At 36.9% G+C, this 72089-nt stretch overlaps 1 protein-coding gene across 2 annotated transcripts; it reads left to right on the top strand.

Moving 5' to 3' along the window:
* The first annotated feature begins 20013 nt into the window (after positions 1–20013).
* Positions 20014–57770, top strand: LOC149786877 (uncharacterized). 2 transcript variants are annotated; one of them, XM_089977388.1, is made up of 9 exons: positions 20014–20739; positions 27179–28176; positions 28479–28542; positions 43585–43749; positions 45631–45806; positions 47004–47097; positions 48806–48907; positions 49504–49647; positions 50056–57770. In XM_089977388.1, the coding sequence occupies exons 2-9, from the start codon at positions 27391–27393 to the stop codon at positions 50250–50252; spliced, it is 1728 nt and encodes a 575-aa protein (XP_089833514.1). In that variant the 5' UTR covers positions 20014–20739; positions 27179–27390; the 3' UTR covers positions 50253–57770. The 2 variants fall into 2 exon arrangements, with proteins under 2 accessions (XP_089833514.1, XP_089833515.1); XM_089977389.1 differs by lacking the exon at positions 20014–20739 and having other exon boundaries at positions 27073–28176.
* Positions 57771–72089: the final 14319 nt, after the last annotated feature.

Here is a 72089-nt window from a genome sequence, read left to right as displayed (position 1 = left end):
CGACTTCCCAATCATTTCACCTTACCGTATGGACACGTCGGTATTGGTCTGTATATAAAAAGGAACCCTAGGCAAGATCGATAGTTCATTGTGACTACCAAGACCAAGCGAACAAGATGAATACTTTCAGAGAAACACAAAACAAGTTTAGAAAGGCACAATTCAAGTGTGGGGGCTTCTGAAGTGGAATGCGATTGTGAACCTTGCGATGGGTACGATGCTGTACGTTGTGACCTTAGCGATGCCGTAAAGCACCATGGGAACTTTGTTCTCACTACCCCTATCATGGAAAGTGATGCTGTGCGTGTCAAACCTGAGGGATGCGAAAGCGATGCCGCTCGTCCTCTTGGACATTTTACTGGGTTTCGTTTTAAAGGTGGATGTTCACCTTCACGTCTACCCCCCTACGGATGTCATCCAGCTCTGAGCAAACTCCTGTCCATGTCACCCAACCCTCATCGAAACGAACCTGTGAAAGACGAATATTCGTTTCCTGTGCGTTTGTCGGAATACTGCGACTTTGAAAATCGTCTTCAATCGTTCAAAGGAAAATAACCTAAGTATCTGGGAGGCCCGACCCCCGAATAATTAGCCAGAGCCGGATTTTTCTACTTGGGCGAAGGAGATAAAGTCACTTCACCAATGGGAACCGCAAGATTCGGCCTACGTAGAACACGCTCGATGGTCACCGAATTGTCATTACTTTCCCTCAGTGGGACCGAGACATTGAAGTAACTTACCATAATCTGTTTATGGATACTTTACAAGAGAACATTCGCACTTTGCCTGTGGAGTTGAGAGAAAGGATTTACCGAGAGCTGGTCAAAATACAAGTCAAACGTAAAGAACAATTGCATCCGTTACGTGACCGGTGTTTGAACCACTGGTACCTGAATGCTATACAAGGACTGATTCAGTTGAAAGTGTTCCATTGGACAGACATTGATCAACGATCCCCTAGTTTTAAAAAGGATTGGTTTGCTATTGATGATTCTATCTACTACATTGTAAACTTACTGCATCGAATTCCAGAGGAAGAGTTAACGAATTACCGACATCTTGTACACAATGTCAACTTAGTGAAAGAGGAAACTTCTGAACGAATTGTAATGTGTAAATTAGTGACTAAACGATTTAAATTCGACACTGAAGTAAAACCATGTCTGTGCAAACGGTACATTTTTTGTGTCAGAGAGAGGATTTAGTATGACCTATTCATGAATACTTTACAAGAGAACATTCGTGCTTTGCCTGTGGAGTTGAGAGAACGCATTTACCGAGAGCTGGTCAAAATACAAGTCAAACGTAAAGAACAGTTGCATCCGTTACGTCGCCAGATCTTTAACCACTGGTACCTGAATGGTATAAGAGAACTGATTCGTCAGAAATTGTTGATTATTTTGGTTACTTCGAGATTCACCTACAGCAATACATTGAGGAAGACAAGGTAAAGGATTACCGACATATTTTACGTGGAATCTACTTAGCGGAAGAGGAAACTTCTAAACGATCTCTGACGTTTCGGTTACAGTATGCAAATTTAAATTCCCCAGTGGAAAACGAAGATCTCTGGCTAGAAAGTACGTGTATTCTTTCCGAAACAAAGAGACTATAAAAACAGGCTGCTATGCTACGACTTTTATCACATTTGATCCAACAGATTCCGTGGAAGGAACTCAATGACCATATTCAAACCGTGGATCATTACCATCGATTATTACAAGAACTGTATCCATTCAATTTGGGTCGACAAGTGGTGTGTGTCTTAGTGACTTGTTTTCTGGGATTTCGTTTACCAGCCGATTCCTTGTGGACTCTTTACGAACAGCACTTACCACCTCAATGGCCTTAAATGGTCACGAGAGACTCCTTTTGCTCAAAGCCTTACGTTTTCATCTGGATACTTCTCGACCTCTACGGGAAAAAAAGATTCGTCAACCTTTAGCTACCCAAGACGTGTATGACGATGTGTGTGTAGCTTGTGACTTACACCCCCATTGGACAGATGTCCGTGCCTGGAAAGAATGGGATTTTGAGGCTTGGACCCAAGAAGTGCCCCAGTATGCATGAGAGTTGTTCAAGGAAAAAAGTTTATTTTCAACCTGTGTTAGTGACGGTGCCAGAAGAACCCGTCACCCAGGACAGGACTGTCGTGGACAGGCCTGAAAGACCCTTTCGGGAGGACACGTGTGACCTTAACCCCTATAGAACTGGTCAGAACTTTACCCAAAACATGTTGTACAGACACTTGTTTTTATTCCACGTTAATGGTTATCATGTGCCTTTTATCCTTGTACTTAAGCCTTTGGCTTTTATGTATTTTTGTCTTTCGTATTCATGTTTAAAACATTCAATAAACGTGTTCTGAAAAAAAGTATATAAACTCTTGTCTTGTTTGTTTTCGTGTCACAAGTGACATTCCTGACACTATGGCTACCTCTGCTGTCTCTGCTCCCTCATCCTCCACTGTCAAAGTCATCGATGAACACTTAGATCGTGCCAGTTGGGAGGCTTTGTATCTTCGCCATCCCTTTAACATGCTCATTGCTGGACCTAGCGGTTCAGGCAAAACCGAATTCGTCAAACGTTTGATCGAACATAAACATCATTTGATCGATCGAACCCCTCAGCGGATCGTGTGGTGTTACAAAGAGTGGCAATCGGCGTACAGCCTCTTGCGAGAAAGTCAAGGCGATTCCATCGTGTTTGTGGAAGGCATTCCTAAAGAAGACGACGGCATCGTCTCTGACTCCCGTCAAACCCATTTTGTCATTTTTGACGACATGTTAGGAGAAGACGAAGAAGAAATTAAACTGTGGTTCACGCGCAAAGGGCATCACCGTAATGCCAGTGTCATTTACATCACCCAAAATTTGTTTCAACAAAGTAAAGCCCATCGCACCATCAGTCTCAATGCGCATTACGTGGTCTTGTTTAAAAGCCCTCGAGATAAATCGCAAGTGCAAGTCTTAGCCAAACAGTTAGGAACGCCTTGACTGACTCTGGCCTACGACGATGCCATCAAACTCCACACGCCTATTTACTCGTCGATTTGAAACCTACGACCCCCGATGATTTGCAATTTCGTACCCACTTGTTTCACCACTGGTGCCAAGACGGAGGGCCTGTCCTGTACACGTCTCCGTCCTCGACTTAATTTCACTTCACAAAAAAAATCTATAAAAACCTCAGACCCTTTTCGTCTGTCTCACACACATTTTGAACATGACGTCCCTTCAGTCGCATCTTCCCGTCAAATTGATTCGTACCTTGTATGGCATCAGTCGAGAAAAAAATCCACAAATACGAGCTCGTGTCTTAGAAGCTAGTCTCAAAGAAGTCTAACGATGGTTCACGGTGACGGCACGTCAATTACTCCAAGGAATCATTCAGATTCCTCATCAAACCAAACGCGTTTTTGATCGAAACAAAGTCGCTTTGACCCAACTGGCCGATCCCCGCATTGACACTCAAACCAAAAAACAAATCATTTTGAAACCTGGAGGGAGCGGTCCTCTAGGAGGGGTCATCATTCGCTCTCTCTTAAGATGGGATCTTAATGCCCCCAAACTTCTCTCCAAGAAAAAAGTCCAACGAAGCCCCAAGAAGAAAAAGACCAGGTCCCCAAGGAGAACTTCTCCAGTGGCGGGACCCTCCTCTTACCAGACACCACCCCGGAAAAAGAAAAAAAGCCTCCAGAAAAAGAAACAGAGAAAAAGTCATCAGAAAAAGAAAAGTCCACAAAAGAAAACTAGTCGCAAGAGAGGCACTTCGGCCAGGACGCAACCTTACACTCGCAAACCACGACCTGCCACGGCGGTGACCGCGTCTCCGGCAGCCTCACGTTCATCCACTTCCCCGTTGATGACACCAAGAACTGAAGAGTACTTGGAGACGTTGATCACACCAAGAACTTCTCCGTTGATGACCCCAAGAACTTCCCCAATGGCAGGACCCTCCAATTTAGTGACAGTGGCTGCTGCTCACAAAGTACCTTCTCCCAAAATCAAAGTCCAAGAAAGATCGGGCATGTTACAAAGTTTACTGGATTTGTCCAAGCAAGAACTGGCTCGATTTAGTCCGTTGCGTACCCCTGCACGACGTGTCATGCCTGTCCTGAAGTTGATACGACGTAAAGACAATCAGTGGCGACGCGTTCCAGTATAAAAAAAGGTGTGTGACCAAGTAGGGTATCAGTGTTTTGGTGCTCCTGAAGATGTCACCCTCCAGAAAACATCCCTCTTCTAAACAACCCCAAGGAAAGAAAAGGAAAGGACTGCCTCCTCGTTTAGTCAAACATGGGGACATGTTATCTGTCCTGTCCAAAGCTTCTCCACCCCTACGAAAAAAGCTCATTCAATCAGCTTCCAAAGAGGTCATCGATACCGTGTGCGAATGCTGTTTGAACGTCTTGAAAGGCACGATCCCTTTGTCCAAACACCAGAAACAATGCTTAGGCAAACATCGTCACGTTCTTCGCCAAAAGGTTCAAAAGAAAATTCCCATTCGTCAAAAGAAAAGATGTTGGTCCAACGTGGAGGTATTTTACCCCTCTTGTTAGGCCCCTTACTGAAAGGAGTCTTGGGAACCATGTTGGGAGGACTGGTGGGAGCAAGATAAAAAGGCCCTCTGAAGTCCCAAGATCTCAGAATCGACCCCTGACAACCCCATAGAAGGACGAAAACTAGCTTTAGTGCCTTACAAACGATGGATGGAATACCATCATTCGCAAGAACAACGCACCCCGCATTTACCTCCCAATCCCAATTTGAGCAAGATGTCCCAGTTACAACACGAATTGCAGTCCTTGATGGATCGCCAAGATTTGTCCGAAACAGAAAAATCGCAAAAATACGGTCAACTCTTGCAACGACTGCAACTCTTTTACCAGAAAGCTTTAGACGAAACAGCTCTACCCACTCTGAAAGATTTTAAGACCTTGATGAAAAGTCCAGCACCATCACCAGTACCAGTACCACCACTACCAGTGACCAAGACAGAAAAGGAGAAGAAGAAGAAGGGTTTCAAACTCCACCAGAAAAAGTACGCAAGTTAACAACACCACCTACCTCCAGAATTGGATGGATTAAAAAGATGATGGCCACCCCTTCTTCATCACAAGAGAAAAAGAAAGTGAAGACAGAAGTGAAGACAGAAGTGAAACAAGACCCGATATCCCCTGTTCACACATCCTCCTCCTCGACACCTATTGCCGGTCGCACACGCAAAGCATTGCAATCCAAGAAAATACCCCAAGAGAAAAAGAGTAGCATCCTCCAAGAGTGGGTGTCTTATTAACACACAAACACAAAAAAAATGGAAAAAGTCTTAGCCAGCATTTACTACGATCCCTCCCATCCTGCAGGTTACGCAGGAGTTCAAAAATTGTATCGTGAAGCCAAAACGCGACTGAAAAGTCTCCGTTTACCTCAAGTGCAACGACGGTTACAAGAACAAGCTACCTACACTTTACACAAACCCATTCAACGCAAGTTTGTCAGAAGTCGCACCCGAGTGGAAGGCATCGATCATCAATGGCAAGCCGATTTAGCCGATGTCTCTCATTTGGCCAGCTACCATCGTGGCTACAAATATTTGTTTTGTGTCATCGACGTCTTTTCCAAATTTGCCTGGGTCGTGCCCTTGACTTCCAAATCGAGCAGCGAGTTAGTGCGAGCCCTGCAACGGGTGTTGAAACAAAGCGGTCGTCACCCTCTTCGATGGCAAACGGACAAAGGTACCGAATTTCTGAACCAAGCTTTCCAAAAAGAATTAAAGAAACGTGACAATCATTTTTTTACCACCGAGAATCCCGAAACCAAAGCCTGAATCGTGGAACGTTTTCAATGCACTTTGAAAGAACGCATGTGGAAATATTTTACGCATCACCACACTCTGAAGTACATCGACATCTTACCGCACCTGATGCAAGCGTACAACCAATCTTACCATCGAAGCATCGGACGTGCCCCGCAAGAAGTGACTCCCGACAACGAAGTGCTGGTGTTTGAGCACCTGTTTGGTACGTCCCCGACGAGTGCTGTCCCCAAGAAAAGTGGAGAGTTGACCGTAGGAGATTGGATGCGCACTGGCAAAACCAAACGCACTTTCGACAAAGGTTACTTATCTAACTGGACGACCGAATTGTTTCGTGTCACTGGACGAGTGCATGGCCGTCATCCTGCCGTCTATAAATTGGAAGACATGAACGGAGAAGTACTCAAAGGAACGTTTTATTTGCCCGAGTTACAACGTGTCACCAAAAAAGAATACGACGTGTACGACATCGAAAGCATTCTCGAACGCAGAACCCGTAAAGTTGGCAAACGACGTGTCAAAGAAGTCAAAGTACGTTGGAAAGGATATCCACCCAGTTTCGATTCTTGGATCGACGCTTCGCAAGTCATCGACTATAAAAAGAAGTGACCATCATGCCCTTTCACACAGACGCAGCTACGTCGACCACTCCTTCACCCAGTTCTTCTGTGCAAGATTTACAAAAACAACCCTTGTGGGTGTGGTGTGGAGAACGTGTGCCTAAAACGCAAATCGTCTTTTTCTGCCAAATCTTCGTGGTGTATTGTGTCATCGGGGCAGCCATCGCCAATTTGAGTTTGCAACAAGGAGACAAACAATTGTGGACCATTTTATTGAGCAGTTGCATCGGTTACCTGCTTCCTAATCCCTCCCTGAAATTCACCTCAAACGGGAACCACGGGAACCTTGTGTCCAGTGCCAGTGCCAGTCACCACTCCAACAACAACCACAACCAGAACCCCATTTTAGGCGAAGACACGCCTCTGACGTCCAGTAACCCCTCGGACAGCCACAGAACTCTGGAATTATGAGTCACCAAAACCAATTTTACTTAACCTTACCCAGTGACAGTTCCATGGAGGTGTTTCCCCACAACACGTTGTGCTGTTACACGGCCAAATTACCTCAGGCCATCCCATTAGATCACGAAGCCCATTGGGAAGTGGCTTTGGTAGAAATGATTCACCCAACACAAATCAAAAACATCACTGAAACTCAAAACACTTTTGACGTCGAAATTCTGGACACAACAGTGCAGCAAACCATGATGGCCACTTCTCAACATAAATCACTTGCGAAGACCCCAATACCCCGCAGCAGCAGTGACCCCTCTCTTCCTTTTTACGTTTATCACTTTAAAATTAACCCAGGCCATTATTTTAGTGGTCAACATCTGGTGGAGGCCATCGCTATCAAATTCTATGCAGCATTTGACAAAGTTCTGACCAAACTAAATAAACGTGTCACCATTGAGTACCATAAACAGTCTCACCGTCTACTCATCAGATTTGAAAGTGAGGAAAAAAGTATACGTATTAAATTTTGCCCTGAATTATCTGACATTTTGGGTGGAGACCTCAATTTGGCCACGAATAAAGAGACCAAAAAGATTGAGAAAGCAGAGATTGACAACAACGAGCATTTTGCGAGGTATTTTCGTTCCCGGTAGAACTGAACCAGGGACTGAATTTGATGTTCGTGTACTCCGATGTGGTGGAGTACAACGTGGTGGGACACACCTCCGTGCCGTTACTGCGTGTCATTCCTTTCAAAGTAAATTCTGCCACAGTCACTGACGAGGAAGGTGGAAACACTTACCACATTCACCGCGAATTTGTACATCCTCATTATTTGCCTGTCAGCAAGTCGTATTTGGACACGGTCAACATTGCTATAAAAGGAGATTTGGGACAAAATATTCCATTCACCAAAGGAAAAGTCACGGTGAAACTCCATTTTAGAAAACGGTTCTCTCACGATTCGTAAGTCATGTATCCAGTGTACCGAGGGGTTGCTCGACAGCGAGGACACGGTTTAGGAGACATGTTAAAATCGGCCTTTAGTTCGGTGGCCCCGGTATTGAAACCGATGGTGACACGCGGATTGCACGCCTTGAAAGATGCGGCACTGACACAAGGCAAAGAATTTCTCCACAATGTCATCATCGACAAACAAAACCCCAAAGAAGCCTTCATGAGGGCAGGCAAAAAGTCTTGCTACAAACGGGTAAAGACCTTTTGGGCCGACGAGACACACCTATAAATGCCCTGCACGCTACCGAGTCAGGCATTCAGCAAGGACAAGGCAGAAAGAGACGACGAAGAAAACACCCTTTCACCAGACTTCACACGCCTAAAGCTACAAAGGCAAAGAAAAGAAGAACCGTTCGAGACTTAGACGTTTTTGATTATTGAAAAACAGCAACAAAAAAAATGATGCACCGAGAGTCTTGCGCCTGTTCCAAGTCGGAACTGGATCTGTTTGCCATGCCCACCACGATGATGACGATGCAAGAATCCCAGTGGGTGGAATTTCATCCCGTCTCCTCATTGACAGATTCCGCTCCCATCGAGTTTGAAATCAAGGGACAGCCCGAAGATTACATCGATCTGAATAGCAGTTACTTGTACTTGAAAGTCAAAGTTCTAGATAAGGATAATGGTGGAATAGAAGACACTGAGAATATAGCTCCCGTCAACAATTTCATGCATTCCTTGTTCAGCTCAGTGGACTTGTACTTGAATAACAAACTGGTCAGCAGCATGGATACTTACCCTTACCGTGCCTACCTGGAAAATCTCTTGACGTACGGAATAGATGCCAAGAATACTCATCTCAATGCTTGTGTGCTATGGGAACCTGACGAAGCGGGCAAGTTCGACACATTAAATAAAGACAATGACGGCTTTGAGGAAAGACGAAACAAAATCTTAAATAAGAGGAGTTTAGAACTGATGGATCGTTTGCATTTGGACATGTGGTTGCAAGAGAAATATTTGCTGAATGGGGTAAATATCCGCTTGAGACTGAATCGCAGCAGTGCCGCTTTCCATTTGTTGGCTGATGATGATGCTACTAAGACTGGCAATCCTAAAAGCCAAATCGAGGAGGCCAAACTCTACGTACGACGCGTGGAAGTGTTACCTAAAGTGGGGAATGACATCAGTCAAACGTTGAGCAGAACGACTGCCAAGTATCCCATCCGACGCGTGGAAGTGAAAACGTTCACCATTCCCCGTAACGATCAATCCATAATCGAAGATCATCTGTTCCAAGGACAGTTACCCAAGCGTTTAATCCTTGGTATGGTCCTGAATTCAGCCTTCAACGGAGACTTCAATGAAAATCCTTTCAGGTTTCAACACTTCAACGTGAAGAAAATCGAAGTCAGTCGCGATGGCAAGACCTTGTGTACCCGGCCCTTTGAGCCTAAGTTTACCCAGAACAATTACTTGAGATCGTACTTGTCCCTGTACGAAGCCACCGGCCAGTTAGGGACCAACACCAGTCACGGCATTACGTACGAAGATTACGCAGGAGGCTATGCTTTGTGGGCTTTCGATTTCACTCCAGACCAAGGCAGTGACGAGGGACATTTCCACCCTATAAAATCCGGCCAGATTCGTGTGGAACTTCAGTTTGCAGACCCAGCCCCTGATGTAACGGTGGACGTCATCCTGTATGTAGAATTCGATAATACCATAGAAATCAACAGTTTGAGAGAAGTCATTCTAGATTATTAGAAGCCATGGAAGACTGTTATCCCTCTTTACCTAGTGGAGAAACTTTGGAGATGGAATGTGAGGAGACCGTGGAAGGAGAATCTCAAGACAAAGACGAAGAAGTTATCATGATGAAGTCGAGATGGCCAGAACAAGAAGCCCATTTAGTCTCCTGTTTTGCCAAACACTTGGTGGAAAAAATGACGGAATTGATCAAAAAAGATTGCTCTGGATGTCAAAACGATCATCCCAGTCAAATTCAGCACGATAAATGCCTGATGTTGAGTCAAGAAGAAAAATTGGACGAGTATCTGGACGAAGCTTGGAGTCTCATCTCGGACGAAGTCGTGTTGCATCAGTGGTATAAAGACTTGCGTGAACATTCTTGTCCACCATTAACCACTCAAGAGATCCATCGTATCGAAGCTCTCCTGAATCAAAGTGAGGAGACGAAACGAAGAAACGGTTATTTGTCAGACATTTTCAAGCAAAAAGTCAGGATCGAATTGATGACTTATTATTACCTGTGAAGAAAAAAAAACACACAAATGGATACCTGGGAACTTTATTACCTTTTGAACCACAGTTCGTACACGGCTTCTTGGAATCCTGTCGTGTGTACTAAAGATGAACTCCCTCATCGCAAACCTCAAGACCATCTAGCTTATGTGATCAACACGGACGACAGTCATCTCCCAGGAACCCACTGGGTAGCCGTTTACTTTCCTCAAGAAGGATGTGTGGAATGTTTCGATTCGTACGGATTGCCCCCTTTGGAAGACGATATCATCGACTTTATGAGAAGAAATGCTCAGACCACCCGATTCAATAATGTGAAATTACAAGGCACAGATTCCTTGGTGTGTGGACAATATTGCGTGTATTTTCTGCATCATCACAACCTGGGCTATTCCTTAGAACATTTAGTGACTCATTTTGATCCTCGTTCTTCTTCAAGAAACGATGTGAAATTAGATCGATGATTTTGTGACCATTATGCTTATATTTTGTCTCAAGCTAGGAAACGTAGTGTCCATCAATGGCCTAATGATTTCCAACAGTGGAAATCAGAATTTCATTCACAACGTTGTCAGCCCTGTTTAAAGTAGAGTGTTAATTTAAAAAAAAATGTTTGTGATTTGAAAAAAATGTTTGATGTTATATTGTTGGATCATTGTTAAAAATGTTATAGTTGTTTGTTAGTGTTAAGTGATTTTGAATAAAAAATGTTGTGTTTTAAAAAAATGCCTTTGTCTTTTTTTTGGCAATAAAAATGTTGATTCATGCTCTTTGACTTCTTACTATCCCTCTCATGACACTCATTGAACGTTGCGGCTCGAAAACCGTAGAGGGATGTTTTCCTTCACGTCCGCGCTTTGACTTTAAGAACCGGGGAAGTTTCCAGTCTAACCATCCATTGTCGACTCATCCTCCTACGAAGATGTGCTCCAAACTAGCTAAGCTAAACGAAGCCTACGTGAATTTGCATAGGGTCAGACACAGTCTGATACCGAAAGCTGAAGAGATAGAGAATGTGAGAATGTTAAAAGTCACTGAAGACCTGATAGAAGAGCTCTTCAGAGAAGAAGTGAACAGGGAGAAAGAAGAATGGACAGAGAAGTACAGACTTCAGAGACAGCAGCAGCAGCAACAACAACAGCAGCAGCAGCAGCAACCTGAACCTGACAGAGGCTTTGTCGATTGTCGTATCGACACCAAAGAGTTCTTCTTCTCTTTCCGAAGAAGCAGACCTATCGTCAGAAAGTCTATCCTCAGAGGACGTCGCATTCTTAGAAACTAAAAGATTGCCATAGCAAACAAAAAAACAGCCCTTTTCAGGGCTACCCAATACTCTAGAAAAGAAATAACAATCGATTTGCCAATGTGTGTAGGTAGAATAGTGTAATTATAAACACTGACTCTTTTTTTATAGTGTGAGTGTATGTGTTTGTGTATAGGATTGTGTGTTTGTAAGTGCTCACGTACGTTTGTGTGGATAGTATATTAAGATCATGTTTTTGGCTGTTTGAGGTGTGGGGAGAGTAGATTTAAGTGAGTGTTTCTTTTAGGTCCTCGCGTTGTTTGGTCATGATCTAGGTAAGATCAATTTTGTTTTAGGGGGATGTTTTCCTTCACGTCCGCACTCTTAGTATAAATTGAATTCGCTGGGCAGTCTAGCTACCCTGTTCATTCGTTGACAAGACAATGAATACCAGAATTGTGAAACTGCTAGAACTCCAGATGCACCTGGAATATGCCAGGCGCATACTAAATGAACTGGCCGCGGAGGCCATTGTCGAAGAGGCAAGGATGAAAGAGGAGGAGGAAAGAAGAAAAAAGGAAGAAGAGGAAAAGGAGAGAGGAAATTTCAGAATCCCAGAGACAGAAAATTGGGATTCTGAAGCCACTTATCCCGCCTCTGCACTCCCAAGAAGAAAGGTAAAAGGAGACTGGGGAAGAAGATGTGTGTGTGGTGCCAGGCCTGGAAGGTGCCATCATTAACAAGGTGTCACTGGAGTTCAAAAACAAACAGCCCTTTTCAGGGCTACCCAAACCTTTAGAAAAGAAATAGTAATCAATTTGCCAATGTGTGTATATGTAGAGTAGTGTGAATATAAACACTGACTCTTTTTTTATAGTGTTTGTGTTTGAGTTTGTAAGCGCTGATGTAGGTTGGTGTGGATAGTAAATTTGGGTTTCATTTTAATGCTTTGCGTGTGTAAATAGTAGATTAGGGGTTTGTTTATTGATGCTTCACGTATGTGGATAGTAGATCATATGAAATGAGAAAAGTAGGGGATGTTTTCCATCACGTCCGCGCGTTTTAAGTGATAATCTAGGTAATATCAATTTTGTTTTAGGGGGATGTTTTCCTTCACGTCCGCGCTTTTCGTATAAGAACCCACAGTATTCGTCGTTCAAACCATTCTACAGAGAAGATGGCTTCAAACCACCTCGATAAAATGCAAACATTGCAAGACGTCCTGGACAATTTGGGCATGATGGTACAAATGCTAGTGAGGCTAAACGAAGATCACTATTCTTATAGTCCCCATCGAGTGAAGATGGAGATTAACAATTTACGAAAAGTAAAGGACATGATAAGTGATGTGATGAAAGAAATAAAGGAGGAAAAGGAGGATGAAGAGGAAAGGATAAGGATAAGAGCATGGAATGAAAAAATTGAAAAAGAAGAAGAAAATGAGAAGAGGAAGAAAGAAGAGGATGAGAAGAAGAAGAAAGAAGAGAAAAAAAGGAAGAAAAGAAAGAAAAGAAGAGAAAGAGTGTAGGACAGAAAATAAGAAGTTGGTGGAGAAATAGAAGAAATTAGAAGAAGAAACCCAAAGGCCCTTTTCACGGCCACTCATAGGTCTCGAAAAGAGAATGACTTTCCATTGCCTGCCCCTTTTTTTTAAAAAAATTTTAAAAAAAACAAAAAAAAAAAAAATCCCATGTTAAATTCCCCTTGTCCCTATACAGGCCCACGATTTATTCCCATTGTCCCTATACAAGCCCCACAATTTATTCCCATGTTAATTCCCCCTTGTTGCTAGACAGGCCCAAAATATATTCCCCATGTTAATTCCCCTTGTCGCTAGACAGGCCCAGGGATTTTTGCCCATGTTAAATTTCCCTTGTCGCTAGACAGGCCCAGGGTGGTTAATGTTAAATTTCCCTTGTCGCTAGAGTTGCCCAGGGGTGTTTTTAATGCTAATTCCCATTGTCGCTAGCGTGCCCTACTTAACTACTACTGATTGAATGTATGCGTTGTACAGAAACTTGATAGAGTTTATGTGTTGTTCAGTAAGACTTACAGAATCTATGCTTTTTACAGTCGGATCTTTTTAATAAGTCTGATCTATGAGCTCCAAACATGTCTAGTCATGGATTTCATGCAGCCATGAGTGATTTCTATGTGAGGCTTACTGTCCGGTTCGCTGCTGCCAAAGCGATAGTAGGGCCGGATCAGGTCAAGTTTTGGGCGGTTTTCCAAACTTTCAAATGGGCAATAAAGCAAACGTCTATGTGTCTGTGTACTCAAGGTGTGCATAAAACCCAATAAACATGCGCAAGAATAAAACCATTTTCAAATTTCAAGTGACAAGTGACTGTACGTTTGTGTATGTGCGTGTAAATTTTCTTTGCCAGAACGCACCCCCCCCCCCCACTCCGTTCTTGCCCTGGGTAATGTGATGAACCGAGATAGTTAAACGTGTCCAGAATCTCAGCCTGTGGTGTTTCTGCTGATGCGATGACTTGTGGACTGGTCGTTTGGGTTTTGGTCTTATTCCAGATGATTTTGCTTCCTTTTGCATTATGTCCAGGCTGAGCAGTAAGATCTGTAGAAACTCGGTAGAGCAACGTCGTCGGCATAATCAATGTCGGTAAAATGCTTGGTCACCTATGACTATCCATCTGTCTCTTTCGTTCCGTTGGTTCCAGTGTCCAGTCCATTTGTGGCATCAAAACTTTGTACATCCTTGTCTTAACGCCGCTGTTGATATGAGACTATTGCGAACATGCACCTACGTCTCAAACGCAGCTTATAGTATTGTTATAAAGGTCTTTCATTGCAGTAAACGGTCTATCACTCGTTTTTCCTTGTCAAATGTGCCCTAGCTATATTTAATGACTTGCTTTTCTCCAGACACCAAACTGTGGTATGTATGTATGTATGTATGTATGTATGCATGTATTAGCGTTTGCACATTAGTACAATAATGTCTTTGTGGTGTCAATGGAAAATAAAGTTATATCAACCACATTTCCTAACAAATCTTACATTCTCTGCATGCGGTGATACATCATCATGAAGCTCCTTAATGGAGTTCATATAAAAAGTCTTATCTCTCACAGGATGGAAGTAGATACACTCGACAAGAATGTGTACTAATGCCAGTGGACACTAACAGGGTTTGTACCATGACTGTTAGAGATATGTTTCAATAATAATAGAGCCAATCCTAAATGAATGTTATTTCGGACCCATTTATTAGGGGGAAAATATGACTGAGCGAAAATGAGTGTTGAGAATCCTGAATGCAGAGAAGTACGCCGCCATAAGAAATTTTTTTAGTTTCTACACTGTGACAGGAACGCATCGCTCTTATTGCCAATGGAAATAATCACTAGAAGAAAACATATTAAAGTATATCTAACTTTAATGTGTACTGATTGACCACCCTTCCTTGTTTAAATATACAATGCAGTGAAATTATTTGCACTAGGGACTAAAGTAAACAGCGGATCGATTACTAGTCAGTTAAGTGCAAAACATCTGAAACAATAGGATATCGAACCAGTCTGGTTTTATTTTTTGCAAGCCTTTCTTTTTGCAGGTTTTCTACGCTAGACCTGCAGAGGCCTTGATATAACCGCATGTGAAACTAAAGAACCGTTTTTGTCTCTTTCAATATTTTCAAGATTCACGCAGTGCTTGGATGATATAGTTATATTCAAGTTAAGTACTGTACCGTTATCCTAAAGCTAGTACAGTAATTCCACCAAATATATTAGCTGCCATGTATAGTCTATCATATCATGAAAACGGCGTTAAACAATACAAAACCACAAAATGAATTTAAGAGCACTTAAAACACCTTGGCTATATTGCGTCATGTCAATGGGCGGTAAGTGCCTTCCTGAAGGGAAGATTTGATTAATCCGACCCGGGTATAGAATTCTTGATCCTTGGATTTCGAGTTGGATACTCTAGCAACTGAGTTCCCGCGGCCCATCTTCTATCTTTAAAGAATTATTACAGACTGATTATCAGTCTGTATCTTCTCTGTATTTTTCTCTTTTTTCTTTTGATAAATGAATAATATATGTTATATCCTATATTTAAGTTTTGTTTTATTTCACGAATGCATATATATATATATATATATATATATATATATATATATATATATATATATATATATATATATATATATATATATATATATGTAGGTCAGAAATATATGAGTCAGGAATATATGTATGTCCTCAATTTTCGTCCTCATATGATTTCATAACGAAAATATCTGAATATCATAAATCATAAATTTAAGTAACGCAAACATTTCTGCATGGAAATCTCTTTTCTCTTGCATGTGTATTGTTCAGCTAACCATTCCTTTAAATCAGAATATATTATTTTTGTTTTATTTCTTGTGTTTACTTCCAAATTTCATTTAATTTTGCATAAGCGAGTGGACTTTCAGGATCAAAATTTAAAACATCTTAATTAAATTAATTGCTTTGTATCATTTTAATTACTTCTGTGTTATTTGGTGCGCCATTTTGTAAATTTCATATTTTGATTTTGCCCCCGTTATGTATATCTATATTGTATCTTTGACTTTTGGCACATCTCATTAGATTGCATATGAGCTATAAATAGGTGTTTTGCAATCAATGTTAATAATAAACCCGTTGACAAGTTTGGGGTTATTTCCCTTTGGATGGCTAAGTCAGACGATTGAGTACTGCGATCTAAGTCACGTGGAGTAAGTCGAGACGTATGAGTGTATATAAGGTCGAAGGCTGATGAATTAATTCATTCTTATTTCCTATTTTCTTGTTTTAGTATCAGTCTGCTGATGTGTTTAGATATAATTTGAGCGGAAACCATTTATGTGGATTTTTCATTGCAATTACAAAGTGCTCATTGACTCTGGACTAAAATATTATTTTAGACATATTGGACAATGCCATTGTGATATATCAAAAACTCTTGGCTCATCAGCACATTTGAGGACCTGACCTTCATTCGGAACACTCGATTCTCTTGGATTTGTGTATAACTTGTTAGGATTATTTTCTATTTAATTCATCATACTGTATGTTCCTCATAGTTTCATTTTTTAACTAGAGAATTAAATTAGTTTTAAGTTTTACAAAACTTGTTTATTTTCTTCTTTCTGTTACTTAGCTTAAGACCATAGAGTCATAACAGCCCAGACCCACTCGCTGCTTTATAACACTGTAGTCATAGTTTTGACCTCTGGCATTTTAACTTTCATTTCTAAACTCAGTCAAGTGGCATTAAATAATATTGCATTACCCTGGATTACACTGACGTCATATTTTATACTTCCCCATTGACCTCTGCCATCTAACCTTCACAGTTTAGTCAATAAATATTTTTGCAAGCCTAAGTTGGGTCGCGAAAAACACTATGTAAATTTGTGCTCTTAATTCAACACATTATCTATTAGACAATAAATGCATGTTTTAACTCGACTTTTATTATTCACATTAATATAGGATTGTTGTTTGTAATTAATAATATGTAATAAAAACATAAATTTATATAATCTAATTAGTTCAGTTGCAAATCATAATAAAAATAAGTAAAGTACAAATATTACAGTACATAATTTTTGCTATTATTGTTAGTTGACGTCGTATATGGTCATATGAATGTGATGTTGTGGTAACGTCTGTGTTATATTCGTATCGTTGGTGTGTGATGTCACATATCTGTTAAAGCTATGCAGTCATACGATGCAATTATAAATTAATAAGATATAGTTACTTTACACTTAAAACAATGAAACATACACTGCCTTTAGTAAATACTTTTGGATAGGTATTTATGCTGCATTCATACATCCCACCTCGTAATTTTAAAAGAGAAGAATTTATTTCATATAAGTTATTATTTTTACGCCGTTTTTATACTCTAAACGGTATGATTTAGTTTGTCTTAGTTTAGCGTTTATCCGTCTATAAAGTTAAGAACGTCACCCAATGCTTTATTACCTATACATTGCTTTATAGGTTTGTTAGTTTAATGTTCGGATTTGAAAATACTGTTTATTAAGTGGATAGATAATACACACTGACTCTATAAGATAGTTAGAGCGTCCAAACAGAGACTTTGGCGTTTCTGTTTGGGTGTTGAGAACTGTGTTTTTTTGCTTAAATATCATTTGTTTAACTTGTTGGGGTGGGGTTGGTTGTTACGTTGTTGCATTCATTCTTGACTGAAAAGATAGCGCGTGGTTACAGAACATGTGTTTTCAATAAAATTTGCTTTTTATTTTAATCTTATAAGTTAAGGGTTACAAGTATAGTGTTTATTGTTGTCATTGTTGTTAAAAATATAAATTATTAAATAATACATAGCGGGATAAAGGGTGTGAAGGGTATAACTCTACTTTGGTTTTTAAATCGTTTACTGTTTTAGTGGTCCAGTAGTTAATTAAATTCATGTAAATGAAACGTGAAATATGGGTCACATTAAATAGCTCTTTGGTGACAGAATAGTACTCGTCCAAATGCTTCCCTTCACCAGGTTTAATTATTCCAGGTATAACATTATGAATACGAGATTAAAATAACACCTGTGATCATGAGCTCAATGCGAAAACTTAACTTTGCAAGTAAAGTGTGAAAAGCAGTGACAGTGACCTTCTTTAGTTCTAAGGGTGTTGTCCTAATAAAATGCTCATCTATTTGACTGCTATGAGGAATAGAACATGAGAATTAAACATAAGACACAAACTTGAACGACGTTTAGTTTTGCGTTAGATACGAGACACATTGATCTGCTTTTGTAATGAAATTGTCTTGCGTATCAAGATGCAACCCCTCACCAACTGTCTTGATTGTAGTTAAAAAGGTATGTATACAAGGTGAAAAATTGTATTTAGTCATCAGATAAATACAAAAGCTTTGCTTAAGGTAGTAAAGTCTTAACTGTAGATCGCTGTGATCTTCCTTGCTATAATAGTGTTTTACTAAAAAAAATGTATGTAATCATCTAATATGATGATTCTAGTTGGAATTGATCCTCTTAATTAAAAATAAAGATAAACATTAATCAAAGACTGGGAGGCGTGAATTATGGTAACAATTACTACATATTTTAATGAGGATATAATACCCGTCAAGATTCATCCACTGACCAAGTTTCATTGTTCCAAACATATAAACCTGCACTAAACGCAAAATGTTTATCGAGAATGTTCATATGTACATATATGTACAAAGTTAGCTGTCACTCCTTCCCCGCAAGGAAACTACTATGAAAACCACTTAAAACAGTTGTCTAGGACCATGGAAGAATGACTAGTTGAGGCGCAGTAAGGCTGTACCTGTGTATATGTTTTTGTATGTTCGAACGCCAAAGTCGGCGCCATGAGTAGCACAATATATCGCAGCTACTTTGTTGTTGTTGTTGTTCTGGGGTTTAACGCCATTTTCAGCACAAGATAGGCCATATATGGCGGCCAGTATAACTGGTGGAGGAAGAACCCTGGAAAACCCAGGAAAGAACCACCGACCCACGAGAAGCTACTGGCAGGCTCTCCCACGTACCCACGCTAGCCGAGCCTTGGACTCGAACATACGCAGACAGAGGTGAGATGGCAGTGATCCGGAACGGTGAGCGCTTTAGACCACTCGGCCACTCGGGGCCCCAGCTACTTTGTAGAGTAGATATAAATATATGGCTTTTCACAGGCTTCACCCCTTCTCTTAATGACACCGATCAGATCGATGTTTACCTTGAAGGAATAAAACCTAGTACAATATTCTTCTTCAATTCACAACATTGGAAATTCATGACATGACCTTGCTGTTACCTGTACATTGAATTAGCTATAAATCAGGGACTGACAGGTCTCGTTGCACAAAGCAATACTGAATAATACATGATCAGATTTCAGTCAGATCGCGCAAGACTGCTGAAATAAGCAGACGCCAGATATAACTTACTGAAAAATCTTGCAGGTCATTGCTGGCGTCCTTAATTATTGAACATATTATACAGCGTGAATATAGATCAATAGTTTAGTTCTCCTAAATACAAAATATAACCAAGCGCATATAGGATTATATGGATAGACAGTGTATTTTTAGATTTTATACTAATCGACCTATTTATAAAATATTGTATCTATGTAATATATATTGTTAGAAGATCTAGAATTAAGATGTGACGGTTCTGAAACTGTATAATAGTAGCCAATTTATTTTCTTTTTCTTTCGTAACTTAAGATCAGTTAATATATTATACTTGTAGGTTTCTCAAAAATATATTGGACACAGGTTTTGTAATTATGTGTCTTTCGTTTTTAAATTATGCTCAGTACAACAGCTGCTTCTTAAATAAAGCAATTGACATACAATTCCGTAATATGGAGAGAGCAAGACGAGAAATTTTGAGGCTTTATTTTAGATTTAAACTATGGACATGTGATCATCAATTGCTTTCATTCAATATCGGAACGTGTAATTAATTATAGTAGTCATCCAATCTTTTGACACAAATTTAGCAGATTTTGTTAATATTTGGCTATTATTAAATGCTTAGTGACTACAGTAGTGTTTTACACGTATACAGTGGGTAATTCTAATACTTCATTGCAAGCTAAAGATAATTGTATAGCGTGTAGCCAAAACTACAAATGATTTATATATCAGTTTTGGCAGAAAACTCAATTCTTATTAAGTCATGTGTTTCACACACTTAGCTTCGCAGTGCTCCAATTTGAGATCTAACTAGAGAAGGTTCCAAAAGTGCCGTGTATTAAGACACGTTTTAAAGACTGTGAAGACAGACTGAGCCTATCACAGAAAAGCAGTAATTCTACTGCTATGATGAACAATGATACTGAATATAGTTAAACGTTCAGTCGACACTAAATCACGTGTTTTTCTTATTAAGTCATGTGTTTCACACACTTAGCTTCGCAGTGCTCCAATCTGAGATCTAACTAGAGAATGTTCCAAAAGTGCCGTGTATTAAGACATGTTTTAAAGACTGTGAAGACAGACTGAGCCTATCACAGAAAAGCAGTAATTCTACTGCTATGATGAACAATGATACTGAATATAGTTAAATGTTCAGTCGACACTAAATCACGTGTTTTGTTGGAATTTATTTAATAGTTTCAGGTGGATATACTTACAACTCAAAATATATTATTTAAAAAATATACATAGACGAGGAGCCACCTAAATCTTGTCAGATTCAAAACAAGCATTATCTTTTCAACATTTGCGTGCTGATCTTTGGGACGCCTTCTATTATAGTCTATCCAATTCAAGACGAACTTAAGAGTAATATTTTTTTCTCGGTATTATAACGTAATTTCAGGCTAATCAAGGTGATTCTCTTTTGGTAAAGAGTCTCCAGGGAAATCTCTTCTTCGTGAAGATCAGACAGATATTTTGAAACGTTCGAGTGCTACCACCTCTTTTTGTAAGTAAAATTTTCTTATCTTAATTAAACTGTCTGCGTTAGACATATATCAGCGTCGTTTCTAATTTGTATATAATCAGTCGATATGGGCAGTAATTATTTCAGATGTGTGCTTTGAGAAGCTAAAAGGTAACACTGTATTATTTCCTATACGGTATTTAACTGAAAATATATACATATAACAAGATAATTCAAACACCATTCACCATACAAATTATGTTGCATAATTAAAGTGCATATAATCCTGTGCAGCTAAATGCACTTGGTGTAATACATACAGTGTGATCAGTGTACATGTTACTGCACTATCTGATAACCACTTTATAATACTTTTGTATTGCATATCTTGTGTTGCGGTAGGCTTGAACATATCTCCTCCGAACGTCTATATTTATACGCGTGCATATTTTTTAGTTTGTTTATGTTTTCAGTGTGATTTTGTTGTTGTTTCAACCTTGTTCCTATCTGGTGTATTAACATATGTGGGTCACATAGGATTATTTACCAGATGTTCACAAAATTTGGGACCCTGCATCTTTTGTTGCTGACGGATTTTCAACTGTGATGAAAGTTTATAGATTTACATAATAGTTATGCTTGACCCCAAGTGCAATCAACGTATGAAGTTCCTGTAATCTAGCAGGTATCAAATTAAAACACTGTGCAAATTAGTTGCAGGCCAGTAACGTCGTTACGACTTAAACTCTTCTCACTAGACATAAATTTAATTTAGTGAACGGTTTCCTTTTATATTTACATTGTACATATATTTTCTGCGTAAGAAGAACAGATGAATTAAGTGTCGAGTTTATGGTATTGCCATAACGAGTTACGCACAATGTGCGCGTCATTGTACATATACATTTATACCTAACTACGGCAAGTAGGCATGCTATAATTAGATCATAATTCATACGAGACACAATCATGAATCACTGCATTTGTTTGAGATCGCATAATTTCTATTTCAAAAAGCTTTAGAATTTGATAATATGTATATTTTATGGCTATACGCATATTTTAATTCAATCGTTGAATTTTCAGAATATATTTTTTTCCAGAAATCTAACAACTACTCAGTGGCGTCGCTAGAGGGGTGCGGGGGGGGGGGGGGGGGCGGTGCGGACCGCACCGGGTGACACCATCTCAGAGGGGTGACACCAAAACGAAAAACTGCAAATTTTACAGAGCACACACTGCTCGGTCTAGTCGGATTTCATAAGCGGATAACCGATCATAGTTAAATACATGACTAGCAGGCACAGCAGTGGCGTAGCTAGGGGTATGTGGGGGGTGCGGACTGCACCGGGTGACACCATCAGAGGGAATGACACCAAAATGATATTACTAAGGATTCTGTATGGTCTGTTACGGAAGGAGGACCATGGGGGTGACACCATGAGCTACCGCACTGGGTGACACCAACCCGAGTGACGCCACTGCAACTACTTTATATGCATTAAACTATAATAAATGATCGGTTATGTTTGCTGGTTCAACGTCTATCAACGTTTTTTCGTGTAAACGACTCGGGTCAGTTTACTGCTTATAAACGTTCACAAAATTGGAAACAGTGAAAAAGATCAAGCATATGGTACTTCTGGTTGCATAACAAATATACAAAAACTTTTCGTACACACTAAATCATGTCATACCATTTTAAAATAGATATATTTTTAATGCAATAATAATGTTACGGTCACACGAAGCATGTTAATAATGGAGCAAAGACCATGGAATTAAATAGTATCCAGGCAATAACCTGTATCATTTGTCAGTCAAGTATATAAAAAGGATTTCTGAGACACCTACGTTGAGTATATTTTATCAAATGCTGTAGACACGAGAATCTAAACTGATATTCTTTTTGTTCTCCTTCCTGTCAAATATCTCACATTTACACTTCAGTCCATAGTATATTATGTGTTAACATTATCGATATAATTTAATTGTTCCTTTGATAAAATAACTTCAACACGTAATTTATTGTTTTTGGAAGGAATATTTGTACGGATACGGTAATTTGTCCTCTTTGGTAAGTTTCTGCGTAAATTTAACTTATTTAAACATGCAAGACAAATACATTTCCGAATAAACCCCGGTCTACTCAGAGGTCGGTAGTAAAGATAAATTATTATCTGTGAAGGAAAATGTGCTCATTTAATGTGTATATTTTTGTAAATATTTGTAAGTGAAATACTACAAACTATGTCCTTGTCCTTTTTCACGCAAACTTCGAAATACGTCGAACCTTTGATGGCTGAAAAAGTTTTCTTAACTTGTTAGTCAACCGCGTCTGTTTTCTGTGTGAATTTGCATTGTGATTTAAGCAACACAAATGTCTTGTCAGTTTTAGTACAGTCGAAATGTTCGTTTTCTCTTTCACTTGCAACTAAATATGTATGCTGTGTTAATTGTGAAAATGGAAAACTGATAGATACATATTTTCAAAGTTGTATAAATCAGTGAATGGTTTCCAGCGGTTAGCCCGACCTGCATATCAAACGAACGGTTGAGTCTCGAATCGGTTTGATTAAACAACGTCGTCATTTTATTGTGTACATGTTAGTAATTGTTGTAAACATTGCAGCCTTATTACTTTCGATAATTGTTTAATTTTCTCTGAAATAGGAAAATGAAATCGCTTTTCTTACCTTATACTTTATATATCTGTGATTTCTTCCATACCTTGATCCTCGTTGAGAACAAATTAATTCATAATGTTTGTAATCTTCTCCCTGAACTTAGGATTATTAGGCAAACATATCAACCATAAATACTCAGTTTTTCAATGATTATTATGAGGACAACAATACCTTCGTTATTAGAAAGTCCCTTTCCTTCTCCGTTTTAGAATGCCTGAGAATTATTAACAAGCACAGACTTCTGTTGGCATTTGTGGAAGTATCTGGTTGCAATATTGATGGAAAAGGTATTTTGATTAGCCGAAGTGTGTAATCTTTTTGGCAAGATGATGATAACAGAACATGAAAACAGCGTGCTAATTTTTGTCATCTGAATTAACTTTGTCATAGCAAGGGTGTTCGAGAGGCTTAGCTAACTGCACAAGCTTAACGTTGACGCAAACAGTAACAACAACACCACCACTGGAAAAGTGATATGCCTCGCAGGTGAGGTAAAAAAAATGGTACTAAAATCATTTAATAAAGCAACTTACCATGCAAAACTCTATACTCATGTCATGATATATACTATATAATCAGACCTGTGATAATGATCAGATGATTTAAAGGACTATGTGTCTTGAAGGGCCAATCAATTGTAATGTATTATGGATACTTTTAATGCTTAAAAACATATATTAAAGGAACAATTATCGTCATACGCCACATTTGGGATTTATCATAGGAATCAGAAGAGGAGAGAGATAACGGGACAGAATAGAGAAAATTATGAGATATAGCCTATAGGTATAGACATAAATAATAATAATAATAATAATAATAAAGAATACTTTATAATAAAAGAAGATAGCACATTTGATCATAAACTGAACCATCTGTCATGTGATTCAAATATTTGCATGTTACATTGTTAAACAATCACTCAAACATACACAATTACGCACACATTATATATATATATATATATATATATATATATATATATATATATATATATATATATATATATATATATATCAAACAGCTAACACTGTACAAATTATCTACTGTGTCAATACGTATAGTAATACAAATGTTAGTAAGACTATAGGCGTTATTGTCAAGGCTTCAATAATTGAAATCTTGCGCCTTTTGATCTATAATGTCGTCTTAGCGACGTGAATTGTCTCATACATACGGCTTTATGTAACTCATATGAGTGGGTGTCTCTTGTTGAATCGTGATGTCGGTGTTAACGGGTTCGAAATTTTAAAAGTGTTTAGATAAGTTACTTTTTTAGAAAAGACCAAACTGACAATTCAACAAATCTATTGTACTTAGTTTCTATGGTGCTAGACGTATTCACGACAAAAAAAAAACATAGCTGATTGTTTATAGGCTTTTTAATCTATAAATTATCATTAATACTTCTCGTTTGAAAGAGAAAAGTGGTAAATTCGATGACACTCCGTACCTAAACACACATGTTGTAATTTCAATGATGTCTATCTAGCACCAGGCAGAATGTAATAATTACGATTTGTAGCATTTTATGATAAGGTTTCATTTTCCACTGGCATCATGCAACATTTGTTCAGCGATGTTAGTGATAACTTTTGAATACTTGCGGTATTTCGTGCCTGTACCAAAAAGCAAGACATTTATGTAATCTTAAAGATATGAGATGAGATGGTGCATTTTCATTTTCTGTTTGTATTGCCCTACACAATAAATAGCATATGCAATTACACCACATAGTCCCCAAGTATATATTTAATACTTCCTAATATTCTGTACGTGGCCTGATAAAATAAAAATCACGATTGCCTAACATTAACAATCGATTGAGCAGTCGAAGCCGTTAAGCAAAATTTAGGTATCTTTTAAAAGAATTTTTATTTCTTAAAGGCAAGATCGAGGTAATGGATAAAGGGTAGCGTGTCGTAACTTAGCTGTGTAATTTTTTTTGTTAATGACTGGAGATGAATTATGTACTTAACTGCTTTAATCACCAAGGCTGGTCCACTATCTGTACACATACAACCCAAAGTTTAGAAAATCCTGTCTTTAACATTGAGGTTCTCAGTGGTCACATTTTCGCTAGTCCCGTTCATAATCATGCAATGGAAATTAAGGGGTGAGAATGGCATTATATCGTTCTTTAAATACTCATGATGTTCTGCCGATGGTTATCGATCAATATGTAATCCGTGGCATACTTTTAAAAGAGAATATTCACTGTTCAAACAAAAATATTGATATTCTACATTTTAGCATAATTGCAATAGATAACACTATTTACAATAAAGGCAAAGACTGAAAGGTCAGTATTAGTCATGTATTCCCTACAATGGATAAACTGATAAGGGAGACCTGTTTTACAGTTTGTCCATTTGTCACTATTTTACTGTTAATGTATGTTGCACTAATAATTTCAAACATGCTCATACGGGTTACCGCCCTTTGGTGCCAATTATTTTTTTTAAAAACTGCTTTCTCCAAATATTGAAACAGTATGTATTCTACCCGCTTCCTAAAAGGTTCTCTTCAAGCATTGTTTCACCTTTCAAGATCAGCTTCCAGTATATATCCAAAACCTTTACATTCAAAATTTTGTTCACTTTAATCTACTGCACAAATCGTTCCACTGGTAACACCTTGCTGTTCAGGATGCAAGGGACAAATATGATGTCACATTAACCTGCCTAATATAAACCTTCATTATAACAATATACCACATTAGCTATGTCATAAAGGTCCATACTTTTGGATTGCTATATTAAATCGAAACTTTGCATTGGGGTTATCAAGTAGAACTTGGAAAGTAAGTTGGTATAATAAAATGTTTATCCTTCTCCCCCAAAATATGGCCTAAGGATGCCATCTCCATCACTATTTTGCACGACTGTACCAATGGAGCAATTTAGCATTCATAACCGTAGTCTTATTTATTTATTTTTCTGAAGTATATCTTCTCCCGTGGTGTTAAATTACTTTGATAAAGGTGTGATGAGATGGTATACATTGTTCATGTGTGATCGTACAAAGCCCTGCTATAAATAGTTATAACTTAGAGGTGCAGATGAAAGTGACAACCTCTTCTGCACCGAGTCTTCCATCCAGTACAGAGGAGTATATGGAAAACGTCAATGGAATACAGTATAACAAGGCCAGATGAGGTTTTCTACACTAATAGAATAATAGTAGTTTCCGTTAAACATTTTGCTTAAAATAATTTCTGTAAAATGTTGTGTATACGACACACATTTGGACATTATACAGTAAGGTGGTATAAAATAAAGTGTATTGTATGTAAAATCTTGATATTTTAAATTATGAATACCTACATTTGTTCAAAGATTCAAGGCTGTCTGCAACCTCAGATGCTTCCTGTATATTTTTACGATCAAAGTATCATGACCCAGATTACTGATATACGGCTGTTTAGAACCATGATAAACTTATACAAAATAAATCCACTGATTAATGGCCACTAAAATTTATCACGATTTCACTCACAGCTATTTTAAAAATTGTTAGAATTTTTAAAAATCGCAATTCAAACTCTCTACTTAACATTTTTTAAAACTAAGATGTAGCTGTACAAGTGAGTAACTGTTTTACGTTGTACTCAGACAAAACACAAATTCGTGGCTTGATCTGGCAACTTTTTCAGCTTATGTGTACGTTGAAAATTGGACGCAAAAATGAGAAAAAAGTACATTTGTTTCACCACGAATGATTGCGTTCGTGTCACGTGATAACTACCTGCTGTGTGATTAACAGAATCTCTGACTTAATAAATTATATCTTAGTCTTTCTAGATGTAATGCAAGAGAACGAAGTGTGATGCAAAATAAAGAATGTGCCGTAGATCAGCTTCACTATTCTGCAAGGGCGACATGTGTGCGTACAGGAACCAAAGGGCGTACTGACGATACATTTCCCACTCGATTATACGACTGTAGGATCCATCCGCTATATTTTACTCCAGTCAAAATAATTACATCCAGCAATTTCATGAAAAATGGAAGAACCAACGGAGTCCAATATTGTAACAATAAATCTTAAAAAGGCAAACAAAAATCATCGGATGGACATTTGTTGCAGAAATTTCGACCCTATTGAGAATGGTTTGATTATCGTTTCCAAATGTTTTGGAATCATCACATACGTTCTTTTTGCACATTCTGACCTAAGAGCCAAGGAACACTTAAAAAAAAACAATTACAGGAAATTTTCTTCAATGTCACATTGTTTATATTGTCTTGATCAGAAAAAACGAAACGTTATAATAGCCTGCGAAAAAACATTGTACCTGGCCGACACTGAAATCTCTTTGGTATCAGTTCTTCTTGATTTTCCAATTGTACATAGCACATTGTTCCAGTTGGAATTTGGTACAAGTAAAACTGGCATTGTGGAGAAAAAGAATTGCACATCAGACCTTAAAATCAGATCTAGTTTGGAACTAGATGAGAATATTCAGCAAGTAACAAATCATGTAAAGAGAAAGAAAAAGGTGAAGCTAAACAGAACCAACAGACTGTTAACGTTACAGCCTCGAGAACAGAAAGCTGCAAGCAAATATTTGGAGAGGATTATTCCTGTGTATCGTGTACAACATAAAAGTCCTTCTCTCATGCATGTTATTGACAGCATAAACCATTCATCACTGAACGGAGGGGAATTACTGTATGGAGAGGTTGTATCAGATTGCGCAGGATCAAGCTCTTTAACTGTATCTTCAACTATTCAACAACAGTCATCCCTTCAAACCGATGGAAGAGAAAATGCTGAGCATTATGATACGGTGAGTCACAACAACCAGAAACAAAGTGGATTATTAAATGAAGCAATCAGTTTTTTGAAGTATTTGTTTTATAAATGTAAGCTATAATCCACATTGTATGGTTTTGCCAGGTATTTTTTCTTAAAATAAATAAATGAGTTTGTATCTATGCAATATATTTTGCATGAATGTTATACATTTAGAGCAACAGTTCGTACGTTTCAAATATTTTTGTCAACTTCATTGCTTGTACTTTTATGGGATTTCTATTAGTTCATAAATTGAAATCTTTATAGTTTTTAAAATCTCATTCTTTCTTTCAGACGCGGGTAATATCCAGCGGAAGGATATCAACAGGTGACAATTTCTCAAACACAACCATCAATGGTATGTTGCATTTAGATGTGCAAAAAATCAAATTAAATGTTTCCTAAATACATCCTTTGTAAGCACAAAAAGAGTTTAATCTAAGAATCCTTGATGGCGTTTTATTAATCTTAATGTTGATGTTGTGACCGCTTGAATCAGTAGTAAATCTGTCGAGGAGGATTTTCGATTACCCATCTATCCTTCATTTATATATAGAACCTTTAACTCTTTACTTTTGAAGGTTTCAAATTTCTTGTTTTAGACAAAAATGCATATTTGTGGGTCCCTAGTTTTGCGTATCTAACATTAAGCAGAAGAAAATAAACAACGATGCATATGTCTCTATTGAAAATTATTCTTATATTCATTTAAACGTGTTTGCGAGCAAAGAGGCTACACCCGATCTGCATTAGTTAAGATTAGTTAAGTTATTCATTGCTAACATATGGCGTACATCTTAAAGAAGATGCACACTTTTATCCACACGTGTCTGTGCTAATGCATGCAATGTCACTATTCTAATCTTAAGTAATTAGGTTCAAAGGTCATCTTAAATGCCGCTATCAAAGCATAAAGTTCTATTAGAGATTAGGCGCATGAATAAAGTCAGTTACTCTATCATTTTTGTCGAAGCAATCTTCGACACAAATAAACAGTTCTGCCAAAGTGAATTTTAAACTGAAAGTTAAAACCAAATTGTCACTAAGAAAGTGGGTAAAGAGTGAAACACTTAAGTAAAGTCTTCTACTCGTGTTGGCCTTGTTAATCCAAAGTAGTGCTCTGATAGGAGAAAAGCTTTTTCTCTGCAAAACTCAAATGATGCTGTTTAAACTCCCCTGATATCCAAGACTTCCCATAAGCGTAACCGAGGCCAGTACATAACACAAGGAGGTAACGCTAGAGCTAAAATTGCAAGATACTCGATCGAAAATGGAATCTTCAAATCAGAAAGGATGTTCAGCGCCGAGCTAAGGAAGAAAGTCAGCAAAACAACAGTCCGCAGTATGCGGGATAAATATGTTAATGTCACGAAATATGACATGACAGGCCTGCATTTGTCGACTCGTTGGAAGCTTTTGTTACTGAGTGACCGTGACATGAAACTCACAGGAGCAACGAGGGTTTAATGATTCAGTTTGTTGGCCGAATTCTGATAACTTTGTGTGAACTATGAACGTGCCTTGCTTTCCAATACTTCATAAAATGGAAAGGCTGTTGCAATCGTTGATGTTTTCAAAGCACATTGAGGAGAAAATCCGATATCTCACCTAAAGGAAAACGGGATTATAGCAATGTTTATGACAGTCTCTTGTGCGGATAAAGTGCAACTAATGGACTTATTTGTTAACAATTTTGACAAATTAGATATAAAATCCCGATATCATGAGTGGCATTCAACGCAGGTGATTGATCAGTAAATAAATTGTAGTACGATCAAGACGTACTTTTAGATCAGGTTTGGGTGCACCTGAAAACATGTACCCTAAAGTTTACTCACGTAATATAGTGTATCTGCACACATGATTGACATGAGCTTTCAGAAAGCGGGATTAATCCGCTGAATGTCTACTTAGCAGGTATTTGATATATGTAAAAATGTATTTATACTTATTATATGCTCATTGTTTTCTCCGTTAACTTTACATTGTCAGAATCGTTCAGTATTTTACGATATTGCACACCTTCTTATTCCATTCACGTGTATAAAGGAACTACTTTCTATTGTAAACAAGCAATATACTCAGACGCCAGCACGTTTGAGTTGTAAACAAATCATGTACACTCGAGCAGCAGACGTTTAATGTTGTGGTTGTTTAAATTTGTTTCTGAATAAAGTAAAGCAATTGTTTCAGTTGCTTTGGCATATTCCGTTTGATACGATGTTTCGGTCTGAGGCTAGCTATACAATAGACGCAAGAAACGGTCCTCACAGATTACAAACAAGTGACAAGGCATAAACTGTCTTCTTTAGCTGGTTATAAGAATGGCAAAAGATATACTTACAGTTTTACATCCTGAATTTCCTCAAAATGTGCTTTCTTAGTTCTGAAAATCCGAATTACATTAGCGATGTCATAGATTCTCAGTCTTGATTACACATTTCGAAATTGTACTGTAATTTCAAATATAAGTGCAATTATATCCCCCTTACTGCACTCAAAACGAAATAAGCATTAAATTCCATAGCGTCTTTTTGATAATTGCAATTGAAAAACTTCATACTTTTCCCCACATTATGATTTCAAACATTCAATGACAGAAACATGAACACATTTGCAGATGTCAACACACTTCTCCCTCGCTTCTTCAATCCGATGTATTTCATGTGGAATTGTAATATAAATCCAGTCCATAATCTCGAAATTTCGTAGAACGAAAAAAATAATACCAAAATCTATTAATTCCAGATCAAATGGAAAAGTTGTTGCAATGCGCATTCATTCACAACATGACTCCAAATTTCAATTTTAACTAGACGCGCCATTTTCTTTCGAAAGTTATGTCGAGCGCGCGACTAAGTTCAGATTTATCTGGGTAGAGTTATGTGCGCATTAATAATGTTGTTGTTGTGTAATGATGAATCTGTGCTTGTGCATTTAATATGGAATACGGCATACATTCAGTTATTTTGTTTATTTGCTGTGTATTTTGTTAATATAATCAAGCATTAGGTAGAATTTTAAAAAGAAATAGTATATAATTAGCATATAATAAAAAGGTTACTGCATTTGTATGGGGAAAATATGAACTCGTTTTGTCGGATGAATACTGCACTCCCAAGGTCGTGCAGTATTTACATCCGAAAAAACTCGTTCATATTTTCCCGTACAAATGCAGTAACCTATAAATATCAATAATATATGCTTTGTTAAATAAAGATGGGGAGAGTGAATACATCTCCGTTTATTACTATACATCAGGTAGAATCATTTCAATCTTTCACGTGTTCATGATATTTTACATTCGAATTAAATTGCAATCAATCAGCTTTTCAGTGCTCCTCCGATGGGTTGAAACTATTGTGAAATGTTCTTGTAGGGTGATAAGGAAATTTGTTGGAAATAAAACGGTTTCCTGCAAACCTTTAACATATTTTGTTTCTGATATGGTTCTCGTAGTATAAAATGTTTCAATATAGCAACATTGTGAAAGGAGCTTACTGACTTGACATCTCCCACATAGAAATAATATTCTGCACTACCAGCCATGCCTAACACTATTCCAGCCTGCCAGATTTATCTGACAGGTTTATTAGTATGCCAGCAACCAAAGCAAACAGTATGCCAACCGCCAGACCTGTCCGCCGTTACCTCCTATGGTCTACACTATTGCAGCTTCCTGCACATCATTCCTTCATGCTTTTCCTAGCTCATGATGGATTCATTATTAAAAGTGGCCGATGACTGAGGAAACTGCTGCCCAAAATCATTTCTGTGCTTCTACTGTGCATTTCACCTGTAGAGACAACAAAATTAAAGTTCCGCCTTTACCATACTAGTCGTATGTGAAGAGCATACGAATCGAATTAAGGCTTCGTCGCCGTATCGTAGCGATAGTGTCTAGCACAATCTAGCGAATTTAGAAACGTGGGACAGCAAGCAGCTCATAAAGTCACTTCAGGCGAAAGCATATTTAAAGATTAAAGAGTAGCATAAAAAGAAGTATTATGGACATCGAGTCCAATTGACAGATGGATTTATAACGCACCATGTCACACAGCTCAAAAGCAAAAATGTTAGGCTGCCTATTACGCTTGCAATGGCTAAGCTTCCCATCGCTGATCATGAGAATTTGGGCTCGATCAGACAACTAGCGATGTGCCGGCCTTTGTAAAGCTCTAAGACCCACCAAGGCGAGACGACGTGATTGCAAAGGACTGCAAAATATACAGTAGTACAGCACAGAAGCAAACGCTTCAGTATTCCTTGATTGTATGGCACCTAGTGTGCAAGCTTTACTCGAAAAGGAACTGAGACCTATGGATAGCCTGAAGTTTTACATCATGTTTATGGAACAGCAAGATAAAGGGAACCAGCAGGCCTGCAAACATTTATAACGAAACAGCTTTGCAAAATACCATAAACGTGTTGCTATGTTTTCTAAACATAGCCGTTTTACGCATTGATGAGATCTAGCAGCTGGTTGCCTAAGCTAGTGGCTGGATATTTGACAGCTGTCATATGCTTTACCTCTTTGTTTCGAACTGTCACCCGTTTCGGGGAAGTACCTAAATTCCAAAACCACTGGGTAATTCGCCTAGAAAGCCGTTTTCAATTTTAAGCAAAACGTCGACCACTGTTTTCAGTAGGCTGTACTATATGTTTTGTACCTGGCTAATGATCATATTGATATGCCGCTCTTGTATCGCCTTGGTGAGCTAAACTTTTCTGCAGTCTATTTTCCTGTGAATTTTAGCGACACAAGTTCGTGCACTACAGCTTAACCAGCGCAGTTATTATCATTAGCTGGCAAAATGGCCTCTACCCCATACACATTAGGGAGGCGACATACGATATTCCTACTGCTACTCACAAACAGCACAATTGAGGAAAGAGCTACTATATTTGAATTAAGAACCCTGACTACCATATGACATAACAGCAAACACAACGAGAAAGCACGCCTGCCACCGGTTGCTTTACGTCTTTAACCGGGTCGACCTCCTGGAAGCCCACACGGTAGACTGTGACCCCAGCATGTGCCCCTAATTCAGCCAGACAAGACCATCTTAGCTTTTTAAATCCACCACTGCCAGATGAGTATGCCATACAGCATCTGTTTAGATTTCGAGGAACTGAACATGCCAGTGCAAGGCCCTATCGGCGACGAGGATAACATCTACACATATAAAATGAATACCAAGTCCAATATATCTTTTACGATGGAGTCTCCAAAGAGCCCAGTAAGGAGGCCATCGCTACTTTCATCAAGAACATCGCGCATGAGCTGGAAGAGGTCTGAGAATTGTTTTAAAATAAGGTCAAAATGTTAATGGCTGGAGACAATCCCAAGGCTTTACAGCTAGCTACAGACTGCTACATCTGCGGACAGGCACTAGGAGAGGATCAGGAGCGAGACAACACCCATATTACTGGCACGAACCGCGGCACAGCCAACAGAGCATGGAACCTTAAACTGCAGATCTCACCAGAGGAAACTAAGGTACCAGTTGTGCTACATAACTTGCGTGGCTACCTAGACTAGACTGATAAAGCTGGTAGCTAACCCATAATGGAAAGCATTCTTTGCGGAAACAAGGTTTCCTTTCAGATATGACTTCTTCAGCCCCCTCAGCTGTGTTGGTATATCTTAAAACGATCCGAAGCAAGCGCAGATTGTGTGGAACATAATGGGTTGTCAAATTATGGCAAGTTTCCACAACCTCTGCCTCATGACTGGTGTACCTCTGTTGGCGGACGTACTTCGACCTCAACTTGAACCATTACTACAACTCACTAGGAATGAGCTGCGACGCTCTCCTGAAGATAACTGGTACCAAGCCTGAGCTTCTGACAGATATCAACAAGCACTGGTTCTTTCAGAAGGGCATCTGTGATGATATCTCGCTGGTGCCCCCTCGCACGCAAAGGCGAACAAACCTAATGCGTCCAGACCATACGATTTCAAAGCCAAACAACTGATAACCTGCTTTAACACAAACAACCTGTATAACTGGGCCATGATGCAGACTCTACCAAATGGTGGCTTTAAGTGGGTCGACCCTACCACATGAAGCCATTGCAGAACACTCAACAAGGCCACATCCTAGAGATTGACCTCAGATATCTAGAGGACTTTCATAATGCACACGCAACTACTATCAGCTGACTCCAAAAGTCATAAGTGTTCGAGAGGATTGGCACAGCGATTATTAGCTTGCTTGCCAGCGATCTGGAGAGTAAGTTCATTGTAATCACAAAAGTTAGCCCAGCCTACGTTAACGCGCTGTATAAAGCACAATAATGCTAGCAGATATCACAGCCATACCATCCCAGGAAATATATGATGACATTATCTCCTTCTGCTTTGATGAGTGTCGGCAAAATCCGCTTTTTTTTCCTAAGCCCAGAGTTGTTTATTCATGTCAGGAAGTATTGTACAAGCAGCAACTCTACCTGGGTATACGTTCTGTATTGGTTGGACAGCTGCTTGTTATATAACATCCACTGTATACTTCATTTTTGACCAAGTGCTTGTGAATCCTCCATAGGTTGTATTTGCAACATCTTGTCTTTTCTTCTCAAAATCGGCATGTCTGTAAGTAATCATGCTACCCGCAATGAACGCTTGTACCGCACCGCACCTAAAAAAAAAATGTGTCTGCTCATTATCAACAAAGAGGTCTGGATGATCGGAACCTTTTCCACGTCACTTGCAAGACATTCACGGTTGTCTAAAGGTAAAAGGTAGCGTGCAACTACTGTGTGCAGTCCTATCAGAGACGAACCGAGCTAAGCGGCCATCATGATCCTCAGTTTAACCTTGCGACACAGGTCGTTGCTACCTCTCCGTAGCACATTACCTCAAGGCCCACAAACGTAAGGTTCCGGCTTTTATATTGCTTTGCTACACTACAAACCACCAGCTTGGATAGGTAGTTACGCTGCTATGCTAGTATTGACATGACATACCGCATGATGGGAATCGCATGATTAGAGTCAGCCAGCCAGTTCCTTTCTGAAGTCAACTCAGATAATATCTTATCAATATCTATGTAACTGAACTCAATCGCCAACGTTCTTGTGAAGTTCTGGATGTGGTTGGTTGAACACTTAACTCAAAGTAGCTTATAAACAATATATATTAACTTCTAGTATTTTAATGTGTATGATGGTGTTCAAATTACGTAACAACTACATTTCACAGTCGAGACATGAAAATACTGGAAGACACTGTTGGGTCTGTACGAAGGAATAGCATATCTTGACACTTATTTCTGAGAAATATATGGGCTTCTGCTGGAATATTAACTTTAATAATATTGTTTAATTTTCATATGTCCCTAAATGATTCTTCATGTTTGCATTTGAAGAGGGCTATCAGGCTGATGCCGACATGGAAACTGATACAGGTGAGTTTAGAAAGGGCTGATTCCTTATTTCGGACTCCATAAAGAAAGGTACAATCGGCGAGTAGATAAAGCGTGGTAGTTTCATCAAACGTTTTAACGAGTACACAAAGCAGATCATCCAGATCATATCCTATCGAGTTTACAATAAATACTCCGACATGTATCTTTTCCGCGGTCCCAAAACTGTTATATTCTTTTTTAAGGCGTATAGTAAGGTAGATGATGAGGATTAAAATGAATGCGTCCCTAATTTCTTCTTCAAACAGTTTGCAGGCAAGTATGCACTTGTCCAAACGGAGATGGCCGACAATCAGTGCGCATTGCAGATATTAGTTATCAAAGAGTGCGTTGCACAAGTGCAGTCCTGTAATCGACATGAACTTGGTACAGTAGATACTAAGTTTCGAGTCCACGACGACATACAAGTATACGTTTGACACGGCTGCCGCCTGGACCGTTTTCACAATCTGCAGGACATAACCTCCGCCTAGGTTTCCGATGATTATTCCGTTAACCTCATATCAAGAACAAAAACAAATCGATTTTGACGAAAGTCACCAAAGTCAAACAATGGAGGCTCCATGTTTTTTAGAGGCTCTTTAGCTATTATCTTCTTGACCTCACCCATTGCTGCTATCTCAGCTTCCCTAGGCATATATGTGGTTAAGACTGTTCTCAATCGTTACCGACACCTTCTTAATAAGTGGGTTGTAAAAAGTTTCCGAATCACGAGCAAAATCAGCATTCTTTTCTACTTCCTCGAACAGCAAAGCTATACTTTTAGCCATTGTAGCTCGTATTATGCGTCACAAAAAAGGTGCTTTGGGCTGTTTTTAAGCTAAGCACGTGCAAAAGCGAACGAAATAGGTTGTTCTTTATTTCTTTGTTGAGACACATGCTTTCGCAAGTCTTGTTCAGTTGAGATTCGTGTCTTTCTGCGCTATATTGAAACTGCTATCAGAACATAGCTGAAGAAACATAGGACAGACCTTCGTCGCGAAGAAAATTTTCAACTCCCCGAGACAAAAAAGAAAATGATACTTCATTCGTCCAGCCACCACAGGATTTTCAGCGGCATATTGGAAGCTTTATTGAAAAACCTGAGTGATGACAATCTAGCAGCAGCATTAAATAAAATTTGCGATTAAAATGTTCACATAGTCTTTAAGGCCATGAAATTACATAAAATTCAAACCATGCATTATTCATTGTCAGAGATGGTGTGTTTTATCTCAGTAATCACAAGATAACCCTCTCGAATTACTAGGTATGTGAAAAAGTGTTATAAAGTGTTATGTATTACCATCGCCTCAATTCTCACTGCGCTGCAGTTTACTATAAGCATGACTGTACTCGTGGTCACATGCGGCGCAACGACACCACTTCCCGCCGTCCTAACATTTTAACCTTTCCTCAATTAATACTTAAAAAGACAGCAGAAGCAGCCGGCCAGGAAGCTTAAATGCTTGCAAAACAATCTTGGCAGCGCAGCCTTGAACCAGTGTCACTATTGTGTCAGTCCTCCTACATACCGCCGGCGTGTCCTTGGATGGATGGCCTAACGCATCTTAGTCTTCTCAAATTGTAATCGCATTATTTACCACTGTCCCTGCTCCCATTAGGACGGGCAAACAGTATTGGAAGATCACCAATTAAGAGGTTACTTGTCGATCAAACCAGACAGCTGCAAGCCCCAACGCAATTAGTGTTGTTTTGTTGACATCGTGGCCATCATTGCCTGCACATTTTTGTGATACTGGTCCGCACTTGCGATAACGTGTAAAACCGACATCTTCATGCTTTGTTTGATGCGGTTGTTGATCCATTTTAGCCATGCTAGGACTATTTCCGCCATCAGGTCTGCTTGTCCTTATCAAATAAATATCGACGTTGGTATCTAAAGCCATGCTGTTGTCCGGTATAATAAGTTAGTTGTTATAAGCCTTGTAGGTGCCGAGTTTTAAGATCCATCTCGCTTGGTATCATGTATAGCCCCATCCCCATGAAGTATTCTAGCTCACTTCTATCATATCCTACGTTTTGGATTTCAAGCACGTTTCAAATTTGATAGCAGGATTCCATGTCGATACTGTTATCAAGCGCGTTCCACTTCGTTTAATCCGGGAGGGCACACAGCATCTGACGTTAGGCAACATGTAACCGGTACAAGCTGTATTATATTTCTGGTAGCCCTGCTCCTGTTGTGCTAGGCCTGATAGTCAACAGTTGGTTGCAGACGTAGACGTTGCAATCGGTGCTCGCGCACCAGACGGAAAAGTTACATTATTTTTCCAAAACTCATTGTCTGCCGGCTTTGAGTAACAATTATCCAATATTCTTCCACTAGACGAAAGGTATCAATTATAGGATTTATCAGTAAATTAATTTTTCAAACGAAACACCATCCCGTACAAACACATCGAGGTTGGAAAACAATTTGTGGAAGTGTGGTCTTTTCTCAAATCCATAGCTAAAGACGCCACCGACGCTCTATTTCGTGTCGATATTAAAGCGAAGTACTTATGGCAATAAAAAACAATCCCTTGTTCAATCAAAGTATGTTTTATTATCTAAACCGGTAGTTGTGCCGGTGACTCTAGAAAAGACGATACGCGCTTATAATGGTACACGTGTAGGGCTCGAAGAAATATCGTTCAGTCCAGGATCTTGGATGACAAGATGGCCGCTATCGCTTAACCGGCTTGAAGAAGTTGTTCCGTTTTTTAGTGCCGTTTTCATGATATTTGTGCTTGTTGCCTGTTTTCATCTTCGTTATTGTGTTCATTATGTATTGGCTGTTAAATTCTTATGTGTTTCTTCATCTCCTTGTTTTGGAAACGAGAACAATTAGACTTTTTCTCAGCTGTCTTGCTCCACTGTTTTTGAACAAACCGCAATCACGTGTTACTCGCCAGTCAACCGGTTTATGCTACGATGGACCCTCATTAATTGCTTTAAATGATCACTCCTTGGCTCTCCACACAACATTGTGCTCTAGACTAAACCAACTGGGATTACATTCATCATTACCTAAATGTAAACAGAAGCAAAAAAAAAACGTTGTTTCAAAGCTGGCCGGCGTAGAACAGGAGGAAGAATCCCAGTTATCTCCCTTATTTCGGCACAACCATTTAAAAAAAATTCGACCGTTAATTCAGATAACCTAATTCAAATCCTTATTAATTCGTCAACCTTTGTGTCAACTATCCAAGAAATACCTATGCGCATTGCATTATTCAATGCCCATTCAGTAGGACCACCGGAAAAGCGCACAGAAATAATTAATTTTATCAACGACCAAAATGTTGACATATTTTTCCTGACAGAAACATGGTTAAAATCATCAGGCGATGAGCCCAAGTGTGCGGATCTAACACCCACTGGTTACTCCATCAAGTCGTTCCCCCGTAATTCTCGCGGAGGTGGAATTGCTGTCATCACAAAGAACTCCATGATAAAACGTCTGAACTACACCACAACATTCAATTTCGACCACACATCGTTTGAACTACTCCAAACCACACCCACACTGGAGCAAAGGTCAGTCCATTTTTTATACCTATACCACCCTCCTCCTAGTAGAATAAACAAGCTGGCTGACTCTCGCTTTTTGGAGCAGTTTCCGAATCTCCTGGACTATGGAAATTCTATAGGTAGCAACCTGATTATTCTTGGAGATTTCAACTTTCACTTTGACTGTCCCTGAAACTCAAATACATCAAAATTCATAGATTACATTAATGTTTTCAACCTCAAACAGTCAGTTAACCAACCCACCCATAAACATGGTCTCATTTTAGATTGGATTCTTCATAGATCTGATGATAACATTCTACGGTCCTCCCTGGTATCTCATGAACTTGCATCAGATCACCTCTGCATTATATGCCATCTTGACGTATCAGTCTCTAACCCTCCACCTTTATCTGCTACTAAGAGAAACCTCCGTATGATAAATAGAACCAAACTAATGCACGAAATCCAAGCTAACCTAACAACTTGCTTACCTCCTACCGCAGTAAAACTCGATAACTGTCTGCGTTCATTGCTTGACAAACATGTCCCAGCTACCAAGTGCTGAGTATCAATTCAAAAGTGTTCTCCATGGTATAGCAGTGTTAGGGAGCAGCTTCGCTCCTAAAAGAGACCGCCGTAAAGCTGAGAGGCTCTGGCTTTCCACCAGACTCACTATTCATAAGCAAATCTATGAAGTTGCTAAGAAGAATGTCACTAATATAGTCCATGCAGCGAAATCAGCCCACTACACTACTAAGATCAAGGAAAGTTCCAGCTGTAAAGAGCTCTTCGAAATTACTAACAAGCTAATGTCAAGGAATACATCAACACCACTTCCAACTACCTTCTCTCCAGTCGACCTTCCGGACATGTTTGCAAATTTCTTTTGTGACAAAGTACAAACCATTAGAGATAAGCTTGATACCACAATTTCAATTGACTCGTCGTCACAATACAGTTGGGATAAGAATTTGAGCGGCAACCATTAGCAGCATTTGAACCTGTCTCTATGGATTTCGTACGTACAATCCTGATGAAGAGTGCACCAAAGTCATGTGAACTTGATCCAATTCCAACATTACTGCTGCTTGAGTGCTTAGATCCAGTATTGCCTTCACTAACTGATGTTATTAATACCTCTCTCTCATCCGGGGAATTCCCATCATTTTTCAAAACTGCCATTGTAAAGCCTCTGCTGAAGAAACCAACACTAGACAATAACGATTTAAAGAACTACCGCCCAGTTTCTAATCTCCCATTCATATCAAAAATCTTAGAAAAGGTTGTTCTATCCCAGCTTGTATCTCATCTAAATTCAAATAGTCTTTTTAGCAATGTACAGTCTGCATATCGCCCTTGCCACAGTACTGAAACTACTCTTCTAAAAGTAGCTAATGACATTCTCTCTGCTTTGGATCGCGGAAAGATTACGGTCCTCACCCTCCTTGATTTGTCTGCAGCATTTGACACAAAAGACAATGATATGTTACTTCACCGTCTCCAGCATGTATTTGGCATTCATGATACAGCCTTACTGTGGTTCAAGTCCTACTTGGTCAACAGGACACAAATTGTATCTGCAAATGGAATACACTCCAGCCCAGTTGATCTATGTTGTGGTGTTCCACAGGGGTCTGTTCTTGGACCTGTTCTCTTCATTCTGTACACTCAGTCGCTCTCAAGTGTCCAGTGTCTCACCAATTGTACGCTGATGACACCCAAATATACAAATCTAGCCACCCAACTGAAGCTGATGCTAGCATCCAAGGTGTAGAGAGGTGCATTTCTGATGTGAAATCATGGATGACATGTAACAAGCTGCAGATGAATGATGATAAAACTGAGGATATTCTGATCACAACAAAAAGACTTTCTCATTCACATCCTTTACCTCAAACAATAAATATCAGCAACGCCAACATTAAATTCACACAATCAGTACGAAAGCTATGTGTTACTCTGGACAGTACTCTCACATTGCACCAACATGTCATAAACATATGCAAGGCTGCATATCTTGAGCTGAGATGCATCAGCTCAATTCGCAAATATCTTTCAGTTGATGCCACTAAAACACTTGTGTGTTCATTAGTACTTTCAAGACTGGACTATTGTAACTCAATTCTGTCTGGTTCATCTCAATATCTACTCCAGAAACTTCAAAAAGTTCAAAACACAGCTGCTCGGATCATACTTAGAGTACCACGATCAGAGCACACCTTCCCGCTGCTCTGTACCCTACGCTGGCTATCCATTCGATCCAGAATCAAACACAAAATTTGTTCTCTGTGCTACGATTCACTGTCGGACTCTAGTCCAACATACCTATCCGACCTCACCCATGTGTACACACCAGCAAGATACTTACGATCCTCTTCTGACAATCGTATACTCATTATTCCCACTATGAAAACAAAGTCATATGGACAGCGTTCTTTTGCATACCAGCGCCCAGCAACGTGGAATGAATTGCCCACTGAACTTAGACACAAAGACACAGTGATCCCATTCAAGAGGGCTCTCAAAACTCACTTATTTCGACTACAAGAACAAACTTAAAGACCTAATAATGTTTCCCTCCTGAAATATTCTCAGCATGTTTTTTTTTATTTTTTAATGTTTTTCCAATTTCATGGTGTTTGTTTTTGTAATAATATTATTATATGTTTTTTTATCTTATAGGTGTTGTCTAATGTTGTAAAGCGCTTAGAGCTTCTAAAGATTAGGCGCTATACAAAATCCTCATTATTATTATTATTATTATAAATTATTATTATTATTGCACACTGTTACGAGTGACTGGTAACAAGAGATTTGTTCTGAGCCGGACCCCTACCAGCTCGTTGATAGACGTTATCATACCCGATAGTCATTGCAGCATAAATACGCTAGAAAAACTAATGCAGGCTGGTATTCCCGGAAGTGCGGACTAGAACGTGGAAAACGGGTAGGTCGGCATCACGCTCACTGACCCAGAACATTTGCGCTATCTCAATTCGCTACCCCCATTCTTGGGTTCCTATTACCTGGTGGGTTTTTTAAGGAACATGCAAACACAAGGCACCAAATGCTCCAGCTTTTATCAAATTTCTATGAATTTATATCACCAAAGATGATATAAACACAGTTGGGAATATTCTTGATGGTAAACGTCACCCTGTTACAAGTTCTTCATGTCAGTGGTGAGTCCTACGGGAAGTCACTTATTGATTCCTATGGAGAATGACTTTACTACTTGAAGAAACATCCAGGAGCTCTAGATATGCATATTAAACTAAAGACAATCGCCGGTTAATATGCTGCAATGCACTACCGCCCTTGATATTTAATAAAGTACTAGCGCACCATGAGTCTAAGTGGCCCGTGCTTCATTAGTAACTGTGCTGCAGGTGCCTTCGTGCCATCGTTTTCCTATTAATGCCGGTAGAAATCGCATTACTCATGTCGCCAACTCAAAAAATCCCACGCATGAGACACTCTTGACCACGTGGCGAGCCTGAGGATAACATACTTAACGACATACAGCATCACGTCAGTAACCGAGTTTATAGGAATTAATGTGTCTGCTTCCTATCTCTGGGATTAAGATTGGCGGGCGTACAACTGGATGCCAGAAGCTCCCGCTCATACAAGGGCACAGACCACATGCACGGTGGGATAAAAACACTGATGTACCGTGAAATACACGCGGGAACTGAACGAAGAGAGCTCCCTCAAGGCCCTGTGGCATATACCACATGACGTCCTGGCATATAAGCCTGACGCTTAACATATTGGTGGGTCTGACTGGTGACATTCTACTAGGCCTGACTGGTAGACTTGATGGACCTGGCTCGTGATGCAGAAACCATTCTTCATCTGCTCATATATGTACAGCAAACTATCTTTTCCTAAGAAATATGATACATTTCAGACAAAGAGGCCCCACACATATTCAACTTCGTGAAATGTGTGATTTGACAACAAAACAAAGGATGCATAATTTCAAATGGCTACATTTCTCAAGACGCGAATGACGGTGGTTGTGTGTGTGTGTGTGTGTGTGTGTGTGTGTATCCTGTTATTATTGATTGAGCGTAACTGAGTAGCATTATAATACATATATAACCTCTTACAGCTCTTAAATTATTGTCCATTGTCATCGTTTGAATTTACATCTATAAAGAAACTTTTAATTGATTCGTATTATTGATTATTGTTTTCAACAAAAAATAATTTTAACAACACTCAGCTTACAAGGTATAAAATCCAATACGCTTTCCAGCCCATCGCTATTCGTACCTGTCTTGTCACAATGGTTAGAATATTCGAAAGAATTTGGAGTCCTGGGCAAGAAATAGTGAGAAAACAACATACAAAAATTTATTTTGATGAAGAATTTGAGGTAGGTCGATTTTTAACACCCACCAATATTTCATTTGAGTTGTTTAGTATTACACATGGGAAATACCCTTTCGTAAATTTATTTCCAGGAGGAGCCACTGGGAGCGCCTCTATGCCAGTTTTGACAGCTAGCGCCCATATCAGAAGCCCACAATATCAAATCTATTCTGTGCGCCTATTGACATTTTCAAAATGGCCACCAAGCATTACACAAAAACCAGAACAGGTTGCCACTGCAGGATTTTATTACACCGGTACGTTATTTTTGTGCAAATAATCAGATAATTTTGCACACCCGACATTAGCCCATTCCATCTCCCCCCCCCCTCTCTCTCTCTCTCTCTCTCTCTCTCTCTCTCTTCTGTTATATAACTTCAAATAAATTTATTGCATCTGAAATATATTCTGGTAATAAAAACAATATTTTGCTACAATCAAAAATGATAAGTTTTCCTGCAACAGGCTTTATTCCTGTTGCCTTAGTAATAACCTTTCATGTGTCGATGTGCCGTCAAACAGCAATCAGTCAGCCAGTCAATTCACAGCACTCTTTGCTTTCATGGATAGGATGGTTATATTCTTCCTTAACTATCAATAAAATAGCTATACAAGCACATATATATATTATAAATAGTGTATATATATATTGTTTAAATAACAGAACTTAGATAGTCTCCGTTGACAAAGAACTTTCAGCTGCAAGATTATGACAGGAATCAGTTCTTGGTCACAAGTTATTATAAATGAACCATCTCTTCAAGCTACTTCTTCTAGGCTAATTTGTATGTAAATTGTTTTAAATTATGACTCTCAGACACTCTCAGAAGGACATAATCGTTGACCTGTAAATTTTAATCCATACGACATAAAAAAAAATTTGTTCATAACACGGGATATGAATAAGATTTACTTTTTTCCAATCCTTGAATATGGGTCTGAAGCTGGGTCACATTCTACCATTAGTCATTATCGATAAAGTGGAAGCAAGTTCAACTTGAGGCATCTGGACCAATATTGAATAAAAGTGTTTTATTTTGAAAGAGGTTTGCCATTTCTTGCAGACAGAAAAGAGATGAAAAGGAATATATGCTCCGTCTATAAACGCAATAATAAGAAATGCCTCGAATACGTAACTGATTTACACCCACTTTATGCACAAAACAACAAAACACAACCACTTATGCGAAATTCTGAAAACATTTTTCATCTTCGCTAACGTTGTTTAAAAATTATCTTCCCATCTATGATAAGCAATTTGATTGACTCGCCTTGTCCACAACAAGACGTTCCGATGTTGAAAACGTACAAGCAATGTTAAATAAACCAATTATGCCGACCACTTCAAATATAGCTTAAATTGTTTAGTTTTAACTGTATTAGCTCTATCGCAACATACATGTAGTGCTATAAGTTCGAATTCCTGACATCCTGTTCGTGTATGCATGTATGTATATATATATATATATATATATATATATATATATATATATATATATATATATATATATATATATATAAACACCCACATTTGTCTGTGTGTCCCGGCAGCCAAACAAGAGGTCGCGAGTTCGAAACTCGAGGCACCTTTCCAAATTTGTTCTTTACTTTCTCGGTATTTTTATATTGAAACTTTCTTTTAAACGCGATCATCGCATATTGTTTTAATTTTGTATTTTTTACCTTTTTTTATTCCCGTCTTAGGACAGGCAATTAACTTATAATTGCTTAAGTAAACGTCGAGGGTCGCACAAATATTAGGTAGTTTGTGTGCTTGTTATTGCTTGCTTTCTCGCCTTATAACAATTATTTAGTCCTTAATTTTATTATTACTTCACTTACAATAGTTTTTTGCGTATACAGTTTCTCCCAGACGCATATACTCTCGTCAGTATCTACTGTTAATATAATCAGCAAATGGAAACAATAGCAAAAACTGACAGTCCAAACAAACCACATGTCAGCCTCTCCTGGTAATGTTCATGTGTCCATTATAAGATTGTATGCATTCATCTTGCCTACATATTCGCACTTTGTATTATAAAGAGGAACACGTAAGTTGCGACCTTTTTTCACGATATTCAGTTTATGACTTTAAACCACTTGCGGCAATAAACTTTAAACGAATCAATTCACAGGACTCCAAGATGTTGTGAGATGTTTTGCCTGTGACGGTGGCCTGAAAAATTGGGATCCAGATGATGACCCATGGATCGAGCATGCACGTTGGTTCCCACAATGTCCTTATGTGCAGGAAGTCAAAGGTCGAGATTTCGTGGACCTTGTAAAGAGGATGACAGAAGAGTCTGACGAGGTAAGCCTTTACTTAAACTACACATAAAACCAATGCAGAATGGTAGAACAATCTATAATCTTTAATTCCTTCGCTTAGCTTGTGTAAGAAATCATATATTGGTAGTTTGCATCTTAAATGTTTGCACACAAAATTCAATAGCTATAAATTATATAGAAGAGCATGCGCCCCATTTAGTCTTCGTTAATGACATTTGTACATAAATACAATTAATTCTATGGACCCATATTTGTATAAACAAATTATTCACTTCCTTATACAGGTATTCTTACGTGTGATAAAAACAAACATCGATTAAATTGAGAAATAGCGTTTGGAGATTATCTACCATATACGACAATATATTCCCATCACTTTATAGAATTGTCAGGTAAATAGTTATGACTCAATTTTTATACATTTTAAAATCTATCATCTTTTATATTTTAAAATTTATCATCAGATATAACTTCTTTTATATTTATCATATATTAGGTGAATACATTAGTGCTCGAGCTTTCCTTTCATGCATTCCTCGCCCATTTCATCAATATCTTGAATGTAACTGAGATTTTGCAAAGTAATTAAATCAACTATGAATGTGTTTTCTCTATGGCTTGCATTTTAACTTTGTTGCAAATGTACTTTGAAACAGTGCATGCCACATCGCACTCCAGTTGCCCCCACAGCTGAGAATGCCATATATGTTTACCAGAGTAAAGTGTTGAATTATTTCGTCTGTCACAAGAGCTCAAACACTTTTAACAATATAATGTGAAAATGTTTTGTACAATTGGTATTGTTTTACGAGAGCTTTAATTAACTGTACCCCACTAGGTCTATTCAATACTATTATTTTTGTTGTATGTACCTTTGGTCCTTGCCTTAAATTATGCATTCTCATCATGAATATCAGAATGAGCACCAGCTGTGTCACGTGGGAGGCATTTCACAATTGCTTGATTCATTGATTGCAAACATAGGTGTCCGAGTACACAAATCGTTTGGGGTGGAACCTCTCTTGCCAGTTTTTAAGCTAAATCTGATTTGCTTAACTTGACACAAAACTAATGTTGTGTCATCAGCTGTGGGTAGATGTAATCAGCGTCTCAGTCGAATGAGTTCGCTTGTAGAAATGTTTTAATCGTGATAAAACAAACTCTGTTCCACATTGGAAGGTAGGCTGAAAAGACAGGACATGCCTTTTCTCTGATTCAGGAAGAAGATGCCGTGGTTCATTCAACATTTCAGAAGAACAATCCTATGGCTCATCTCCCTGACCTAAAGCAGCTCAATTTAGGAAACGATACAGGTAAACGTTACGTTCAAGTAAAATATTATATTTGATTCACCACTGCTAACTTTTGTTGGCACTATTATCCCTTAAATACAGACAAGAGCAGTCAGTTTGGTGCATATTTTAAGTTTTAATGTGTACATTCAATTTCAATGGCTGGGTAGCTTGCAGATGCCAATATGGTATGTTTTTCAAAGAATGTCACAGTTCAGTTTAACATCTCCAATTTCTGAAAGTTGTCATTTTCAATTGTGAATTGTCATCTTCGATTTCATTACAGAGTATTTATATTGGAACAATATAGATACGTTACAAAATCCAAATTTATTGGTAATTTATACCTGTTTTGGATTAATTTTAGATCAGTCATATCAATAACTCAATTTCACTTAAGAAATCAAAGTTTCTAGAAAAATATACAGTGGCGTTATTACACTGTGAGAATTAGGTCATTCATAAAGCATGAAAGGAAACAAAAACAGCACGAGAAAGTGTACAGATAGTTCATATGATAGATTTGTAGTATATATTTAAATATTGTCTGTAAATACTTATTAATATGTAAAATACTTGTATGCAGCATTATTTGATGACCTGTAGGTATGTCAAAGTATCCCGATATCAACACTGGATTTCACGCAGTATTGATGAGCTGGCGTGTTGTTATACTTGTTCCATTTCTGGACTCGTCCACAAACAAACGACTGCATCCCGAAACGGGCGTTTTTTGGCCTAAAACATGCAATCGTGTTATATTCGTCATTCGCACAAAAGTGAAACATGTTACTAGTAGAGAAATGTCCCTGTTCAGCAAACTTTTCAACGACTACAGAGTGTCGGTGTTCAACAGATTGGTGAGTCATGAGGCAGTAGAATATTTTTTCAGTATGTTGGAATTCAGCATATATGGAAAAGGGCCTTCAGTTTATACTGTTGAGTGTCTATATTACAGAAAAAATATGATAATTCTAACTGCACCTGCAGAACAACAAGGAAGATTTTCTTTACATGGTCACGATTCCACTGTATCATGTGCAAAACATGTAATTTTTCAAAAATCAACCTTTTCAGTTAATTTGGTCACGTCGTGATTTTAACAGTTTTGATAATGACCGCCAATAGAAACACATTACACAGCAAGTACGCCTGTTCTCTGAATTTCATATGTAATACTTATTGTGGACATCAAGCTTTTCGTATCATATCTGTTTTTATATATTGCTGACTTACATGACACAACTGATTAAAACCGAGTTTTACTTTCTCCTCAGTTATTTCACTCACGGAATTAGCCATGATTAACTTTTGATACACAGTTTCAATAAGCCTCTAAAACATTTTTTTTTCCGCAAACATCATTATAATTTAACTACATTGTTTTGTAGTAGAAATGTATATCCTGTTTCTTGTAAATTTCTTAGTCTATCAAATTCCGAATTTTCAGCATTTGCGTGCTATATATTTTAACAAATAATGGTAGATACTTTCGTCCTAGATCTGCAAGGATTAATGTGTGACTTTTGCGCACAACCTTATAAATCCTGATTATGATAACATACTTAAATATTTGTAATCAGAGATATTTCCGATTTCATTTGACCAAATACATTTAAAATATCGTCGAAACAAATATTTTCATTTCCTGATTTTCCTTATCATCGTCATCATTATGTAGCAGTATGAATAATTTTGCAGATATTTATGCATTTTTGTTTGAATGTAGATGAACCTAGTCAGTTGGAAACAGATGCTGCACAAATTGTCCTTCAAACCGGATATCCTAGGAACACAGTCGCCGTGGCTATCGATGTTTTAATATGCAAAGGTAGATAGTAATGTCATGCACTTCTTTCATAAACAGATCTATTAGTCTTTTACAGTACATTGATTTATTGTAAATTATCCGTGTTCACTATGCAATTCTTTAAATAAAAGTAATGTTACAATAGAACTGTTTGCACTTAATTATCACTACAGAAACTTATATTGTGATTTGGTTTAGCAAGCTGAACATTAAACTACATCTATAATTAAGTCATTTTGAAATTTTGAAGCATCATAGTTAAATATTAGCGGTCAAGGATAAAAGCTAAATTAAGTTAGAACAAAAAAAAACTTATTTACGTTTGTAGATTTATTGGACGGTCACATCATAATGTTCTGTCTATTCTAACGTGTGTCATTTGTGTAAAGTCTCCATGTGTCGCCTCTTATATTTTCCTCTGGTCATCATCATTGATAAACAATGTTTGCCAAAAGTAATGGCTAAACGTAATATATACATAAGTTGAATTGTTTTAGTTGTATAGTTATTAAGGTTCTAATAAGTTTGTTATTGAAATGTAACTAAACTGCATTCACTTAATTGTGCTGCTAATTGTTTCTAAATATGAGTTATGAACAATAGTCTTTGTTTGTCAGGCAAAAGGAAGTATACAGCTCAGGACATCATGGGTGTCATATTAGAAAAGGAGGAGAGAGGAGACGATTTGCCAACAGATGGCAATTCACAATCAACTCAAATTCCATTCCAGGGCTTTAGATCCACACCATCCGTTAACGAAGGTATTATGATACAAAAATATCACAATGTCTAGGAATAAATATGCAGGTAGTGTTGTCAAAAAATGTTTTTAACTGAAATACAATCTAAATATTATGACACTAATTGATGGACACCTGTAAAACGTAGAAAGTATGTCCACTAATTAAAAATGTGTATGTCCACTAATTAAAAATATCAATGTTTCTTGCTTATTTTACATAATGTCCTATTTGTTTTCTATAATGTCCTATTTGTTTTACATAATGTCCTATTTGTTTTACATAATGTCCTATTTGTTTTTTATAATGTCCGACTGTTCTTTTGATGTTGTTTTGAACTCATTTCTATGGGTTACTATTTCGGATATAAGTGTGACATTTGAACATGATATTACATACCCAAAATTACGTCGTTGCTGTTTTTTTCAGACATAGAGAGAATTATAAAAGAGAACGAATCTCTGAAAACAGTCGTCACATGTATCAAGTGCAAAGCTCAAGCAAGAAACACCCTATTCCTACCCTGCACACATCACTGTCTTTGTCATCTTTGCGCTGAAAAGTGCTCATTGTGTCCAGTATGTTACAAGATCATAAAGCAAAAGATAAAAACTTTTATGATATAAGGTCCTGGCTACAGACTTTGACGTGAAGCTATTTAATATTATTCATATAATAGTAACAAAGCCACAGGTCATCATACTATAGACGGTTTGACTATATTATTTCATGATTTCGGTCTGCGTCCATCTACAACGAAAACTCCTTCTGATGTTTAAAACAATGTTATTTGAAAATTATTTAAAAAAGACTTGGAATCTATATATCTACTGATTAAAATATTTTATTAGGTCTTTGTTCCTTTACCCTCAATTTTACTAACAATAAATATATAATTTTAAGGAAGGTCAAATGTCATCTGAAGTGAATTTCTGTCCTTTTTTAAATAATCATAGTAGGAGAAATGTTAGATAACTTCAAATTTGATATTTTAACGGAGCTAATATTAGTTCTGCGTGAAGTTAATAAATTATCTTTACATGCGTAGTCATTTCGCAAAGATGGAGGCTCATGGGTGCACGGCTAGGTATGTACAGGTTACAGATTGTGTCTGCAAAATAGTGTTTGTAATCAGCGCTTGACATGATATTTTCATGATGGAGATAAAACCAACCAGATTGTATAATATATGACAGAAATATAGAGCTGAAAATAAAGGGGGAGCAAATGGACAAGCATGTGAGGGTCATGATGTTATTATGTCCCCTTCACAAACTTCTGTAAAGCAATCTGTGAGAAAGAAGTGAACCTGACACCTCTGATCACACAGATCGAACAAAATGGATTCAGTCAATTCAGGTCTTGATATGCTTACCCAGAAGTTCGATAAAAGTGGTCTCTAAAGATCATATCGACTCTAAATAACCAGAAGCATCAATACAGGATGATAGTAGGAACTAGATGTCAGTAACAAAAGAAGTGATAAACAGCATAAGAGTTGAAATCGTCGCCACAAAAAAAGAAGAACTTCAGTAATCGAACTCCTCGAGAAAGAGTCACAAGCTGTCAACTTTACTGGACTTCGAACTAGTAATAAGTTGAATGACAATTTGAATGAGATATAACAATATACCTGAATGGATTCCATCAAAATCGAGTGTTTACAACGCCGAGACAAACGAAACAATACAGACATTTGTGTTAAAAAGTAGTAAATCTACTGGATAATAAACTCAGGATGGTACATTTTGCGATAATGTCAACGTACCTGTTATTTATAAATTCATTTTGAGGATGAAGAAACTAAACGTTCTGAGGAAAAGGACCATGTTGAGGTGACCACCGATCGTCATAAAGGACGATCTCATAAAGCAAACCACAGGCTTTCTTGATAAGTTAAAAGACGCTAGATTGCGTTGGAGAAGCGTGCATATATAACTAACCTTTTTGCAAAACTCACACATGGTAGAAAACGCAGAATTATAAAAATTGACGAAATGTCGAAATATTTGGTTCGAATTATAATAAGATGTCAAATATGAAAGGTTTACTGTGGAAGATAGTTTGACTTGAATTGGACTGGCCTTATGGTTTACTTTTTTCCCACTAAAACGTTAGGTTTTGCTTACAATTAAGTACATTGAGAGGGGAATGACCTATAGTTGCAGTCGTGATAAAGGACATTCCGAAGCTGGCTACGTTATAATTAGCATCAGTCGGGATCTCAAACTCTTCAAGAAAAACATATATGTTTTAAAATACCCTCAGAGATATATACCAGAATAGGGACCCGGACGTTCTGAAATTACAATGCTGGTAGACTTTTTCATGAGTTTTTGGACAGACATAGGAAGATAGTGATTCATTATAACTCCCTATTCGACTCCGTCATTAGAAAATGAATACATACCTTTTCCATTTTGATGCAATTATGTATATTTATATTGTGTGTATGTTTGACTTTGTCAATGATTGTCCATTGTAAGGGTCTTTTGTAAACAACAAATTGCAAAGCTAACATTTTCCTTGATTGTAGATTGTACTTTAGGATCCTGTAAATATGCTCACATGGCCTTTTGACCTTAGAAAATTATAGAAGCCATACCTGCTTTCTGTCTTGTTTTTAAGTTATAAATCAATTATTTAATGATATCTGAGTTTAAGGTCTATACATATAATGTTTTGAACAGATTTTTTACGAATTTGATGTGAAAATTGCCAACATTTTGGTCATATTATTGTATCTAAGGATTTTATATAAGTTTGAAACAAACAGAATTATTTTATTCCTACTTGAATTTCGGTTATGTTCAGATATATTTGAGGGTAATCATTATTTAAAAATTATTTATTGGCATTACAAAGTGTTCATTGACATTGTGGACTAAATCATTACCATTGTGAATTCTTTTAAGGACATTATTATTATAGCATTGTGATACATCAAGACTGATGGCACATCAGCTCATCCAAAACAATTTTTATGTCAGCACATCCGATACTGGAATTCATTCGAAACACTAACTTTTGGACCTGCGATAAAACTTTTTGGATTGTTTAGGATTAAATTAACAAATAGTATAAGCGTCTTTAATTTTCATTTCACATTCGATGAAAATATCCTATGTTGAACTGTACTAATCTTGATGGTTTTGCTTTTTCTGTTATTTAGTTTAAGATCATAGAATTGTAACAATTCATATAATGAACATTTGACGACAGCACCAGGCGGTTGTTCAATGTTAACATTTTTGTTGTTAAGTTGTTTGTAAGTCGTTTGGAAGTCAGAAGTGGGTTGGTATTATCATTACACTGATTAGAAGAGTCACCAGTTTCATGCGTTCCAATATTAAAGTAGTATTATTAAGTTACATTCATTATGCAGATACGTCAGTACTTTCTGTCAAGAAGAAAACAGAAGTGAGTCATGATAAACCTGCTTTATAAATGTTTATAAAATTCAATAGCTTTCAACTATTTTTAAATACATTCTTTCCTTGACTCCTGTATATGATATATGTTTTTTTTTCCGGTTTTTTATCATAAATCTTGAACCAGTTTGAATAGTAAAATAAAATAGTACTCAATTACTGATGTTTTTATAAAATGTTGCAGTAAACCAAGAACGAAGTGTGGTAAATAAATTGCTCACATATTCTTTCTGGGCCACTTCCTCGGGAGGTAATATGTAAAAGTCTGAACTCTAATTAGTACCCGTCATTATGCTTTATTTTTATTACATATAATTTTCACGTATCACTATGTCAGAATATGATTTTTTCCAACACCAGAGCTACAAACTAGCCTTAAGTATGCAGACATGAAATCTTTCATCAAACTATGTTTGTTTGATTTGGAAATATTAAACCTATGCTTTAGCATAGAATAAAACGATGGATTTTGACCAATTGTATCATATTCCAACTTTTTATTTAATCACCTGATTTCATGCCTGTTTGAAGAGGCGAACTATGTGTGTCCCTCTTCTCTTGTATACCTGATACCATAAAGATAACATGCGAATGAATATATATATATATATATATATATATATATATATATATATATATATATATATATATATATATATACATAACCCTTCAAATACTGATATGATACTTTGCAACTGTTGATATGTTATTTTTAATACTAGAATATCTGTATGCAGCATGTAATCTCATGTTGTAAATATAAGTAATACCATATTGTTATTAAATGTTAGATACACCATTAAGTTACCAATGATGTAACTTTGAGTTTGGTTGCACACGTCTATTTAAAGGAATTCATGTAGAGCTATCTGGATCGAAGGAGTGAGAGTGACCAAAGATTTCCGTAATTTAGAAAATAGAAACTGTATAAGTAAAATAATGCCACCTCTTGTTAAAATCAATGAATTTTTAACAGACGGTCAGCAGGAAAATTTGGATATAGCAAAACTATTTTATATGAATTTATAAAACAAGCGTGAAGTTGGGCCTGTCGATCATGAAATGCAACTTAATTACCCAAACATTGCTAATTGAATTACAAAAACATTCCTTAAATGGCTATATAAACGCTGCCAAGGTTCTAAACATATATGCCAGATGAGAATAGACCCAGACCTTATGGATTTACTTTATGGTTTTATCAATTTTTTTTAAAGATATTGGAGAATTTTCTAGTGAGGAATATTCATTTTATATGCGAAATTAGAAATTACTATGTGTATACCAAAACGTGACAAGCCTAAGCAGTACATTTCAAACTGGAGACTCAATCTGAATGTATTATACAAAGCTAATTCTACAAGTATTGCAAGTATGGTTAAAACTGTGCTTTCCACAATTATTGATAAGGATCAAACTGGGTTTCTAAAAGGACAATACAGTGGAAAGAACATAAGAATCTTATATGATTTTATGATTTACAGCAAATATCACAGTAATCGTATACTACTTCTTTGACTGAGTTTTATAAAAGCATTTGACTCAGTTGTTTGGCCATTTATACGTAAAATTATGCATCGTTTTATTCATTAAAAAGGAACAACGATAAATTCGATACCTTTTTATCGAAGCATGAAATCTTGAGTAATCATTAATGACTTGAATTGTCTTAGTATCAAAAGAAGGTTTAGATAGGTCGATTCACTCTCAACAAATATATTTATTCTCTGTGCAAAGATTTTAGATGATATAAAACAAACTGAGGGAATAAATAATATAACCTATTTCTTTCTCAGTATGATAAAGAAATATCAATACCTCTTTTGGTTTCAGAACATTTACACTTTAGTCTTTAATATTAATATTCAAAATTGTTTTTCTGTCTTGTATAAATAGGAAAACACAAAGGCAATTTTGGTTGAAAGTTGAACAAGTAGCAACAATAAAAACAATAAATACTGTCCAGAATATAAATTTAATTGGAGCTTGCACTGCGTTTGATGTTGTAGTACTTGGAAATAATTAAAATTCCTTATCATTGATCTCAAATTCGAGAAAATTAAAAACCTGTAAATTCAATGGAATAATAGTCTTTAACTCCATTTGGAAGGATAATTTTGATATTAAAAATTTCTATTTCAAAAATTGAACATATATTACACAGAAAAGTATTTTACTTTCAAAATGTCTTTCACTTTGTGGAATAGAATATTAGCAGTACTAAATGTTTAATCTTACGTAATCTTAAGTAATCTGATTATCAACTGAATGGAAACAATATAAAATCTTGTGTAACTGTTGGCAAAGAAGTTTATACTTGGTTTCATAACTATAGAGGATGTAGACAAAAAGATACCCTTTCACCTTATTTGATTTTGTTATGTGCATATATGCTGTCATTAATGACTAGAAAAAAGAAAGGATGGAAATTAATTTCTAATATTGCGGTATGCTGACGATACTGCATTTTTCCTGGAAGGAAATCTCACATTAATCCTCTTTGGACTTAAATACAGAGAAAAGAATAGTAATACGGATAGGAAGCATGGAAAACAGGAATCGACGTATATAGTGTAATTTATGTTGTCTAGACCAATCCTTCACAATATTTAAGCAATATTAATTCTACGTTCCATTAAAAATTTTAAATCATATTGTAAATATAATAAAAATGAAAATATTACTTATTTGTTGATAATTCTTAAGACTAATGAGAAAAAACTTTTTGTTATAAAAATCTTATTTATCAAAATTAAATCACATGGTTTACCAAATCGTACAAAACTGTTTAGAAATAAAATAAATCAGAGTACTTGTAGAAAGGGCTATGTTGACAAGACAAAAAAAAATAATGAATATAAGTAACGAAGAAGGAAAGCTTGCAACGACTGAACTTTAAAACTTTAATATGTTTAATTCAAATATCCTCGGTTAGAAGAATACTTAAAAGCAGTTTGAACACGGAGTAAACTAATTGTCCACTGTTTTGAAGAGATTTAATAAGTTTTGTATAAATTATATAGAAAGGAATATAGAAGATGTTGACAATAAAATTTGGAAAGATGTTTTTTATTAAATTACATGTACTCAAATAAGTTATTTCAAAGTCTTTCTCAAGATTTTCTTGCTGAGCGCCTTTAATGTATAATGAAAATATTCATTCCAGATGACCTGTATATTTAAGTGAAGAAAATAGTTTGAAAACGTATAATTATGAACGATACTGTAATGGAGAATTCCGTTCATTGCAAAATTAAATGTAATATCAAATGCTAGGACAAACGATTTTCAAAATGCAAGGGTCATTAATTCCTTGGAATTATATATGAATAGAGTAAATATTAAATCCTGAGAAAGAAACTTTATTATTATATTGGATTGAAAACATATTGTACCGCTCATAAAAGCCAAGAAATATTGCACAAATATTTATAGTATCTTGGTGAAAGACACATATTAGACATTCAAGCACTAACTAAATGGAAAATACATCTACATCTATCAATTTCATTTGTTTGGACAGACCATTTTGTCACAGCCTATAAAAAACAGAAGATTTCTTATATAATGTAGTTCAGTATAAATTTCTGCACATAATTCTAGCAACTAACGCGTTTTTAAGAAACAATGGAATATCAAATAATAATAATAATAATAATAATAATAATAATAAATGTTGTGTTTGCATAGATTGACCTGAAACGTTAAATCATCTCTTTAGTGACTGTGCTAAGAAAAACTCTTGGAAATACGTAAAATTTTATTCTTGCTTTTTAACTTAAAGAAAATAATTGTTGGCTTGCTAGAAGCAGTCAATATAATTAATTTTATAATATTGTTTTCTGCAAGATACATACACAGTGAGTTCCATGAAGGTAAACCTCCATCTAAACCTTTATTTAGAAACTTTCGAAACAGAAACTACATTTACTACATTTATGAGAAATAATTAGCCAAAAGAATCAATATATTGGTCTGCTATAGAACTGAATGACAGGCACATATCAATATACTAGTATAGCATAGTAATATTTCAAGCTGCTGCTTGATATATATATATATATATATATATATATATATATATATATATATATATATATATATATATATATATATATATATATAAAGTCAAAAATTTAATAAATATCTACCGAGTACACGGCGATCCTAATGATCGGGTACTCATGTACCTGATAGAAGGGAAACTGTATTAAAATGTGTACGAACCTGAACTGCTTTGTTGTAGATTGACGCTGGCACGAACGGCATACAAAATTGTATTTTTACTTTCCGCACAATATATATTGTATTATCTCTAACCTTCGATGTAGTACAATTATTTTATTATACATAATGCAGTTTCTCAACATTGCAATACATCTCAAAACCCTATCGATTACAAACAACTCTCTTTGTCTCTTTTTGTTTCGTTGTGCCTGACTGTCTGTCTGTCTCTGTCTGTCTGTCGTCTCTCTCTCTCTCTCTCTCTCTCTCTCTCTCTCTCTATATATATATATATATATATATATATATATATATATATATATATATATATATATATATATATATAACATATGCACATGTGTCCTCCATACGACTTTGTTTTATCAATTCTTTATTTTAAATTGATTCAACTGCTTATTGACTGATTAAACATATTTAATTTTGTGTGTATCTCAATTGATGATTGATAAACGTTACATGTGGAAAGAATTTTATTTGTGTTATTTGTCTTTCTAACTGTCCTTCTTTCATTCCTTCTTATTCCTATATTTTGATTAGTATTAAGACACGCCCTGCTACATTTATATGTTATGGGATTTTAGTACGAAGTCTTTTGAAGGTTATACATGTCGCTTTTAAATGCAAAAATGTAATATGTAAGATCCTCATTAATAGTAATATACGAGACTGATGCCATTGTCAACCTAGATCTAACTCTTTACCATTTCTAATTTGCTAAAAAGATCCTACACCACCAAGATATTTCTTTCCACAAATTTCAACAAATTGTTCCTATATGGTGCTCAACAATTTTCTTTTTTTATATACCCTCCACCATTTTTAATTACGCTCAAAACGCCTCGTTCACACATATGACCCTCCAGGGCTTCAATTATATTTTATTTTTTCCTCTGCCATTCCTATTGTATAAGAAAAAAATCTACGCCACCCGCCCTTTTGCAAAAACCACTAAAACACCATTATTCATCTCCGAACGAGTACATGTCTAAGCGCTTCATTGTTTAGCGGATGATTTGCGGGTAGACGCGAATCCACATCTAGTGTTTTACCTTTTAATAATAATAATCCTTTCTCCAATTATGGACAGTGGCATATCTTTCAATCATATGCAAATAGTTATCCAGGTTATCTTTATCGTCCTCTGACGTGGGAAACTTTTGGGCTTTCAGCTTGCTTGAGCTACAATCTTGTTCAACTTCCATTAATGCGGAACCAATGCCAAATATGTATATCATGCTTTCAAAATTAGTAGGGCACAAATATATTTCAAAGTTAGATCACACCAAATGTATATGGGCAGGTATCCATTGCTGATAATGCTCGTGTGTCAACGGCATTCGCGATCCCTAAAGGTCTTTGCAAATTCCGAGTCAAGCAATTCTGTTTGGTCAACGCCTGTGCGTCATGAGTTCATCTTATGGGCTAAATGTTGAATGGCATGGAAAACATAGATAGCTTTGTTGACGATGTTTTTGTACACACGAATACCTGGGAGAGCATATAAAAGTGTTAATCGACATGTTCGACCAAGCTAATCTCACAGTTAGACCCACCACGTGTAGTATAGCATAATCTAACGTGGAATGCATAGGCCATCTAGCAAGCAGATCGGGGCAGTTAAAACAACACCACCCTGACAAAACTGAGGCGATCAGAGATATTCCTAGACAAGAAACCAAGAAACGTATTTAATCATTCATTGGGTTGATTGGATTGTAAAGGCATAAAAGCTATAGCGAGTCCATTGACAGACTTAACATGGAAAGGGCAAGTCCAATAAATTTTCTTTGGGTGAATGCATGGGTGAATGTTCTTAAGTGAATGTTGCTCAGTGCATCAATCCTAAAATTGCCACAGCTGAATAAATCGTTCGTATTGAGAACTGACGTGCCCGACAGAAGATTAGGAGCAATGTTGCTACATGAACAAAAGGGGGTAAAGTTACTCACTGCATGTGCTGCTAGGAAATTGCTGCATCGAGAGCAAGACTGCTCCGTGGTCGAAATGGAGTGTTTGGCACTGGTGTAGGGAATAGGAAATTTCACGCATACCTTTTCAGAAGGGAATTTGTCTTTGCAACTGGCCATCAGCCCAACGTATATCTGAATAAAGCGAAAGCCGCCGATGGTAGATTGACTTTACATCCATATCATTTCAGATCGATGTTATTCGAAGGTCGGAAAATGTAGGACCGATTTCTTGAGTATAGTGTGATTTGTAGTTCTTTCTATGATGTAATTCTAGTATTGATTTGTTCACATTTCCATATTTTCTTAATGGGGCAGTATTCTGAAAAAAAACATTGTGTACTTTTTGTTTATACATTATACTTGAAAAAAATATGCTCTGGTTTCGGTACCGTGTACAGTGTTACCCTATGATGGTTTATTTTTGTCTTTAGTTATTTCACAATACTGAGTTCGATTATCCCAATGCTGCACGAACAAAGTGCTTGCAGTGAGAAAACCGATTACCTTATACTCTCTGATCGTGGATTTCACTATAACTGGGTACGTAGAGAGTCAGGTCAGAGTTTTGTCGGGAAGATGTCCCTTTTACAGGAGCAATTATCAGCTCTGTAGCTGAGTTTGGATGGCGTTTCGTGTAAACCAAATGCTGCTGTGGATGTGGATGTTGGCTCGGAAGACGCAATTGACTTTCGTGCAGTGAAGGACCAAACCTTCGGGACAATATAGTATGCAGCGACTAAGGGGGCTTTTGAGAGATCTTTAGATCGACTGGGAGTGGCGAAGGATCATGTTTGGTGACTCCTTGGCCATTCCACGAGAGCTATGGAACTGGAAATACTTCGTGGTCGTCAACTGGACGCCACGAGTTACATATATTCTGTTGCTAAATAACTATTCAATATCACTATGTGAGTGAAATATTGTGGATGAAACATTATTCATATCTTTGTAAAAATGCTATACTTTGCTTACTCTTGGTGACATAAGCATACCTTATTTATCGTTGTGTAATTCATATACTATTATCACCCTTCATGATAGATGAAACAGTGTTCATTTTAGTATTTAAATTCTAAACATTGATCATTGATGGTGAGATATCCATATATCAATCATATTTGTTAATACGTTCCCTATATTGATTACTGCTTGATTACTCGTTTTAGTTAAATGTTATGATTATTTCCAGTTAGGAACGATATCTTTTCCTAATATCAGTTATTTAACTCGGTGAGCATTGAATCCGTTGGTGATCTTTATGCGGACTTGTTTAGTGTCATATTCATTCATTAAGTTATATTATAAATAACCATCTGAATGACAATAATGCGTGCAATGTCTTCGCTAAAATCTAATCCCACCCTGGCTTTATCCTGCTACATTGATGAACTCACTTTCCTGTGGATTCCTGTCAATGCACTTTGAATTCCATACAGGGATCTGAAAACTGATGTGCATTCTCCCCATTAGGTGGGATATCTGTTAACACTTCTGAAGAGGTTTTGTTTTTCTTTTCTTTTGGTACACAAGTGGAGATATTTACATCCTATAATGATTTAGTTCACCATGAGTACGATGTGTACTCCTTTTGAGGAAGTACAATACTTTGTAGACTCACCTTGCCAAAGACGGAAAACGAAATTAATTTATGGAAATTGTATCTTCGGTGATAATAAGTGTCAGAGGTGCCTCGAACGATGCCTCGTTTTTCATCCAATAAGCAACAACAAAACAAGTGACTTATCTGCATAGGAGTATATTTCCGTATTCACACAAAACTGTTTAACATGGTGATATTACTGCTTATTCCCTTTTCTAAATATACAGCCCGAGGATACAACATTTGCTAATTCAAAGGAAATATTTACCTAAAAATAACTAACACGACTCGGGTATCAGAATGAAAGAGCAAGAAAGATGTTGATTCATAAACGCATATCCCCTCGCCAAAAGGCATACATTTCATGTAAGCGACAATATACAAACTGATACAGACAGAAATAACAGTCTGTCAAGTCTGAAAGTAAGGTCATAGAGACTGACTTTAATTGAGTTACCTTTGTTAAGATGAATCAAGCGTGAATATTAAGTCACGTTTACCATGTTTGAACAGTTATCTTCTTTGAGATGCAAACATGTACAAAAAGAAAACAAATACCTTAGTAACTCACTCATCAAGACTGGATCAGACTGGCTTAATTTTAGTATGATTGATGGGTTTTCTTAATTCATCCATATGCAAATTGTCCTTATAAAATATCAAAAATGTAGTGAAAACGTAGATGAAAATAGAAAGACACAGTGACCTAATATTGTTATGGTCGAGTTAACATTCGTTGAGATGTATCTAATAGATGTAATACGATACAATATTTTATTGTCAAACGAACAACTAAACACACAGAAATCACTCTAGTGTACATTTTGCGTCACAAGGACCTAGTTTTGGGTATGATTTAGTTAATTTTGCCCAGATGTATCTACATACCAATTTTCATGATTGTGCGATACAATCCACGATATTGCTGGTCTAACGAAGGAACAGTTGAAAATGCTAAAGTCACTCAAGCGTGCAAAATGTTTCGATATGGGTGACATAATTTTCCTGATATGCATCCCATGAGAATTCCATGAATGTAGATGAAATATAATCTGAAACATTTAGAAGGTAACGAAATATTAAGAGGGTAACGAATAAACTAACAAAAACATCATGGAATGTTTATATCCTTGCATTTGCATGTTCGAAAATAATAATCTGTCAAAATATAGAGATTACAAGTCGACTGGTTTACGAGCTTGGTACAGATTTGCATATCTCCTAGTCTGATTGTAAAATTTGTCTTCTGTATTCTTTTGGCTGCTTTACTAAAGTATGTGCAAGTTGTAGCTGCTCTAAAAAAATAACTGATAGATGATTTTTGGATACAATCTGTTAGATACGCAGCGGAAAAACGAAAATATGGTCTGTATTGCTAACCACTGTTGTAAACCTCTTTAAAACAAACGGCACTAGAATTTACTTGTATACCCTGGGAAATTTACTGACGTTTATTTCTGCGTGTATGTGATGTTACAAACTACATTCTACATACCAACTATTGATCTGCGTAGAAATAGAGCTAACATTTAGTAGTAACTTATACCTATCGAGGCAAATGTATTAATTTACAAAGTGGTTAGGTAGCGTTGATAAACTATAAAGTTATTTTGTATGGGTACCTTTACTGTTTGCGATACAATTGCACTGGTGACGTATATTCTATGTCAATATGTGCTTATTTCTGTATAAAGATCAACTGTATCACCTGGCCAACATATTTTTGAACACTGAGTCATTATTGGATTTTATTTGAAGATCTAAATGTAAAATTCACAAATTCTCATTAATAACATCTGACAAAATACGTAAATCTTGAATTACTGTTTGACCAAAATTCAGGACAACGTTAAACCCGATATACTGTACAATTAAAGCACGTGACTGAGCGATCATTTTTGCAATACAAAAATGCCATGGAAACATGGACGAATAACTCCTATATCTATTTGATCCATTATGAAGCATTTCAGATGTAGATTAAGGTCTGAACAGTTTTATCTCCTCCCTTGTCAGTTTAAATGATACCCACGGTGAAAAAGCATTGACGTATAAATCTTAATGGAGATAAAAATGTGGCAGACTTAGGATTGCATGACCACTTTCATCCGAAGTCAAACGATCTTGTTACAATTTTTCCGGTTCTAACCAGATTTAATCAATATCGTGACTTGTGAGATCGTAAATAACTGAATAAAAATCACAGGGTCAGACGCTCGTAACGCCTAATGAGAGTAGCACAAGGAAATTAGTTTCATTAAAAACTACAGTCTGTTCTTCTCAAATATATGTCCCTAAATAAATAATTGATATCTTGAATGTGTTCTCCACTGACAATACACTGTACTAATGTGAAGGGTTGTACCCACCCACCCCGAAAAAACAGACTAGTTTAAGAGATGGGATACATCGATGAGATCTGATAGGATTATGACATATTCGTTTAAGAAGTGTGTGTGTGTGTGTGTTGCCAAATGATCATGTTTAGTAATATAATTTACATTCAATTTAAAACTATTTTATAAATATTTCTTCAGTATACTTCGAGAGCTAAACGATGAAATTGTATTAATATTTGTTCCTACGTTTATCATTTATCGATATTTTCTTGCGTAATTGTGAGTTGGCAAAACCAGGATTCCAAACGGTGATAATGGCATTTTGTAAAATACGACCACTTTGTAAAGAAGACAATTTTCTAAGGCTTCTGTTGGGGCCACAAAACATGAGTTCTTAGAAATATTGAATTTCTTAAAAGATTCTAAACTTTTAAAAGATTTAAATATGTATTATAATATAGCTTGAATTACTTAAAGAAATGGAGTATCAACAGTTTTATTTCCTACATAACGTCGCCAACGTCATTAATATTAGGTTCAAGTACCAGTGGTCTAAAATCATATAAGAAATTCTTAGACATTTTAGCTTGTTTGTTGGGGGGGGGGGGAGAGGGGAGTATTTCATGCGATAACAATCCTGAATTGGATCTGTACGGTGATAAAATTTTATAAAATATTTTGATGTTCATAAACTATATGGAGCATGCATTGATAAGAATATTGATTGTGTATGTTCTTATCGTGAGAATTTATTACACAGAATTAAGTCGTTTGACACCAATATCCCGTAAATTACTTTTCAGTGCTCTTTTTCTGTCACTTTTGAACTACTGATGCCAAACTTTTAGTAACATATTGGCAACTAATATCTACATGACCCACAAACGTTTAAAGAGTGCAGCAAAAATATTTTTGTATTAACTATACAACGCGTCAATAGAGCATGAGCACTGCGTTTTGAATCTATTGAAAGACAGCTATTGTGTCGTTTAGATTTTAAAACAATTATGTAATACCGTACTATTTATGACAGCCTATTAGATGAAGAAGATTACTGAAATAGTTTCAACCTACTCCCCCAGCAGCTGGTATCTCACCACCGATATTTTAAATGAAAAGCATCATGAAATATTTTTTTTAATGTGCAAACTTCGATTCATTGGTTATAATGTCTAACTTGATTGTCACCAAACTGTCCCGAGCAATGTTTTTAGTGTTAGCGAGGAGCCTGGTCGCTGTCATTTTCCGAATGCTGGAAGAATCTATTTTCATTAAGGAAGTGGCCCAAGCCTTACACATACATAGAACATCAACACTTTGTCGTCTTAATCCATTCTATGCAATGTCTAATTCTACTAATTCCAAAATAGCTGAGAAAATGGGGGAAAATATGCCCTTACATTACATCGTTAGGGAAATTTACGAAATTAAGGAACCTACGAACTACATCACTCCTTTTGTAGGAACAACACATACTCGACTGCACAAATACTGACGCCAAATTAAGTGATGAAGTTCTGTTTGGGTTGAAACGCTATGAAGGTGACACTATTAGAACGGTTGTTGACTATTCCGATCGGCACTAAAAATTCACACTGACAACGTAATTGTTCAATCTAGGCTGTAGGATTGCAAACTGTCAACAAATTGCATTTGTCAACAAACGCCTTAATAAATACGGCATTGACTGCAGAAACGTTGGAAAAACAAAACTTCGTTGTATCCTAAATGAGCAGATACATACACACATAACTACCTACGTACACACAGACAGGCATGCATTCATGCAGACGTATACACGTGTGTGTGTGTGTGTGTGTTGCTGCAGTTTTAATTAGTTAGCTCTTTTGAATAATATATATGCTTTCTAGTACGATTAGAGTTTGGTAACAAAACGATAAGGCCAGAATTTTCTAAAAATTTAACTCAAACTTAAAGTTACGTATAGTCTATTAAATTCTGAAAAGTATGATCATTATGTTTGTCGGAAGGCATTTAAACTCTTCTAACGAGGCGATAATTTAATGTAGTTATGTAAAGGGAAATAAAAAATAAAAATGTAGGAAAAAATAACTTTTACCACAAGTTCAAATGTGATCCTTTTGAGTTACTGACCGAAATAGAAATCATTTGAATTAGCACTGTCAAGCTTTAACTCTGTTTTGTGTAGCTACGCCATTAGTGCATCCGGGTGAACTTTTTTATAAAAGTGTTTTCTACAACCGGACTGACAGACTGGTATTCTCCAAATCTTATAAGCGCAAAACTCAAACTGAAGCCCAAAAAGTCCCCAAAATAAGAGATGATAGGTTATATACCTGAAATTTTAGTGTAAAAGTACGGAGAACATAGTTAAGATCATCCAATATTATATTTCCATTTTCACTAAAGTTACATGACTTCGTATTGTCAAACTTTAGGGTTATGTTTTGAACTGAAAGTGTTTTCAAGATCACGTGGCCAGATCTTGGATATGCAGTCTTCCCTTGCTTTGAATAAATTACCCATCTCTGACGAAGCCCTTTTGTTTCTTTGCTTTAGTCTAGGTGAGTGTTATTTTGTTCATTTATTTTTTGTTGGGGTCATGTTGCTGTTTGTTGTTACTTTTTTTGGTTTTTGCAGATCAAGTTATGACATAATTAATTAATGATCAAGTAATTACTTTAATGATGTGTTATCGTTGCTTAGTTTTCTTTTCTCAAAGTAAAAAGCTGTAGTTATAAAAGTATTCGTTACATATTACCTTCAGGACCTGAAACCTGTTGTGTGAATATTCAAATTATAATTTTTTTAGAAGAGGATAAGTAAGAAACAAAATTTAAAATCAGGTATTTCGATATACGGATAAATTCGACAACCGTTTTGAATATTTTGATTACTTTCGCCCTGGTCTGCATTGTGTCAACCGACCTTTTAACTAAATATATAATACACATTCCATGATCGTACAGAAAGTGAATTCATGCCTGCGTGGGGCGCGATTTTGTTCTGATTATCCCACATCTTTTCAGATAAACATTTGCTCTTTATTAAAGTTAAAATAGAGTTTTAGTATAAACGTTAGTAGTGCCCTTCAAGACAATATCACAAATTATTTCTATTGCAACTGTTGCGAACTCACAAACGTAATTATTGGTGCATCTTTACTTCATGCGACTAGAATACTCTTGATATCTATGGATTATTAAGCTTACTTCATTTGCATGCTCTTCAGTCAGATCCTGCAGTTAGCAGACAATGTTTCAGTCGGAATGTAAAGCATTATTATTCGACCGATCATCGAGTATTATAGCATATTAATGAATTAAAGTGGCATGTCAGCTGTTTTTAACATGAACAGGTAATCCTTGCATAAAGAGTGCTACTGTCAGGAAATTGTATTTCAACACCTGAAGTGAAAATGTAAATTGCTTCGAGAACTTAAAACAAAATTCAATTTGTGTCTCACGACTTCAAATAGCGTTTCAAATATTAGCAATATTTTATCGCATTCAATCAGTCACTGTGAAGTGGTAATTTTATTGTGACAAAGAATGATCTGCATTCGTTACGTGAGCATATGTCTAAGGAAATCGTACAGTGGTTATCTGTTCTAAGGAAATCGTACAGTGGTTATCTGTTGTAGTTATAGTTTTATTTGGCTTCCAAAACACACAAAAAAGGAATGTTACAAGTGTATTCAATGTATGCGGTTACCTGAAATATATTTCCTACGAAACATTTCTCTGGAGATTCTAACCCTCTACTGCATCTAAGTGAGCTGCTGACATTTTTACACTGTGCCGTAACGGCGTGCATACCAGTTTATGATTAAGAGAATGGGGTAGAGTGGAGAATTTTCTGACTGTTCAATCGTTCTTGTTGAACTGAGCCAGGATCACGACGAATCAAAGTCATAAAATGAACAGCTTTGAAAGTACCGTAACCATCTGAGTGGTGGTACAAGTGTTGCGATTATTTGCTTTATAAAGGACAAAAACTGATTTTATGGTTTGTTCATACAGTAGTCACCATTACTCATAGTTAAACTTTATAGTAAACTTGAAACGATATATCAACCATACACCATCTCTTTATCATACTTGATTAGGCAGCAGTTTAAGCCAAAATGTTTATATCGATCAAAAACAGGGGGAGGGGCGGGGTCCGTAGTGGCATACAATTGCAATGGATGCATCTTGTCGAAATGGGTTTGTTTGTTTATTTATCGGCATCAGAAAAAGTGAGACAACTGAAAAATTCTATATATCTGAATTAAGGTCATTCTACTTTTTTCAAAATGATGTACACGTCAGCAAAGCTGATTTCTGATGTGTCATCAGACTTTATCACCTCTTTCTCTACACACACACACACACACACACACACACACAAAACGTTGCAAATACTGCATTTGACTAAACATCATTTATTTGTATAATTGGTAATATTGATAAACTCAGCGTTGTGTGCACATCGCAAAGTTTCTTGATGTCCAGATTTAGGTTCAACACGTCCAACTAACGTTTATCGAAGTTTCAATAACCTCAATATACCATTATAATCTCAAACTTAAAAGCAATGGCAGGATGACAAGAGGCAATGCTTGAAGAAGAGAATTAAGGAATTTAGAGACTGAACACCCTCTCAAAGACTTCGATTGCAGTTTATTTGATACGCCATGTTTTGGTTTGTTTTTAAACTCGCTGTATAACATATGTATACCACTTTTAAGCGAACTTGATATAATACACAGAAAATCTAGCCTCGAATATTTGTTCTAGTAAATTAAGTTGATTAAACGTAGAACTCTCAGTGGCGGGACAACATTTACTAGCAGTGTAATTTTCTCCATTTACACCTACTGTTATCAAATGCCAAACGATGGTTGGTATGATTTCGTTTATATTTACTGTACGCATATGGTCGATAAAAGGTTATTTTGGCGCCCTAGGCGAACTTTATACCTTGTCGCACTCCCATCCCAACTCGGGGCATCGCTTATTATAAACTGTTCATTAGTATTAATACACGTTCGGCTTCATAATTTATTAATTTCATTATTTAGTCTACCTATTTAATGATAATACATAATTAACCTGACGGTGTACTTCGTTTTTAGGCCCCCATCCCCGTGTTGGTGCCCTTGTTTGACTGGCGGTTTAAATGGCCCTGTATACGCACACAAACTGGTCATAAATAATCATTTGAACTGTTTAAATTCATACTATTATGCCAGGAATCAATGTGTAAATCCATCCTTAGTATCAGGCTTGTTTTAAAGTGTGTCACAGTTAGAACACATGCTTAGTTATCTCACTCAGCGGTCACTCAATGTAATTTCCGTTTAAAAGCTAAACATTTTTTTTACATATTGCAAATAAATTTTGACCATTTAGACATATATTCCATGTACGCACACTTAGCTAATACACTATGTAATCTTAACATTTGTAATCACAGTTATTAATAAAGGTGTGGTTTTGTTATTATCAGCAGCAAGGTATGGTTGCCCCTGCGACCGCGCGCTTTTAGAACTTTACCCTGGTGTTGCTATCCAGCAAAAGGCAAAATAAAGCAGGATTTGTCTGCCTCTATAATGACCAGGTCGCCTTTTCAAGGGCCTCACATAGAGTTATTTTTATTCAGTGAATCCGTGAGAAAGTTGTTTAATATTTTACTACAAAGTCAATACAAGTCATTGAGACAAGAAAGATGACTCTTTTATTTATTTTTTTCTGCAATCCGCAATTATTAATTTCATTGATATCTTTACAAATATTTGCCTGGGAAACAAATCTCTTGATAGCAAATTTTAGATACGTCTGAAAGAAAGTTTTAAAACTTGCATTCAGAATATTTATTTATTTATTCGTTTCTATGCTTTACAAATTAGCAGTTTGAACTTAAATATTTGCCCAGTCAGCCAATATGCATTCAAACTTTATTTTTCATGATCTTATAAGGTCACGTGTTTCTTGCAGACTTTATTAAATGGATAATGAATAATATAGTTCAATAGATATACTAAATTGATTATTATTATTATTATTATTATTATAAAGCGATGCAACTGATATTTCATTCTTAAATTTTGACTGCCATTAAATATTATGACTGCTAACAAACCAGCTGAATCTTAAACCTGATTCTGTGTTTCATGCCTAGTCCCATCCTTAATAGTTCCCACTTCATCAGTGAATCACAGAGACTTCACGGAGTTTGTGTCTAAATTTAACTGACCGTTTATGCTCAGGAGAGTTTATTGGCTGCAGATAGTACAATGACTCATTGAGTGGTCAGCAAGTTATCGATCAGCTTTGTGGTCAACAAGTTATCGATCAGCTTTATCCCGTAACAACAGTAATTGTATTGAGATGCACACCTCGTTCACTGCCGTTCGTATGTCTTTGCTGGTCAAAAAGTAAATCATGAAGTCAAAAGAAGGTGTAAGACGTCCGAGAACTAAAGCGATGCACAGGACTCTTCTCCTACACAAGTCATCATGTATTAAGGCAGCTCCTTGAATTGCACCAGGTATCATTGCCGTCAACACGTAGTTCAGAAATATAAGGACTGTCATCTTGGTTAATTGGCTAGTTCTAAAGAAGAACATATTTCCATGGTTATCCGTCTCTACGGTAACAGATGGATTGACTCTTGTCCTTCCCGTTCGTATGTAACACGCGATACGCAAGTACAATGCCGTGGGAACAAACACAGAAGGGACGTATATGACGACCAAAAGAACTGGCATCAAATGGTTTCCAGTAAAATAGCACTGAAGATGATCTTTAATATTGACGGCATTTTCGCCAAGCCAGGCAGATAATATTAGTGGCTCTGTCCAGGCAATGACGGAGAGGAAGGTGACCACAGCCGTTCTGCTGATGCGCTTGTAAATATTCTCATAGCAGACTCGACTCGCCCTATAAACAGCCAAGAGAAGAAGTAGCAGTCCCGGAGCGCATTTGAACTCCATCGCTAGGAATGCATGCATATAACAAAGAGTGTGCCCAGACTCCCATGCCAAGTTCGAAAGTGAATATATGTTTAACGGTGCCACCATGATCATAAGAAGTGCGTCGCTTGCCGCCACCTGGCAAAGGATAATATAGACTGGTTTATGGAGTCGTTTGGCTAAGCTTATTCCTAGAATCACCATTATGTTACCCGCAACACCTACTACGACGGCAAGCACTAGAAGTGTGACAAAAATCCGGTCTGCGACCTTGCTGAAGATAAAGTCCGAACTGTCCTCAGCTGTGCCAGTAAGGTTTGTGGTGATGTTGGACATTTGATAATCAGCCTGGAATATAGAAATAATGAGTAAATATTCGACTGAACAATAACTGACAAATAGAAGGACTGTATGAATTCCGGCTTACAACGCAGTGAAGGAGATGATAACATATAACATAGTCATCATTTTAGGTCCGAATAAATGTTGTTAGCAAGCGAAAAAGGAATGAAGATAAAGAACGGTATATAAGAAAATTGTCTTTCAAAATCATAATTATAAAATAATAGTAATGTACTTAATACTAATAGAACGTAAAAGTTTGATGCCGTCATCAATAAGGTCATGGAAACTTTTGGCGGCTCTTCTGTATGAAACGAGGAAGCAAGGGAAATTTTGTCACAGGTTTGACAACTTTCCAAATAGCATTAACACTCGGCACTATATTATTTCTTTGTTCGTTATTCAAAATTCTCTACACAAACAATTGCCAATAAAGTTCCAGACTGAACTTTATAAAGTGGTGGAGAATTCAGCTAGATGTAGTATGAATTGAACTGCCTCTTAAGAGGATCCTGTTGCTTTGTCTAGATAATTATCTGACAGTGGGACACATAAATTAAGCCTCCTACTCTGTGCGTTGCGAGATCATATCCATTAGGTTTTTCCCATCTATTATGGTACTGCCATATATCAAAATTCCACATGCCTCAGCAATTACACTTTCGTATGTTAAATATGTTATATTCAGTTTTCTATACCCACAGATCAGTTGGAAGCTTAGACTTTTCATGAAATTAAATGGTCCCTTCCATGGAAGTTACAATGAATATGCTCATACGCTGATTAGGTACATTTAGAGTCATAATGAAAACGAACAAACACAAGCAAATATTTTATGGAGAACACTAATAAAGTTAAATCTCCTGTTATTCCTTTACCATTCAATAGGATGTATTGGTAACGTGTTTAATAAAATTTTCCACTGTGTCTTTCGAGTAAAAAGAAAAGATTATTGAGCTTACATCCATCCAAAACTTTTATATTGTTTTCGTTTTAGTATTTTCCACTGAAAGCTGCGTATGTACTCCCTTCTAGCGTAATTCTGAAATACAACAAAAGATTCAAATTATAATCCTCATAACGCAATTTTCTTGAACACTGCCGTCATTGAATTTAAATACTGTATACGATAAATGTACCCCAAACAATGGTAGAAATATAGAAATCAGTGGTTGCTCCCCATTCACAACTGTAAGTTTCGAAATAATCACTCAAGCTAGATAGATATAATAATTGAATGAAATACAGAAGTTTCATTTTGCCGTCCACAGTCCAAAGGGATCTACCAACTTCACTGAATTGAAACAAATTTTATAATTTCATAAAAGGGAAGCAAAATCTAGTTCACCTTTCAAATCGACATCATATAGATTAGATATAACTGAGAAACTGATAGATAGATAGATAGATAGATAGATTAATAGATAGATAGATAGATAGATAGATAGACAGATAGATAGATAGAATTCGAATGTACACTGTGCATAAAAGTTACACAAATCCTTGAGTGATGACAGTACCACGTAAAATGTCCTAAATTTATACTTCTTTTCTGCCCATTTTGTACTTGAACGATATCTGCAAAAATGACTGTAC

The sequence above is a fragment of the Sinohyriopsis cumingii genome, chromosome 12 (assembly GCF_028554795.1).
Source record: "Sinohyriopsis cumingii isolate HCF-2022 chromosome 12, ASM2855479v2, whole genome shotgun sequence".
Lineage (NCBI taxonomy): Eukaryota > Metazoa > Mollusca > Bivalvia > Unionida > Unionidae > Sinohyriopsis > Sinohyriopsis cumingii.
Note: the sequence above shows the minus strand (reverse complement) of the source record. Positions and strands in the feature narration are given on the sequence as shown.

Coding starts and splice junctions, on each gene's coding strand:
- LOC149786877 (XM_089977388.1), top strand. CDS start 27,391: ATGGAAGAACCAACGGAGTCCAATATTGTAACAATAAATCTTAAAAAG. Junction 43,750..45,630: donor TGCAGGATTTTATTACACCG/GTACGTTATTTT, acceptor ATCAATTCACAG/GACTCCAAGATGTTGTGAGA. Junction 49,648..50,055: donor CACACCATCCGTTAACGAAG/GTATTATGATAC, acceptor TGTTTTTTTCAG/ACATAGAGAGAATTATAAAA.